Source organism: Syzygium oleosum, unplaced genomic scaffold (assembly GCF_021117445.2).
Source record: "Syzygium oleosum isolate NSW1041296 unplaced genomic scaffold, Sole_v2.1 Sole_v2.11, whole genome shotgun sequence".
Taxonomy (NCBI): Eukaryota; Viridiplantae; Streptophyta; class Magnoliopsida; order Myrtales; family Myrtaceae; genus Syzygium; species Syzygium oleosum.
The window spans coordinates 3,061,680-3,133,768 of record NW_026607495.1 but is presented as its reverse complement, the minus strand read 5'-3'; the positions used below and the strand labels follow the sequence as shown (position 1 = coordinate 3,133,768).

General features: G+C 41.3%; 3 protein-coding genes across 4 annotated transcripts; all 3 read right to left on the bottom strand.

Moving 5' to 3' along the window:
- Positions 1-19,643: 19,643 nt before the first annotated feature.
- Positions 19,644-23,964, bottom strand: LOC115691588 (cysteine-rich receptor-like protein kinase 10). The gene is made up of 6 exons (XM_056316015.1): positions 23,408-23,964; positions 21,854-21,884; positions 20,832-20,953; positions 20,513-20,723; positions 20,091-20,328; positions 19,644-20,013 (listed from the first exon to the last, which is right to left on the bottom strand). The coding sequence occupies exons 1-6, from the start codon at positions 23,870-23,872 to the stop codon at positions 19,644-19,646; spliced, it is 1,437 nt and encodes a 478-aa protein (XP_056171990.1). The 5' UTR covers positions 23,873-23,964.
- Positions 23,965-29,321: 5,357 nt separating this feature from the next.
- On the bottom strand, positions 29,322-33,432 carry LOC115691587 (cysteine-rich receptor-like protein kinase 10). Its single transcript, XM_030618275.2, has 7 exons — positions 32,612-33,432; positions 31,140-31,280; positions 30,914-31,023; positions 30,579-30,789; positions 30,196-30,433; positions 29,970-30,120; positions 29,322-29,875 (listed from the first exon to the last, which is right to left on the bottom strand). The coding sequence occupies exons 1-7, from the start codon at positions 33,399-33,401 to the stop codon at positions 29,537-29,539; spliced, it is 1,980 nt and encodes a 659-aa protein (XP_030474135.1). The 5' UTR covers positions 33,402-33,432; the 3' UTR covers positions 29,322-29,536.
- A 10,937-nt stretch (positions 33,433-44,369) lies between these two features.
- LOC115691582 (cysteine-rich receptor-like protein kinase 10) lies at positions 44,370-48,388 on the bottom strand. Of its 2 annotated transcripts, none has more exons than XM_056315985.1 (7): positions 47,491-48,388; positions 46,155-46,295; positions 45,917-46,038; positions 45,557-45,815; positions 45,138-45,375; positions 44,911-45,061; positions 44,370-44,814 (listed from the first exon to the last, which is right to left on the bottom strand). In XM_056315985.1, exons 1-7 carry the CDS (start codon positions 48,386-48,388, stop codon positions 44,488-44,490), a joined length of 2,136 nt encoding a protein of 711 aa, XP_056171960.1. In that variant the 3' UTR covers positions 44,370-44,487. The 2 variants fall into 2 exon arrangements, with proteins under 2 accessions (XP_056171960.1, XP_030474128.1); XM_030618268.2 differs by having other exon boundaries at positions 45,557-45,767.
- Positions 48,389-72,089: the final 23,701 nt, after the last annotated feature.

The window sequence follows — 72,089 nt, the reverse complement described above, 5'->3', positions numbered from 1 at the left end:
ATGTGATATATCTGAATGTTTTAAATTATTGTTGTATTATTATGTAAGTTTTTAAATTAGAATTAATTGCATAAATTGTCGTGTTTTGAATGCTCCGCCTTAGTTAGGGCTAGAACCTTAGGCTGCATATTTATCTTAACTACTAATCGTTAATGATTGTGTACTCGCTTGATCACCTCACATGTTAGGAGAAATGTCCTAAAATCAATCCAAATTGTCTGACAAATATTTTCAGAATGAATAAGGTAAAAAGGTACCGAAAGGGCATTAGTTATCCAACTAGTGTAACCAAGTCCCCGAACTCATTTAATCTCTGGTTCGTAGGAGTAGGTGGTTCTCCCGTCACTTTACTTAGGTTTCTAATCAACCTACCCCAAATTGATTAGTGGCGACTCCAAGATAAAAATTACATGCAGGTTAAAAACCTAAACCCTAAGTCGCGATATGGTATGAGCTTGGGAGAGCTCGAGTTAAGTCCGAAACTTAGACTTAGCACGTATCAGGCGAAGCCCTTCTTTTATGTTTAAAAAAAATCGGAAGTCGATCGCGACAGACTAGCGACTTTGCTGGGGACATTTTTCAAAAGTGGACTTAGGCCAAAAATTTTTGTCATGTTCAAAAATATTTTTTTTTGGCAGTGAGAATTCCAGGTATGACCCTGATATTAAGGTGTTATTTGTTCTTGCATGTTCGATTTGATTGTCGATGAATTGTTGTGCATGCTTTATTGATTTAGCACTACACCGTTGCACACACAACCACGCTGCCGGACCTGGGCCGCGATAGGGCATTTTAAGATGGTGTTTAGAAAGATACGACCTCGAGCGTGAGCCCACGATGTAGAGGTTGCCTTTCTTTTCCCCAAAATTTATTTCTAAAATATCGTAAAGAAATATCTTTAGCCGCTATTCGCGTGACTATAAGATATTCCTTTCGATTTGGCCGAGGTTAAAAGGACTTGACACCAATGCGAGACTGCGACGGTCAGACACCATTTTAACTTCATTTTGCTGAACTAGTCTAAATAGAAATCGAACCTCACTCCTCATGTGCATGTTGTTGTGATTGCCATGGTTCATGGAAAGGTATATATTCTATCCCTTCTTATTTTATTATGCAGCCTACTTATTCATTTGATTTGTTACTGTTAGGTCACCCGTTGATTTCATTCTATATACGATGGGAAGAGCTGATGTCCAATTCGTCCCTACTCCTAAAAAAGAGCTTCTGGCTTGGTGGGACCGACTCGATCGGAATAGCCAACAATATGTCAAAACAAGAATCGTTCGCCGACTTCCACTGCTCAAGATCAATGTCCATTTTGGCATAATGCAGGCATTAGCACATTTTTGATTCCTTCAAACATCCACTTTCATATTTGGTAAGTTTGAAATGACCCCGACTCTGGAATAATATAGTGTTGCCATTGGAAAGCCTTTGGGATTTGAGCTCATCAAACCACTTTTAAGTGTGTCCTCTCTACTCGAATTATCCTAGTTTTTGCGAGTCGAGAGCAATGCTGTGAAAAGAGTCATTAAAGTTCACTGTAATGCATGCCCTTGGTTTTTCTTAAATGAATGCTTTGAAAATCAACCCATAAGCCAAAAATCTAAAATTTTTATACTTGCTTTTATCGGGTATATCATTTTTCCTCATCGCAAAAATTCAATAAACCCCTCGATTGCGTATGTGGCCAAACAAATTTGCACTAGCTTGGGTTATGTTAATTTGGTTCTGGCAGAAACATTTTTGTATCTTAACCGTTTTAAACAAAATGACAAGAAAATCATGCGGACCGCCCCAGAAATTTTGCAAATTTGATTTTTATCCCACTTGAGAGGGTTTGGGCACCTCATGTAGCCTTTTGAAATCGATGACCTTACGCACCCGATACAAAGATTTGAGGTCTTAAAAAGTAATTCCCCTGATAAGGATTACTCTTCTTGGATAAAATTTTTGAAAAACCCCGATTCCAAAGCATTCTTATGGCATGCTAAATGGTTCCATGATGGTCAGGCTCGTTTTGCTCATAGGTTTCACAACCCTATCCCACTGCTCAGTTTATCTAGCGCCACTTCATACTACCCCTACCGGGTAGCCCGCCAGTACAGGGCCCTTCACGAGATCACGCCGCCTCTCAAGACAGACCTGTTTCGAGTTTGATTCACCCGCTCGAACTACAACTACGTCGGCGAGATTCGTGCCATCCAGGGGGTGTGGACTGAATGTCAGCCTGAGAACATCCTTGTGCCCAGACTACTGAAAGGGCAAGAAATGGCCCACCGTGCCTCCCTGATCTACATTCTACATCATCAAATCCTAGCAGCTCTACAGCCAAAAGTCCCAGAGGTGGTTGACAAGCCCAATCGCCAAGCACAGATCAATCATCTTGAAAAGACTGCGGGAACGAAGGATACGCTTATTGCGGAGCTTGTCCGTAAAAATAAGCGACTCCGAGAGACTGTGGCTTCCCCATCGTATATAGAATAAGTGTCCGGGAAGGGCCCCTTTTTTGTTAAAAAGCCCATGCCTTTTATAATTTCCTAGTATTTATGTTTAGGTTTTTTATGCTTTCTAGTCTTAAATGTTTAGGGTTTGTACTGATGTTAATATAAGTCAGACCACTTTTTGATGTATAAATAAAAATTTTGCACTCTAATGACACCGTCGTGGCTTTAGTCTGGTGGTATCTGGGGGAGTGAAGGCGGTCTAAGGTATCTGGGGTTCGAACCTCAGGGTCGTCGTTGTAATGTATATAAATAAAAACCTTTTTTGCTTCTTATTTTTTTTGCAAATATTGAAAATACATGATAAATAGATGTAATACTAAATTAAGTCATGAATTAATTCTTTATAAAGTCTTATGCTCATTTATTTCAACATCTTCACAGGTAGTTACGAACTAAATGGCCGAGGAAAATGTGCCGATCCGTCTCAATAACATGGGAAACGAAATAAAAATGGTTTTCAATGCACTTGAAAATCTCACCAAGTAGGTAGAATCCATCAATGGCAAGCTCACGCCTGCCCCTGCATCAATTGAGGTGATGTTGCAGCCATCGTCTACTGGAAAAGAGAAAGCCTCCGCCAGCGACAGTAAAATGCCCCTACTAGAAGAGGATCTGCTTCCACATGTTGTCAAGAAGACCGAACTTGTAAGCGCGCCTATGACAGAGCATGACAAACGCCTTGCAAAGGTCGATGAGATGTTGAAACAATTGCAGGGCCCGCAACATGCTGTCCCACTTGACCTGTCCGTGTATAAAAACGTCAAAATGCCGGAAAAATTCAAAATGCCAGAATTCGAAAAATATAATGGCACCTCATGCCCCAAGCACCACTTGCACATGTATCATATGCGGATGACCCAATATATCGAAAATGAGTTTCTCATGCTCTAGACTTTTCAAGCAAGCTTGAGAGGGTCAGCTTTGACATGGTATATATTGAAAGATGTAGATGCCTTTAAATCCTGGGATGATGTCACGGAGGCATTCCTCAAACAGTATCAGTTCAACCTCGACGTCACATTTTCTCGTGATGACCTCGAACGTACTGAGAAGAAGAAAAGTGAATCGTTCAAAGAATATGCCATGAGATAGAGGAACTTAGCTGCTCAGGTCACCCTAGAACTTACTGACCATGAACAAATTAAGCTGTTCATTAAGTCTCTCCCGAATGAATATCGACATTGCCTGGTTGGTGCCACTGCTGAGTCCCTTAATCGGCTTGTTCTAGTAGGCGAACCAATTGAGATGGGATTGCGTGACGGGTGGTTCACAGACCCCACCTCCACAAGCAAAAGACTCAGCATGAGGAAGGAGAAAGAACCCTTGACAGATGGGAACATTGCATATACCCAGACCGTTCATCCTCCCCCGATGGTTCAAGTAAGCGGTGAGCAGCAGCCGACCTTAAGCCGTCAGTCCTTAAAACGATATAAGAAAAGGCAGTTCACTCCACTACCTGGATCCCTTTCTCAGGTCCTGGCCATACTTCGCAAGAAAAATTTGCTCTCCACCGAGCCAAAGAAGCCTAACTCAGAGAGTTTCTCGAGCTACGATCCGTCTAAAAAAAGTGACTATCACATGGGCGAAGTAGGACATTCGACAGATGACTGCTATACCCTAAAGCACTGAGTACAAAACTTGCTGGACACTAAGGCTTTCTCATTTCAGACGTCCAAGCCAAATATTCAGAATAACCCGCTACCAAAGCAAGAGAACAAAATTAATGCCATATTCAGTATCGACACTGGTCGAATCAAGAACATAAGGGTATACACCACTGATGTTTATAACGGTCTAGTGAAAGCAGGATACTATCCCATGGATGAGGTACTGCCCATGGCCTTGATGAAGGAAAGAGTTGCCAAGATGGCGCAAGCAGGTCTGATTGTGTATGCTGACTACGCCGGCATAGTGGCCACCATTTCCCAAGTTATCATTGATTGGGATGAAGAACTCTCAGTATTGAATACTAGAACAAGTGAATCCATCCCTACACTTGTGAACGAGCCTTTGACTGACAATCCAGACAAGGAGGAGGAACTGACGATTGAAGTAACCCTAACCGAGGAGCATGTAGTGATCGAAATACCTCAGCCTTATCAGTACGAGAATGACAAAGCAGTCCTATGGTCCTACGAACGTATGCCCAAGCTGACGTGCAACCTTCGAAGCCTATCACCGATGAAGAAGCCAAGGAATTCCTGGCCATCATCAAAGCCAGTGAATACAACGTGGTTGATCAACTACGCAAGTTGCCCGCCTAGATTTCTTTCCTAGAGCTACTTCAAACATCCGCGAAGCATCAGAAAGCTCTGATGAAAGTGCTCAGCGAAGTAAATGTCCCTGAGACAATTGAGCATGACAAGTTAGAGGCATTCGTGGGGTCCATCCTATTTAAGGACCAGATAACATTCTCGGAGGATGAATTTCCCGCCGAAGGTAGGAGGCATACCAAGGGACTCTACATCTCTGTCAAATGTAGAAACTCCCATGTAGCTCGAGTTCTGATAGACAATAGGTCTGCTTTGAATATTTTCCCGTTAGCAACCTTGCGTCGTCTCAATGTAGACACGTCAAAGCTTCGCATTTCCAAAACATCCGTCCGAGCATTTGACGGGATGAAGAAAGACACTATTGGTGAGATCGACCTTGATGTCTAGATTGGCCCAACCGTGTTCAGTATTCTGTTTCAGGTAATGGATATCCCTACTACATTTAGCTTTCTGCTGGGCTGTCCCTGAATTCACTCTACCGGAGCTATACCTTCAAGCCTTCACCAAAGCGTGAAGTTTGTAGCCCAAGGAAAGCTAATCACGGTCCGTGGAGAAGAAGACCATCGAATCTACCAGGAAACTGCCATCCTGTATGTCGAACCAAGTAGCAAGGTGGAATCCAGTTATAAGTCTATTGAGCTCGTGTCAACGTGCACGGATATCGAGGAACACCTCTTCCTGCCCCCGATATGTCAAAAGCCGCAATCATGGTAGGGAAGGTTATGGTTGGGAATGGCTTCACCCCAGGTTGAGGACTCGGCAGAGGAGGCCGGGGCATACGAGAGCCTATCCAGGCCGCCAGGAATCACCGTACCGCTGGTCTAGGGTATCGTAGAGGAAACCCACATGCCAATAAGAGGCACGAGAGGGGTCAAGTTGGTTTGCCACTTCCCCATATCCGGGAGACTTTCCCGCCACCTGCTAAATTATTGCAGGATGAAGAAATTTTCCTTAACTTCTCAGGACAATCCGGTGATAAGTTCAAGCATCCTGCTGAATGCTCAGATCACCTGAGCTCCTCGACGCTTCCTGTGAATGTTACTGTTGATTGACTTGAAGACCTAGACGAGCTAGTAATTGTGAAAGAAGGTGGGCAGGAGGACGCCCTAGATGGCGTGATCACCCTATTTGATGATGTATTTGTGGGTGCCATTCATGAAGAATCGACCCCAGAAACGAGTCCAAACCCAGTTGATTGTCTTGCACGTTTGCAGAATCAGTTAGACAAATTGCGAGATTTGCTCATATCTTTAAGGGATATCATTACCCAACTCCCTGCCAGATCGTTACTGCTTCCTGATCAAAAAGAGGTAACCCAAGTGAATTGTCCCGAAGAGAACCCACCATCGGGAGTCCTTCCCGAAATGATATGGCAGGATATTCGACTTTTACGGTGGCAAAGTGACTTGCGACACTACTCACTAATCCCTGAATCCATGGATGTAATATTTCCTATCCTTTTGCAAAAGAGGCTGATCACAAGGAGGCCAAGACATGCTACTGCCGAGTACTTCGTCAATTGCGATCTCACCTTGTCCTGTGACTATCACTCGGGGGAAGTTGGTCACTCGCTAGAAGATTACAGTGCCCTGAAAAACAGAGTACATGACCTGTTGGATGTTGGGGCATTTACTTTCCGTGCCCCTTGGCTATGTTATGGCAGGAATGATCTCCTAGTGGTGCTCGGCATTCGTACCGCTATCCCTGAACTTTCTGATAATGTACGCAAGGGGAAGGCAATTATGGATACCCTGGGTGAGCCTAGTGGTAAGTTTGACTATTACGTTGACTACCAGATGCCATCAAGTTTATATGAAGACAAGCAGAATTACATTCCTAGTGGATGGGAAGGCATGGAAAGGCTGACACCAGCGAAGAGAGGAGCCGATAAGCTGGATTCTTGGAATGATACTTTCGAAGATTTCTTCGTCGACATGATAGACGAAGGACCGGTGGAGGGAATGGGCGCAAGCCCGCTTGAATAGAATTACTTTCCTCCTTTTTGCATGCATCCCTGGAAAAGGGGCTATCCTTGTATTTTGTTTTTTGTCGTCATTGCTGCCGGAAGAAATGTCTTTTTGAACTCTCCCTCTCCTGAGGTTGTAAATCCATGTGTTGTAAATAAATAATGTTTTGAGGGCATGAGGTAGTATCTCAAACTAGCCCGTTGATGATATCCAGCCACGAAAAGGAAAGTATTCTGAGGCCCGGGTTATCTCATGCTTCCTCGTTTCTAAAATTTTCGAAAATCAAAGACATTTCACTATTTCTTCAAAAAATGTTTTAAGAGAAAACAAACAATAAAAGGATATATATGTTAATAACCCCATTTGTTTTTCTAATCCATCTACCTTGTGTTCCAGGCATAATCTCGCGACTTACGAGGGAGTTAGTACGATCCAGCCAGATGCTGTAGATACTGACAGCAACGATTCTGACGATTCAAGTGATGACCCCACTGAAATCCGAAGAAATTGGGAGCAATATGAACAAATCAAACCCCTTACAACTGAGGACACTGTTACCATCAATTTGGGTGGTACTCAAGATCTAAAAGAAGTAAAGATCGAGGCCAATCTTCCTGAAGAGAAGGCCACACGTCTGATCGCTCTCCTCAAAGATTATCAAAACGTCTTCGTATGGTCTTATTCTGATATGTTAGGACTAGACCCTCGGATTGTCGAGCACAATTTGCCTATCAATCCTGACATGCCTCCTAAGAAGCAAAGGTTATGAAGGACCAAACCCGAGCTGTCGAAAAAAATTGAAGAAGAAGTGATGAAGCTCTTGAAAGTAGGGTTCATTGAGGTTTTGCAATACCCTGATTGGGTAGCAAACATCGTGCTAGTGAAGAAGAAAGATGGTCGAATTCGAGTTTGTGTTGATTACTGCGACTTGAACAAGGCTAGTCTAAAAGACAACTTTCCGCTCCCCCACATAGATGTCCTTATAGATAGCACTGCTAGATTCGAATTATTTTCTTTCATGGATGGATTCTCCGGGTACAACTAGATAAGGATGAACGACGAAGACAAAGAGAAGACATCGTTTATTACTCCATGAGGGACCTTTCACTACAAGGTTATCCCTTTTGGTTTGAAAAATGCCGGAGCAACATACCAACGTGCTATGGTCACTCTTTTCCATGACATGATGCACAAAGAAATTAAAGTCTATGTCGATGACATGATCGCAAAAACCAAATATGGAGAGGACCATATTTAAGCCTTGAAGAAGCTATTCAACCGATTATATGAGTTCAAATTATGCCTGAACCCTGCAAAATGTGTGTTCGGGGCGACCTCTGGTAAATTACTCGGATTCATCGTGAGTAGCAAAGGGATCGAGGTCGACCCCTCGAAAGTCAAAACAATATGTGAACTGCAACCCCCATCCACAGTAAAGGAGGTCAGAAGCCTTTTAGGAATGTTGAATTACATCGTACGGTTCATCTCCCAACTCTCTGAGACTGCACGGCCTTTCTTCAAACTTCTCAGGAAAGACGCTCAGATCAACTGGGATGAAGATTGTCGGGAAGCATTTGAAAAGCTGAAGCAGTATTTGATGAGTCCCCCGATACTAGTTCCACCAGTCCCAGGACATCCTCTGACTCTCTATCTCACGATCCATAGTGAATCATTGGGAGCACTGTTAGCCTAGAGCAACCCCTATGATGGAAAAGAACGGGCCATCTATTATTTGAGTAAGAAATTCACCATTTCGAAACAGAATTATTCCGAATCAGAAAAGACATATGTCGCATTGGTGTGGGTGTTGCATAGGCTCCGGCAATATACTTTGCACCACCAGACGTTTCTCGTAACTAAAAACGACCCCATCCGGTATTTGCTTAACCGGTCGGCGTTGGTGGGAAAATTAGCCAAATGGCATATTCTAATTTAAGAATTTGACATCCAAACATCATCGCAGAAATCAGTGAAAGGTCGAGTGATCGCTGATATGCTAGCTGAATGCCTTGGGGAAACACATGAAGATGATCTCCCAGATGATCGTATTTTATCAATAGAAGAACACACATGGACTATGTTCTTCGATGGAGGAGTAAACCTGTCTGGCTCTGGCACCGGGGTAGTCTTGATATTCCCAGATGGGCATCATTATCCTGTTGCCGCGAAATTGGTGTTTCCTTGCACCAACAATATCGCCGAGTATGAAGCGTGTATTCTCGATCTACAAGCAACAATTGATATGAAAATAACCAAACTAAAAGTGTTTGGTGATTCTGCCTTAATCATCCTCCAGACTGTAGGTGAATGGAAGACTAGGGATACTAAGCTAGTACCCTATCATGACTATTTGGAAGAATTGATGACAGGATTCAACGAGATCTCATTTGACTACCTATCTAGATCTCATAACCAATTCACCGATGCACTGGCGACGATGTCATCTATGTTACAGGTCACCAACTGATTGGAAATAGAACCTCTGAAGATCAAAGTCTTGACTAGACCAGCTCATTGTATGACCGTGGCCGAGGAACCCGATGGCAAACCACGGTATTACGATATCATGAACTACATCAAGGAGCAGCAGTTCCCTGAAGGGATTAGCTCTGCAGACAGGAGGTATATAATGAAGATGGCGACGGAGTTCTTCGTCAGTGGTGAGAACTTGTACAAGAGGTCCTATGATTCTGTTCTGCTAAAATGCGTGAACGTGACTGAAGCAACACGAATTATGCAAGAATTGCATGAAGGGGTATGTGGTCCACACATGAATGGACACATGTTAGCTAGGAAAATAACAAGATTAGGTTATTATTGGCTTTCCTTAGAAAGCGATTGCATTCGACACGTTCGAAATTGTCACCGTTGTCAGATCCATGGAAACAAGATAAATGCCCCTCCAACTGAATTACACGAATTGTCAGAATCATGGCCATTTTCAATGTGGGGCATCGATGTGATTGGCCTAATCAATCCGAAGGCATCAAATGGGCACGGATTTATTTTGGTCGCAATTGATTATTTTTCCAAGTGGATCGAGGCCATGTCATATTCCAATGTCACTGCTCAGAATGTGATGAAATTCATCAGACGAGATATAATCGCCCGTTATGGCGTCTCTGAAGCCATCGTTACATATAATCGGACAAATCTGAATAACAAATTTGTTGATGATTTATTCAGTGAATTCAAAATCCGTCATCTGAATTCGTCTCCTTACCGTCCCCAAATGAACGGAACTGTCGAGACTGCCAACAAAAACATCAAGAAAATCTTAGCCAAAACTGCTGAGAACTACCGAAATTGGCATGAAAGATTGCCTTTTGCATTAATGGCATATCGAACATCAATTCGAACATCTACCGGGGCAACCCCTTTTTCCTTGGTATACGGTATGGAAGCAGTCCTGCCCGTTGAGGTAGAAATCCCTTCGCTGCGAGTATTGTCTCAAGTAAAAATGTCTGATGTAGAGTGGAAGCAGCAAAGACTGGAGCAGTTGAATATGATCGACAAAAAGCAGCTGAAGGCTCTTTGTCATGGTCAATGCTATCAACAGAGGGTTGCCAGATCATTCAACCGAAAGGTGTGCCTAAGACACTTCGAAGCAGGTGATCTTGTCCTGAGAAAGGTGCTACCACTACCCCCCGAATTTGGAGGTAAGTTTGCTCCAAACTACAAGGGTCCCTATGTCGTGAAAAAGACACTCCCTGGAGAGGCTTTGATTCTGACCGAGATGGATGGACGTCAATTCTCCAACCCGGTCAACTCTGATGCTGTGAAGAAATACTACCCTTGAAATAACTTCTATATTTTCGTTGTTAATAAGGAAATTGGCAGAAAAGTTATTTATAAGGACACCCTTGGTAGCAAAATGGCGTCAAGGCCAATCCTAACAATCATGGAAGTCTCGACGGTAGTAATGCCCATATCAGTCAAAGACATTTAAAGTAGAAATTAGCTTTGCTGCGAAGATTCCCATGCAAGCAATTACGCATGCCTTGTGCAGTCAGAAATCATATGATTCCCAAGAAACTCCCCGACGTACCGGACCCGTATTGACATAACATGTGTCAAGAACAGGACCTTCTAATTGGGAGCACCCTTAGCTACAGAGGATTTCATTCGAGCTTCAAAACCAACCAGAAATGAGCCTTGAAAGAAAAGAATCTGCTAGTTTTGAAGGCAAAATGGAAGAATGATAATTTATATCGTTCTCAATTTACCCTTTATCATTTCATTTCTAACATAAGCTCATGTTATTGTCATAAGGGAATTATCAACATCCGAGAAAAGCTCAAGGAGTCATTAGCTTAATCTCAAATGAAGGAACTCACGGAGGGTAATGTTGTATCGTTCCCAATTCTTGTCCCTCAAAAAGCCATTCATTAACACGATCTTTCTCATTACCTTGTAGGTTTGCCTCGCCATTGCAGCACAGGTAAGTATCTCTTTCCTTAAAAAAACTCTTCTCATAAGAGTAGAGAGAAACAAAGAAAGAGGAAACATTTAAAGCAAATGGATGCTTATTTCTTCCTCAAGTGCATCACATCGAAAGGAATTTTTGCATGATAATTTTACGTATTTAATTCACGAATTCCACGTGAAAATTTTGACAATTCGACAAATGGTGTCGAACTGCTCCGATATACTGAACGAGATGTGTCAGGATGATGAAAGACAATCCTTAGTCTATACACATTCTCACATACTAATCCCTGGCAAGACGAGCGAAAAGGTTCCATGTCTGCAAGGTAAAAGGATTTCTCGCATAAGGTACGGTAGCCAAAATGACGAAAGGCTGTTCATTTCTCTACCCCATACACTACCGCTAATCATTTGCTTAACCATTTTAAGCCCATACACTTGGAGGCTCCTTTTAAATTACCCCTGTCAAGAATCACCCCACACTGGGGCAGGTTGAGATAAATAGGCATCACAAGGAGGATTCAAATTCAGAGGGAGCAAGAGGAGCGTCCCTCCCTTTCGATCACCGTCCCCGCGGCTTCGGCCTCGTCATCTTCACGGATTCGGTGGTCCTTGACAGGGTTCTCCAGGACAAGCACATCATCGATGGCCGAACGGTTGAAGCTAAGAGGACTTTGTCAAGAGAAGAGCAGCAAACTAATTAAAGCCTATCCAAAATGGCAACAATGATGTTTTTACCTATGAACTAAGCAAGATAAGAAGGATGAGGAGTTTGTAATATCTAAAATTTTCTATGACCATCAGTCGTAATAGCTTGCACAAGGTGAATAGAAATTTTCTTGCTCTCACTTGCATTAATCTTTGAGTGTTATTATTATAGATGAACTCTCACGATAATCTAAGTGCCCTAAGATGACGAAGAGCAGTTCTTCTTCTATCCCATACACTTATAACCCTTGCTAGCCCAATTGAGCCGGCAATTTCATTTCGTACGAACCCAGTTGGTGATCATCCCCCACACCGGAGCGAGGCAAAAGCCACCACAGTTTGAGCATCATGGTCCAAAAGTGCCAAATGAAGATGAAGACTCCAAGAGCCTAATAATATAGTTCTGTTCAAACTTGTCTAGGTTAGTCCTAAAAACATCGAAAGAACAACAAAAAATGCTGAAAATTAGGGGCATAAAAAGTAGTGTGCCTAGTAAAAGCAAGGCCAATGTCCATGAAAAAAAAAAGGGGAGAAGAAGAAAAACAATGAAAAAAAGAGGCGAAGGAATTTGTATCCCCAAGCGAATTTGCAATTGTTGGACAAAAGTCCAAGAAGCCAAAGCACGGGATTACCCAGGGAGTTTTCCAAGAGGATCCTGACGATAGAAAAGAAGATTGGTGACACTGCCAAGATGATCACCAATTCTCACCCTTACACACATTTTTGAGCCCAACGATCATTTCGTCCCTCAACCTGTGAACCAAGCCTACGCTACATTCCTTATGAAGTCTCTCTTGACTAGAGCACTTGAATTAACGTGGATTTTCAAATGTTTATAAACAACGCTCGAGGAAGTGCAAGCAAGATTACTTCTATCTTGTTTTATAGGGTTCTTGACTTGTAAACCTGGAGATGATTGCAGAATATTTTTCTTTCATGGCCTTGACTCGGACAACATCCTTTGTTAAACCATTGACCAAGCCTACATTACAATCCTGATAAAGACCTCTCAGATTGGCAGCGCCGTACCTTTTGCGAGAAAACTCAGACCCTTGTTGATGTGATGACAGTCAGATTGAGTGCTTTCAATATTCCTGCATTAATGGTCGGGACAAAATAATCCTTTTCATTGAGAGCAAGTGGAAAGTCCTTTTTGACTGAAGGTTTCTCGTTCATCATCTTGAGAAGTCTACCTTGCGAGCGAAAATTGTCTTAATTGATAATTGCCCTTGGTGGATGTTTGGTGATGCAAATATGGCAAAATCATCTTGCATGACCTTTCAAATACACATTCTGGAATAGCCTAGCTTGTCTATCCTTGATGAATGCATGCATGTTTGCGCTAATCATCTTTGACAGGTAAAATGTTCTCAAAGACTCAGGAAACACATGACCTTTGGAGCGTCTCCAAAGATGTCCCCAAAAAAAAAAAACTCTCATGTTCCCCGAGTGGAATTGACATCGCATGCTTTTGCAGCTTGGATTTTTAATCCCTAGTGATATGACACGAAAATTTGGACACTGGAGAAGCCCTCTTCATCATCCCAAGAGAGGTGTCCCGAAAAAGGTTGGATATTCAGCAAATGATATATCCAAATCTCTAGGTAAGAAACCTTAAGTATTTCATCAGAATTCTTTTCAAACCACCCAGAAGATAAACCAGGTGTTTCTTTGAAAAGGAAAAGCATTTCTCATTGTGTGACTTGTAGTCAAGATATTTCATACGATATGCATTCTAGAATAGCTTTAATTGTCTATTTCTCCGATGAATGCATATGTTTTTGCACAAAAACTTGTCTGACAGGAGACATGCCCTTAAGAGGCAGGAACGTGCCAGGTAAGTATCTTCTACCCCTGCCTGGTTTCAAAAAATCCATGTACCTACGATTGTTATGGTACCCCTCGAACATTGGACTAACCTCTCTGTTCACCATGTACCTACGATTATTATGGTACCCCTCCTGAGCCTGGGATTGACCCCCTTGTTCACATCAAGCCTTCGCCAGGTACTTCTGATAAGATGCAGGTACTTTGACAAAGCAAAACCCCGTCGGGGCAACCAAAGATAGGTTCGGGTCCTAGACAAACGAAATCCAGTCAATGCGACCGAAGATAAGTTCGGGTCCTAGGCAAGTAATTTCCCCAGTCAAGGCGACCGAAGAAAAATTCGGGTCCTGAACAAACGAAATCCAGTCAAGGCGACCAAAGAGAGGTTCAGGTCCTAGACAAACAATTTCCCTCGTCAAGGCGATCGAAGATAGGTTCGAGTCCTAGACGAATGAAATCCAGTTGAGGCGACCGAAGATAGGTTCGATTCCTAGACGAATGAAATCCAGTCGAGGCGACCGAAGATAGGTTCGAGTCCTCGACACATGATACCAACTATCTGGAATTACTCTACCTTCGGCAAGGTAAGTAGCCCCACGTATGTTTTTATTCGCTTTAGCACGTATCATCTTATCGCATCATAAAAAATAGGACCCGTGGTCCCACCAAAAATAACATTCATCGAACATGCAAGGGCCAAATTTAGGTGTCATTTTATCTTTGAACGCAACCTCTACGAGCTCAACCTCTACGAGATCACCCTCAAAGAGAAGCAGTTGTTGACACCTATTTTTAAATTGCCCAAAATTAATTATGCAAAAAAATTAAGAATTAAGTCTTTTAGTTCCTAAAACAAAAAAAAAATTCATTTAATTACATTGCATATATATATTAGGCACATTTGCATTAATAGGGTCTAATAGAACATTTAAAAAAAATCAATCAAAAAATCCGAGTTGGGCCGGGTCGGGGCCAGGTCGACCCGGCCCTTTTCTTTTTCCTTTTCCCCTGCGCAGCCCAGCCCACTTCCTTTTTTTTCTTTCTTTTCTCCCTCGCGTAGGCTGGGCCGGGCCCAGCCCGGCTTCCTTCCTTCATTCTTCTTCTTCTCCCGCCGGCCCTCTCCTCCCACTTGTCCTGTTCTCCCCTGCATCCAACCATCGGGACCAACCGACGACGGAGCAGCCCTCGCCGTCCCTATCAGGCCAGAGGAAGGCTAAAGGAGCACGCCAACGGGATTGGCATTAATTGTCAATCCTGTCCACCCCGAATTCCCGGCCTCCTCTCTCCCTTCTTCCTCTCTTCTTCATGGCGTCAGAATGACTCCCCCTGCACCGGCCTAAACGGCCACGAAAGTCGCAGGACAGAGTAGGCCGGTGCAGGCCATCGTCAGCAGGCATACGTGAGCAGGGGGCACGCCAGTCGTCGGCTATATAAGCTGGAGAGAGAGAGAGAGCGTGGGTCAGCCTCTTTGAAAAAAAAAACAGAGAGAGAGAGCAAAGGAGAAACAGAGAGAGAAAAGAGAGAAAAGAGAGAGAAAGAGTGAGTCCAGAGTGTTTACAGGTCACCAAGGGCCGCTAGAAGCTTCGCCGTCGCCCGCGGAGCAGCCAAAAAGCCACCCAGATGTGCCGTCGACCGGTAAGCCTCCCCGGGTCCCGACCGCCTCTGTTTTGCCCGGTTTTTGGTGTATGGTTTGGTCGGGACTCGCGCCGGCCATTTTGCGCGAATCTCATACCATACCGTCGTCCCCCACCGTTCACACGTTGTCGCCGAAGGTAAGGACAGGCCACCAGAGGACGGCGGGGCCTCGGAATAGATCGAAACGCCTCTGTTTTAGTCACGCACTCCAGGTGTTCGATGGAATGCCTCAATGAGGCCGAGTTTATTTAGGTCGCCAGCCGGCGAGTGAGTGGCCGGATGACGAGCTAGGTGGGTGAGGAAGCTCGGTTATGGTCATCAGGGGGAAGATTTCGGTTGGTGCCGGTCTGGGTCGGCCGGCGAAAGGCCAAATTTTGGCTTAGCCAGTGTCCCCGCGTGCCTATGCACGCGGGAGTCGACTCGACTCGGGTCAACGCCCTGGGTCGGATCCGTTGACTCGGGTCGGATCCGATCGACTCAGATTCGCCGACCCGACCCGGGTTTAATATTATATTATTATTTTATAAAAAATATATATTTCTTTTAAAAAAAATTTCGAATTTTTTTTTATTTTCTTTTAAAATTAGGATATAATTTAGACATAGTATTATATGATATTTTTTAAAATTATGTGATATATTTGAATGTTTTAAATTATTGTTGTATTATTATTATGCATGTTTTTTAATTACAATTAATTGCATAAATTGTCGTGTTTTGAATGCTCCGCCTTAGTTAGGGCTAGAACCTTAGGCTGCATATTTTTCTTGACTGCTAATCGTTAATGATTGTGCAATTGCTTGATCACCTCACATGTTAGGAGAAATGTCCTAAAATCAATTCAAATTGCATGACAAATATTTTCAAAATGAACAAGGTAAAAAGGTACCGAAAGGGCATTAGTTATCCAACTAGTGTAACCATGTCCCTGAACTTATTTAATCTTTGATTCATAGGAGTAGGGTGGTTCTGCCGTCACTTTACTTAGGTTTCTAATCAACCTATCCCAAATTGATTAGTGGCGACTCCCAGATAAAAATCACATGCAGGTTAAAAACCTAAACCCTAAGCTGCGATATGGTATGGGCTTGGGAAAACCCGAGTTAAGTCCGGAACTTAGACTTAGCACGTACCAGGCGAGGCCCTTCTTTTATGTTAAAAAAACATTTGGAAGTCGGTCGCGACAGTGCAGTTCTTAGCCAAGAAAGAAAACCTATTGCATTCTTTAGCGAAAAGTTGAATAATTCCCGCAAGGATTACTCTACTTATGATAAGGAGTTTTATGCTATTGTTTGAGCTTTGGATCATTGGCAACATTATCTATTGTTTAAAGAATTTGTTCTTTATTCAGATCATGAAACCCTGAAGTATGTAAATACTCAACATAAGCTTAACAATCGGCATGCAAAGTGGGTAGAGTTTCTTCAAGCTTTCACTTTTCTTATTAAACGTAAAGTTGGAACTCTCAATCGAGTGGCGGATGCATTAAGCTGTAGGCACTCCTTGCTATCCACAATGCAATTGAAGGTCTTGGGCCTTGACATGATCAAGGAGATTTATGAAGAAGACCCTGACTTTGGGAAGATTTGGAAAGATTGCTCGAAAGGTCCAATTCAGCAATTTTTATTGCAAGATGAATTTCTTTTTAGAAATAATTGCTTGTGCATACCGAGAAGTTCTCTAAGGGAAGCCATTATCAATGAACTTCTCGGTATGCACAAGCAATGGTGGAGGCTTAGCTGGTCATTTTGGAAGAGACAAGACACTCTCTCTTGTCAAAGAAAAATTTTATTGGCCTCGAATGGAGAAAGATGTTATGAGACATGTGGAACGGTGTCGAACTTGTCACATTGCCAAGCCATTCTCAAAACACTGGCTTGTATACTCCATTACCGGTACCGATAGCCCCTTGGGAAGATGTGAGCCTAGATTTTATGGTTGGTTTACCTCGGACACAAAGGGGTAAAGACTCAATCATGGTGGTCATTGATCGATTCTAAAAAATGGCGCATTTTGTACCATGTAACAAGACCTTGGATGCTACTCATGTGGCAAATCTTTACTTTCAAGAGATCGTGAAACTACATTGTATTCCGAAGACAATGACATATGATCGGGACTCAAAATTTATTATTCATTTTTGGCGAACATTTTGGAAGAAGCTAGGCACCACATTTCAATTTAGCTCTTCTCATCATCCCCAAATCGATAGGCAAACTCAAGTTGTTAATCGGAGTTTGGTAAATCTTTTAAGGAGCTTAATTGGGAGTAACCTACGTCAATGGGATCTTACTTTGGGTCAAGCTAAATTTGCTTGCAACCGGTTTTCAAGCCAAACAATCGGGAAGAATCCTTTCGAGATTGTGTATGGAAAAAATCCTATTTGTCCTATGGACTTAGCTCCACTTCCCATCTCTCATGATTTTAGTGGAGATGCTGAGGAACATGCCAACTATCTAAAGAAACATCATGAGCAAATTTGAGAAACGATAATAAAGCACAATGCGAAGTATCAAGCGAGAGCAAACAAGCATTGAAAGCCTGCAGTTTTTAAGGAAGCGGATTTGGTCTGGCTACATCTTAGAAAGGAAAGATTTCCTCGGGTTCATCATGGGAAACTAAAGCCTAGGGTTGATGGACCTTTCAAGGTGCTGCAAAGGATTGGTGACAACGCCTACAAGATTGAACTTCCTAGTGAGTATGTTGTTTCTGCAACATTCAATGTTGTGGATCTTTCTCCCTACCATGGTGATGAAGACTAAGACAACTCAAGGGCAAGTTTATGCGCAGCAGAAGTATATGATGCCGGAGCATTCTTTGACGATGTCGAGTTGTCAGTGAGTTGTCGATTCCAATTTGACTCTTGCCGATATTATCGGTTCCAAGTTGACTCTTGCCGATATTGTCGTTTCCAAGACGACTCATCGATCACAACGAACCGAAGGCTGTTAGGTTCCTTCAAAAACATAAAGGCCATTAATTTATCCACCTTGGAAATGGTAAATTCATAGAGACCTTCAATCGGTTACATTTAATTCTCGTATATTTTCTAGGTCTAGTTAATGTCATTCGAGTTTCTAGAGTCCTTATTTATTTATGGTTGTTTTCTAGTAAATGTTATTTTTTCTTTCCTAGGAGACTTTTGTTTTTCCAAAGAGTCTTAGTAATTACTCAAGCTTGGAGGGTTGTTCCATGCTCTATATAAGCGTGCTATAATGAATAACATAACAAGACTTGTTTGATTCAAAACTTAATTGAGCTTTTGACTTGAGAACAAAAAGGATTTCTTGTTTACTCTTATCCCTTAGGTGGATTCCTACGGGTGGCAAGTATTGCTCTTATCTCTTTGGTTAATTACCTATGAGTGGCGAGCAACTTATTCATTTTAGTGCTCACTCGTGTTGCCTCCTACTTCTCTACACTTTCTCCGGCGTCATTTTCATAAGCTGAGTTCATGGACTAATACATTACTTTGTACGTCAACCCTTCATGGGCTATGAAAACATTAGCGCATGTTCATTCATTTGAGACTTGTTCGGTCATCGGCCCAATATCTTGCGCTCTCCCTCCCTCCCTCGTCATCACACCTTGCTACTCAACACTAGAATGTTTGAGCACTTCCTGTCCATAGAGGAGCTTGTCAACTAGCTCCACTCCTTGGAGGCCATGGTTAATATCTCGGATGGACAGAGACATCTGTGGACACGAGGCCGTGAGTAGATCGAGATCGACAGAGAGGGACAGGGGGGGGGGGGGGGGGTGTGGGGGTGTTAGATTATTCTTATGTAGATATTTGAGGAAATATGCATGTGAAGTTGCTCGCCTTTCCATCTTAATCAACCCCCACCATTATAATCGAGCAATGAGGCAGGTGATGCAAAGAATATATCTGGAGGTAAGGTTTATGACCTCGATTTCTAGTAAGTATGACTAAATAAAACAGTGCGAATTATGTATGAATGGATACATGTTATCAGATATAATGGAAAGTACCATAAGAAAATCATGTCAATTAAGTGAAACTCTAGTTTCAATTAGTTATTTCTTTAGACAAGGAAGAACTTGTATTCCTCTATCCAATAAAATCCCATGTATGTATATTAATATCAACAACCTTCCATGTCTAGTGGATCAAAACATGATTAGCCTAAAAAACAAGACACTTTGTACTTTTAGTTGTCCTGGACGTAGGTGTTTGCTCATTGTTCATCATTGATCTCAGTGGAATGCCAAGGATCATTTGATCCAGTTCTCTGCGAGACTATATGAAGAAAGACTTCCACTCACATCACCGTTCACCGAGGGTGAACTTCGGTGATCGATATCTCATTGGTCGACAATGCCAAAGACCTATTGGTGGATTGGTTCAATTCGAGCTCTTTCATTGACCTCTTAGTCCTGCTCCGGAGGAAGAAGGCTGGTTGTTGGGGCAGTGTAAGTGTAACAGAGTTGCTGCTCAACATCAGGACTATGTTTGCCATTGACGGTCTATCAAATGGATCTTCCTGAACACATAGTAAACCAAGATCTTCGCCGCCGTTTGCTTGGTAGGAGAAACTATTCTTCTTGCTACTAATGAGCTCTAGAAGTAGGATGCCAAAACTATAGACATCAGACTTCACAGAGAATTGCCCATGCATTGCATACTCTGGTGACATGTAATCACTGCAAACCGTAATACATCAGCGATCTAAGCATACAAAAGCATAAAAAAGTAGAGAACAAAGCATAACACTACTTACAAAGTCCCAACAATTTTACTGGTGTTTGCTTGTGTTTGATCAACTCTGAAAATCCTTGCCATGCCAAAATCTGAAATCTTCGTGTTCATTTCACTGTCCAATAAGATATTGCTTGATTTTAGATCCCGATGAATGATCCTAAGTCGAGAATCCTCGTGTAAATAGAGCATTCCTCGAGCAATCCCAAATACAATTTTGTAACGTATTGGCCAATCTAATTGCCTACTCTTTTTAGGATCTACATGTATGGACAATCGATATGCAGGTAATTTCAGTTAATAAATCCTCTTGAGTAGATTTTATGCAAGGAACTAACGTTAGGTTCCAAAAGCTAGCGAAACATTCACCATAATTTGAGGCTAATCACGTATTTGCCTCAACATGGAAAGCAATAGCTTTGGAATATATATAACACGATATACCAAATAAAAAGTAGTCGAGACTTTTGTTTGGCACAAACTCATAAACAAACAGTTTTTCTTCACCCTCCAAGCAAAACCCGAGCAGCCGAACGAGGTTTCGATGCTGAAGTTTCGCTACCAGTATCATTTCGTTCTTAAATTCTTCAGCACCTTGTCTTGAGCTTCGAGATAGTCTCTTCACGGCTATTAGTTGTCCATTAGGAAGCGTACCCTGAAAGGTTAAGTACACACGAATGACTTCTGATCACTACTTTTCAAAGTTATCAAATCGATGATCATTTTTTAAACCATTCCCTATCTAATTTCTGACTTTTCATACCTGAAAAGCTTTACCAAATCTGCCCTCACCCAACTTGTTTTGATGCGAGAAATTGTCTGTGGCGGCTTGTATGGTGGCCAAATCGTACTGCAAAGACTCGGCATTTGTAATTTCATGTATGCCTACACAACGAAACAACACGAGATGGTCATTTCACCCAAAGCGTATAACAATACATCCTGCAAATATGGTTTCATCATTCTATCCAACTATACGGCACGGTACATACTTCGTACCGCTTTGATCTCGTAGGACAACTTCACAAGTCTTTGTCGCTTTCCTACGCCTGAAACAAGAAGTGAGGAAGAGAAGCACCATGCCTACGCCAATAGGACCGGCGACAGCGACGATTATCACAGTAGATTTATTGCTTTTGCCATACGTGCAACCATATCATAATAGCATCATTTTATGTGTTTATGACAGCATGAGATTTTAGAAAATGGAATTGCTACCAAAGGCCAGAGCAAATTGGAAAAATCAAGAAAAATAAAATGAGTCCGCTTAAAGAGCAAATGTCCAGAAGAAAGCTGTAATCCATAATCTGTCCATCCAACAAAATCCATTATTTTCCTAATTCCCACGTGAGTGCACCGATTGTTTATAGGGGATTAACCATTAATTGCTTAAAAGCCACCTTTAACCAATTGTTATGTAAATAATCTAATCTCATAAGTTGAAGTAGAACCTACCATATTCAACTGGTATGAGTGATTGAGATAATTGCTCCACCTAAGAACAACTTTTCACCTAAAATGTACCTTATCAAGACTTATGAAGCACTAAAGGCTAAGGTTGCGAATGACAACCATTCTGTTTGAAAAATCAATTTCTTGCCAGAAATTGATTTTTCTATTTCTGTTCCTAGAAGAGTTTTTGAGCAAAAAAATACGTTTGATAATGATACAAAATTTCTGTTCCAGAAACAGAAATTTGTTTGATAATAGCACAAAATTTCCTCCTCTTGGGTGGCCGATGAGTGGACGGCGGGCGGCAGACAGTAGCGGCGAATGGCGAGCAACGGACGGTGGGGGGAGGCGGCGGCAAGAGGAGGGTGGCCGGAGGCGGGATCGGTGGCTAGTAGACGGCGGGCGGCGGCCAACGACGGCGGGAGACGGTGGCCGGTGGATAGCGGGCAGCGGCCAACGGCGACTGGCGGTGGGATGTGGGCGGCGGGAAGAGGGCGGGCGGCGGTGGGAGACGGTGGCTGGTGGGGGGAGGAGGGCGGTTGGTGGCAGGAGATGGTGGCCGGTGGACGGCGGATAGCGGCCAACAGAAGGCGGTGGTGGGAGGTGGGCGGCGGCCGGAGGCTGGCAGCGGCGGCGGGTGGTGACGGGCGGCGGCGGCAAGGGAGTGGCAATGGGCGGCGGGTGGGCAACCGATTAATAGCGAGAGCGAGCGATGAGAAGAATTTTAACTTCATTTCTGTTTCAGAAATAGAAAAGCAAAAAAAATTTACTTCTGATTTCTATTCCAATCCTATTTTTGTTTAAAAAATTTGTTCCAGAAATAGAAAATGAAATTGCCTTACCAAACGGATTTCTATTCCAAACCTATTTTTGGAACAAAAATAGAGAAATAGAATGATTATCTTTCGCAGCCTAAAAGCCCGGGACCATCAAACGCACTAAGTCCAGAAATTTTTTATGCGCTCCTCAAATATCACCTTACTGACTTCAATAAACAATTACCTCTTTTTTTCTTTGAAGAAAAATTGTATAGCTTATGATGGTTGATGATCTATGACTAATTTGGTGGACAGGTACCTAAATCTTGATTCAAAATAAAGCGAAAAGAGTTAGGAAAAAAACATAGGTTAACTCGAAAAGTAATCCTGCTAGAAAGAAAGAGTTGGGAAGGAGGAAGACAAGCAATACAAACACATACGTACTTTTAGGTCCACCAGAGCGGGAGCAGGATGTGGAGGTGGAAGCGCCGGCACAGGGAAATTACCCAAAAAGTTCTAAACCTTTTGCAATTGTGCAAATTCAGTCATAAACTTTTTTTTTGTCAATTCAGTCCTAAACCTTTCGTAATTGTGTCAATTCAGTCCATCCGGCCACTTTTGGCCGGCCGGCGCCGGCCCTCCAGCCGACGATGACATGGTAATTTTTTAATAAATATTTTTATTTTTGAGGCTGGCCCTCGTCGGCACTGGCGAGGGCGAGTGGCCTCGCCAGGGCTGCTCGACCTCGCCGTCGCCACAGATCTGGGCGACAGCGAGGTTGAGCGGCGACCATGGCGAGGTCGCTCGACCTCGCCCGGCGACGGCGAGCGAGGTTCGCCCTCGCCGGCCTCAGACTCTGGCCGGTCGCCGGTCCGGCGACCGGCTAGAAGATAGGAAAAAAAAGAGAGAAAAAAGTAAAAAAAATCCAAAAAAATATTAAAAAATTGTCACGTCAGTGTCGGCCGGAGAGCCGGCGCCGGCCGGCGTCCACGTCAGCGCCGGCCGTCCAAAAGTGGACGGATGGACTGAATTGCACAATTACAAAATATTTAGTACTGAATTGACAAAAAAAAAGTTTAGGACTGAATTGGCACAACTGCAAAAGGTTTAGGACTTTTTGGGTAATTTCTTCCGCCGGCACTGGCAAGGCCGAGGTGTTATAAAAGGGGTAGACCTCGTACCTCACGTTGCAGCTCGGAGTGAGCACCCTCCCGCCTTGCTTCCCCTGAACCACATTACCGATCCCGAACTGGAGGCACGTGCTGCAGTCTGACACGGTCAAGTCCGGCGTGCACTGCACGAGTGCATACAGCTTCTGCAAGCTCGTAAAGTTCACCTCCGCTGCAGCGACCTTCATCATTGACCCGCCAGCTGAAGCCCTCGTAGTGAGGTTGGTCAGGGTTTCTCCCAAGAGCTGCATGAACCGGGTTTTATCTGTGACGTTCCCACTGTTGCACAAAATCTGATTCGGTGATTGCTCCATGGCAGAGAAGATGGACTCGCTCGAGTACCGCAACATGCACTGGTCATACCAGATTATGGATACTCGCTGGTTCGGGCATCTTTGGAGGATTTCCTGTTTTCCAGTGGCCATGCAGTCGCTGCACGTGGCGGTGTCAAGGTCGCCACGGCAGAGGAAGAGCCCGTAGGCCTGGTTGGGAGGGTTTTGGCCGGCGGTGGCATTGGCAAAGCCATCAGTACTGTTGGTGGCGGTGGAGGAGAGGGAAGAGTGGAGTGCGTCAAGGTTGGATTGGTAGGTGGAATTTGGAGTGAAGAGGGTGGTGTTTGGGCAATCATGATACAGACATTCGGGTGCAGCTTCATTACTCAAAATTGTGATGAAGAAGAAGAAGAAGGAGAGAGAGAGAGAGAGAGGGAGAGGGTGGAGCAAGAATTCATGATTAGCTAGCTTGATGAATAGATTGAGCTTGCAGCACGGGCACGGATAGGAAGAAGAAGAGCATGGTCTGCTCTCCAAATCAGAGAGTGAAATAAAGGGCGCATCATTGCAAATAAAAATTCGAGGATCAAGTTTTGAACATTTAAAATTAGAAATTTAATTCCACGTGACAATATATAAAAGTTTCAAAACATATAAAAATTACGATATAGTTTCGCTTCTTCGACAAGGTCAAAAGAGATTTTTGACAAGTGAAGATGAACCGGTGTGAGATCCTCGCTAAAGTCAAAAAACATTATAAATCCAGTCCACAATGTTAAAGCGACAGGAGTTGGTGTTCGTTAGGTCATCAATATTCAGGTGGACAGAGGAATAAAATGAACGGCGAGGATGGAAGACAGATCTGGCCTCGTACGAGGTCATCGACTGAAGTCAATTACGTGAGTTGCATTTTTTTTTTTTGGCTCCAATGTGGAGACTGCAATTAGAAAGGGTCAACATATGTATGCCAGTGACATTGTTGTCGAGAAAGTTTCTTGTACATAACTAGAATTATGTCGGCCCCCTTTATCTTGGCTATTAATGTTGTGAGTTCCCCATGAGATGTACATGACCTAATGATGGAGATAGAATGGGGACTCACATGCTCCAAATGCGTCAAAGACTTGCTCGTTGTAGAGAGAGAAAGAAAGGAGAAAGATTAAACATTGGTTCAAAAGTCAAGAGAATCTGCTTATCTTTTTTTGTGATTTCGAGTTCAAGTCTTGTTAGAAGCTTTCCAAGGGTAAGATCTGCAATGCACCAAGATGATAAAGGAGAGTGTGCCCTTAAGTCACTTGGGAAGGTGGACCAATTAAGATGTGCGGAAGTTTTCGCATACAATATCTTAATGCTAAAATAGGGGGAAAAAAGAGGGGAAGAGGTGGAAAGTGCTACTGGTGATGCTGACAGTTTTGAATTTTGCACCGAATAACTGCACATGATAATGAAATTATCCATAACATTAGTTTATAATGTAAGGTGGCATACTTTTATAGGGAATATACTTTGTTTATCAATCAAATGAAATACCCTTAGAAACTAAAGTATAAAATCATTATATCGAAAATTCTTAATCAATTTTGTAAATCAATGCGATCGTACATCGAACATCAATATATAGTTGAGGTTTTGATTAGAAGAAATGGAAAATATGTCATCACATCTGCCATCGTACCTTTAAAATGGTGCAAATATCTCATTGAAAAAAAGTGGAAATGTTCCAAACAACACTTTAAAAAGAGAAATCAAAATTGCTAATTATAAAATATGTTCGAGTAACTTGGACTATTTTGTCCCCAACCTCAGGCGGAGACTTGGGAAGGAAAAGTAAGGATGTAGACGTAACTGGATATGAGAGAGAGAGAGAGAGAGAGAGGGGGGGTCTTCATTCTAGGCGCAAAAACAATGGAAATTCATTAATGTTATTAGACTGCTATCCACTGTGAGATATGAAAAAATTGATTGCTATGCTTAGACAAAATTACCAATCAGTTCTAAACTCATCGCACAGCTATCAATTCAATTCTAAGCTTCATAATTTATCCAATTTAGTCCTAAACTTTTTTGATAATTTCTAATATAGTCCTACATGCAAGACGAGAATAATAAGTAAAATGAATTGTATTGGTCGTAGCTGTAATATTTGGATTTTTTTTAACAAGTCAAAAAGTGGCAGGCACGAAAAAAAGAAGAAAATGTTGTCCTGGTCAACAGAGCACAAAATTGGATGCCTCAGCTCAAATAAAGGGACTGAGAGCTCGCGTGAGAAAGGGAGAAAGAGAAGGAAAAGAAACAAAAAGAAAGAAGAAGAAGAAGAAGAAAGAGACAAAGGGAAAAAGGGGCTTCGTGTTCACATCAAGGGGTCAGCACCAAGCTGGATTCACTTCGATTGGCAACGCCTGGTAAGTGTTTGAACCCTTCGTATATCCAATCGGAGAATTTTTCAAAATTAACGCTTAGCTTCAAAGTTTTGTGAAATTCAAGCCCCGAAGTCTAATTTTTGAGATGTTGATGAGATTTCATGGAAATTGTGGCTTATGGCGTTTTGGAGCTACGGGGTTTGATGGGAGTTGATTTAAGGCAAGGGTTTAGTCGGAATGAGAATTTTAGGGTTTCGCAATTAAGCTCAGTGTTGTGGACAGCTTTGAATTCCACTTTGGTTGAGAGTTTTATTAGCATATGGGAGTCGTTTTGCTAGCAATTAAGCTTATTATAGCCATTTTGTAGTTGAGGTAATGTTTTAATTGATTTTGATGTTAATTCTTGTTTAATTAATAGGATTGTGAGATCATCGGTTTGAGCGAGCATCGTTATTTAATTTTTCGGCATTACTAAGTAAGTGATGCTATCTGTTCTTCAAGTTTGTAAATTCATATTTTGGAAGCAATATGGATTATATATAGCATGAATTAAGAAATTACATTTTTGTTGCATAAAAAGTCGGATTGAGCATTTACTAATCCTTGGTTATTTACGAATGTTTTAGAAAACGTATTATGCAAGGTAGTGTAGAAATTTATGTATATGTATTAGAATGTAATGAGAATTGCTTTGAGAAAGGTATTTCTAATGGATGAGATGTGTTGCAAAAATGTTATTTGTTTCAGATTATAAAATGTGTTATGGTTTACGAGATTGATTTTGGATTGGATTTCTAGTACTGGAGGATGATTGTTTGATACTCAATATGACTGCGAACCCGGATAGGAAGTTCTGGGTATGCTTATTGGTTTTAGGATATTTTTCTGGGGCCGAGCCACTGATTGATAATAAGTGGAGAACTTGCCAAATGGGGAATTTTGGTCGCTTTGTCACCAGGTGTAGTGTTGTGATCATGGTTTGATATTGAGCAATAGATGGGTTAATAGAATGGACCATTGACATGTGATTTAATAATAGATGGATTAATGGAATAGACCATTAATGTGTGGTATGAGATTGATCAATTGAATAGACCATTGATACTTAATGGACTAGACAATTGATGTTTGTTATGATATTATTGATTTAACGAATGTTGTCTTATATGTATATGGTTATGTTAAAGCAATATAACTCATTATTATCTTGTACATGTATTATATACTAGAATTGAGATAAGTGAGTTTCAATATTGTTTTGTAAAGTGCATAGTGAATGATCGATCTGCTTAGAAGAGATACGCACTATTCACTAGGCTGTGGTTGCTCATTTCATTCATCTTTCGTGTTTTTTAGGTTCCTTGGCTAGTGGCCGATAGTACGAGAGCGCTATTGTGAGGACTTTTTGGAGCTGGATTTTGGGTATGGTTTAAGAGAGTTGCGTATATGGTTGTTGCTAGTTTGCTAGGTTGGCTGAATTTTAAGTTGTACATTTTCTTTTTGGTGGATTATAAAAACTTTGATGTTGTAACTAACATGTTGGTTTATTTGATATATATGGATGGAATGTATATATTTTGATAACAGGTTGTTTGTTGTTTTTTGAGATTGCGTCCTTCGGGTGGAAGGGCGGCTGTGTCATCCCCCATTCTTGTTGGTTTTGGGGTGTGACATCTGTTGGTATTATAGCTTAGGTTGTGATCTTTTTGGGTGTAGATTTTATGGGATGTTGTGAGATTAAGTGATTGTTTTAGTGCATTAATCTTTTAGGTACTAAGGTTATGTTTCGCTTTAGATCTAGGTTATAATGCGTTATGACTCAGAGATACTTGCCTTGCTTTGTAAAAATAGTAAAGGCAAGCAAGTCATTACCTCCGACACCAGAAGTACGTCTCAAGCTTCTTGAGATGTCCATAGACGAGCTCATCGACTAGCTCCACTCCTTGGAGGCCATATCTAAGATCTCGGATAGAGAGAGACATATGAGATGATGGCGGTGGAAAGAGCTAATTAGTTGTGGAGTTGGCTGAAGTGGGGCTGGTATCGGTGAACTTGTGGCCGTGTATAGATCAGGAAGAGAGAGAGAGAGGTTATTCTTGTGTAGACATATGAGGAAATATCCGTGTGAAGTTGCTTGCCTTTCCATCAAGGAGAAGAACCGCATGAATGTTATATCTTTCGTACGACGCTCACTTAAGGGCCGTAACCTTTTTTTTTTTCATTCATTTAAGTGCCTCAAATTGAAAAATGGATCACTTAAGTGCCATCGACGATTTGTCTCACCGGAAAATCCAATGTGGACGCTGGTTGTCTTATGTGGCATTGCCGGCGTCAACGTAGACAATTTTTTATAATTTTTTTTTTCTCATTTAAGTGCCACAAATTTGAAAAATTGATTACTTAAGTGACACAAATTTAAAAAATCAATGACTTAAGTGCCATTGATAATTTGTCTCGTTGAAAAATTTGCCCCCGACCTTGCCAAGATCTGGCGAAGTCCTTCGTGCCCTCAAACTTGGCTAGCAATGGCTTTCGTGGCCCCATCAGCCACAGGTGAGGTGGCCTCGCCCAGCAAGGACCTTCGCACCCTCGCCTGCTGCCAGTGGAGCCGCCATGGCCCTAGGAGAGGCCATTACGGCCTCGCCATGAAGGCCCTTGCCCGCAGTTGGCAATGGCCTCACCCAGGGCCTTTGCGACCCCACCAGTTGAGGGCGAGGCTTTTGCGGCCGACGCACAGAAATAAAAAAATAAAGAAAATAAAAAATAAAAAATAAAAAAAAAATCAATTTAAAGAAAAACAAAAAATCTTGGTAGGACGTTTTGTTTGAAATGTCACTCAAATAATCGATTTTATACCGATGTGGCACTTAAGTTAGCAGAAAAAAATTATGACACTGAAGTTATTATCGTACGAAAGTTAAGGTACTCTTGATGTTGTTATATCCTTTTCATTGTAGTCAACCACCCACCACTATTATCGAGTTAAGAGGCAGGTGATGCAAAGAAAATATCTAGAGGTGAGGATTATGACCCCAATTTCTAGTAAGTAGGCATTATGACCCCAATTTCTAGTAAGTATGGGTAATGTACGAATGGATATATGTTATCAGATATCATGTAAAGTACTGTAAGAAAATCAGGACAATTAAGTGCAACTGTAGTCCTTTTAAAATAGTTATTTCTTTTGTTTTTGGTCGTGAAATAGTTATTTCTTTAGACAAGGAAGAACTTGTACTCCTCTCTCCGATAAAACCACATGTACTTATATTAAATATCAACAACCCTCCATGTCTAGTGGATCAAAACATGATCATGATTAGCCTCAAAGACAAGACACTTTGTACTTTTAGATGTAATGGACATAGGTGTATGATCATTGTTCATTATTGATCTCAGTGGAATGCCAAGGATCATTTGATCAAGGTCTCTGTGAGACTATATGAAGAAAGACTTCCACTCACATCACTGTCGACAAGGGGTAAACTTCGGTGATTGATATCGCTTCGGTCGACAAGGCCATAGACCTACTGGTGGATTGGTCCGATTCGAGCTCATTTATTGGTCTCTTGGTCCTGCTCCGGAGGAAGAAGGCTGGTTGTTGGGGCAGTGCAAGAGTAAAAGAGTGGTTGCTCAACATCACGACTATGTTTGCCATTGACGGTCTATCAAATGGACCTTCTTGAACACAAAGTAAACCAATATGGAGGCATCTAAGAACTTCATTCCTTGGATATGAGTCTCCAATGGCCGGATCTAACACTTCCAATGGCGTACCATCTCTCCAATTCTTCCAAACCTAAAACCAGTTGATAGAAAAAACTCTTTGTACATCAAATTTGCTTAGTTTAATAATTTTCATATTTGTTAAAGGGTCAATTTGTGCAACTTACATAGCTAGCAAGGTCTTCAGCCCCGTTTAATTGGTAGAAGAAGCTATTCTTCTTACCGCTAATGAGCTCTAGAAGTAGGACACCGAAACTATAGACATCAGACTTCACAGAGAACTGCCCATGCATTGCATACTCAGGTGACATGTAACCACTGCAAATTGTAATACATAAGCAATACAAGTATACCTAAGCATAAAAGCAGAGAACAAAGCATAAAAACGCTTACCAAGTCCCAACAATTTTATTGGTGTTTGCATGTGTTTGATCAACTCCAAAAATCCTTGCCATGCTGAAATCTGAAATCTTTGGGTTCATTTCACTATCCAACAAGATATTGCTTGATTTTAGATCCCGATGAATGATCCTAAGTTGAGAGCCCTCATGTAAATAGAGCATTCCTCGAGTAATCCCACATATTATTTTGTAGCGTCTTGACCAATCCAATTGTCTGCTCTTTTGAGGATCTGCACGTATGCACAATCAAATATAGGTATTTTCTGTTAAAGAAATCCTCTTGAATAGATTTCATGCAAGGAACTAATTTTAGGTTTGAAAAGCTAGTGCAACATTTGACATAATTTGAGGCGAATATATTGAAACACGACATACCAAATAAAAAGTAGTTGAGATTTTTGTTTGGCACAAACTCATAGACAAGTAGTTTTTCTTCACCCTCCAAGCAGAACCCAAGCAGCCGAACGAGGTTTCGATGTTGAAGTTCTGCTACCAGTATGACTTCCCTCTTGAATTCTTCGGCATGTTGTCTTGAGCTTTGAGATAGTCTCTTCACAGCTATTCGTTGTCCATTAGGAAGCCTACCCTGAAAGGTTAGTATTTTTTATGTTTACGTACACATGAACAGCTTCTCATCACAACTTCTCAAAATTTACCGATCGAAGATAATTATCTAAACCATTCTCTATCTAGTTTCTAACGAACCATACCTGGAAAACTTCACCGAATCCACCCCCACCCAACTTGTTTTGATGAGAGAAATTGTTTGTGGCAGCTTGTATGGTGGCTAAATCATACTGCAAGGACTTGGCATTTACGCCTACACAACGAAACACACACGAGATGGTCATTTCACTAAAAGCATAGAACTGTACGTCCCACGTACACGGTTTCATCATTCTATCTAAGTATATGGCACAGGTACATATTTCATACCGCTTTGATCTCCTTGGGCGCCTTCATATGTCTTGGTCGCTTTCCTTCGCCTGAAACACCAAGCGAGGAAGAGAAGCACCACGCCAACGCCAACAGCAATGGTGACAGCGACGATTATCACAGTAGATTTATTGCTTTTGCCTGCATATGTGCAACCATATCTTAATAGCATCAGTTTTAAGTGTTTATGACTGTTTTAGATTTTAGAAACTGGAATTGCTACCATAGGCCATAGCAAATGTGAAAAATAGAGAAAGGCTCCATTTGGGAAAGGCTTTCTCAAGAGGCTTTGGGCGTCCAAGCCCCTTGAGCCAAATTTTGGGTGTTGGGAAAAAAATTTCAAATGGTCGTAGAGGGAAAGTGAGCCTTGGGAAGGCTAAAAGCCCAACCCACGTCTTGGGTGCCTTGGGCTTTTAGCTTTCTGGACATGCTTGTACCTACGTTGGTAAATTTTTTTTCTTTCCAAAACTATCCTAACCAATTTTTTGGTTTTTCAATTTTCCGATTTTGCCCTCGTTATAGCTATTCATCTTTTTTACGTGAGGGCAGTTGGCGACATACCAATGAGGTCGCATGACCCAAGCAACAGTCGCTTGGGGTCGCGCGATCAAGGGCCGCCTGAGGTCGTGCAACCTAAGACAACGGCCGCCGGTGCCAAATCTAGGTCGCCCGGCGACCTTAGCCATTCGCTGGCTCTGGCGAAGAGTTTGAGATTTTTTTAATAAAAAAATAAGAAAAGTCCTCTGCAAAAATAATTTTTCCAAACACTATTTTACCCAAAGTTGCTTTACAATGAAATTTTAAATTACAATTTAACAAACACAATTTGCATTTCGGAAAACTCATTTAACTTAAAATCCTTGCATTTTCTCAAAGGCCTTCCTCAAAAGTTCAACCGAACGCAACCAAAAGCAAAAAGAGTGCGCTTAAAGAGAAAATGTCCAGAAGAAATTAAGCTGTAATCCATAATCTGTCCTTCTCACAAAATACATTCTTTTCCTGATTCCCATTTGAGTGCAACGATTGTTTATAGGGGATTAACCATTAATTGATTAAAAGCGATTTAATCAATCGTTATGTAAATAATCTAATGTCATAAGTGGATGTAGAACCCACCATGTTCAATTGGGACGAGAAATTGAGATAACTTATCCACTTAAGAAAAAGTTTTCACCTAAAATGTACCTCATCATGACTTTCTAGCATTAAAGACTAAAAGCCCAGACCAACAAACACGCACTACGACCAGAAATATCTTATGCGAATATGAACTTATGACTTCAATCAACCAATCAAGTCTTTTTCTTTGAAGATAAATTATTTAACTTCTGTGATGGCTAACTTAGTGGAGATATAACATTGATACATCCTTAATCAAGATCTTAATTCAAAATAAAGTGAAAAGAATTGGGACAAAAAAACATACGTTAACTCGAAAAGTAATCCTGCTAGAAATAAAGAGACACACGTACCTTTAGGTCCCGTCACCGGAGCGGGAGGTGGAGGTGCCGGCGCCGGCAGGGCCGAGGTGTTATAAAAGGGGTAGATCTCGTACCTCACATTGCAGCTCGGAGTGAGGACCCTCCCGCCTTGCTTCCCGGGAGCCACGTTACCGATTCCGAACTGGAGGCACGTGCTACAGTCTGACGCCGACAAGTCTGGCGTGCACTGCACGAGGGCATACAGCTTCTGAAAGCTCGTGAAGTTCACTTCCACCACCGCGACCTTCTTCCCCGGCCCACCAACTGAAGCCCTAGCGGTGGCGTTGGTCAGGGATTCTCCTAGGAGATGCATGAACCGGGTTGAGTCGGTGACTTTCCCAGTGTTGTACAAAATGGCAGACGGCTCTAGCTCCATGACCGAGAAGATGGACTTGCTCGAGTACCGCAACATGCACTCAGTGTACCAGATTACGGAGACTTGCTGGTTGGGGCATCTTCGGAGGATATCCTGTTTCCCAGTGGCCACGCATTCGCTGCACGTGGTGGCGTCGAGGTCACCGCGGCAGAGGAAGAGCCCATAGGCCCAGTCGGGAGGGTTTTGGCCAGTGGTGGCATTAGCGAAGCCATTGGTACTGTTGGTGGCGGCGGACGAGAGAGAAGAGAGGAGGGTGTGGAGATTGGATTGGTAGGTGGAGTTGGGAGTGAAGAGGGTGGTGTTTGGGCAATCATGATACAGATATTCGGGTGCAGCTTCAGTACTCGAAATTTTGATGAAGCAGAAGAAGCAGAGACAGAGGGAGATGGTGAAGCAAGAATTCATGCTTAGCTAGCTTGATGATTAGATTGAGCTTGCAGCACGGGCACATATTTAAAAGTTTTAAAACATATAAAAATTGATATCTTAAATCATAAAAAAAAATTACTATATAGTCTTTTACTTTTTGTTTCTTCGGGAAGGTCAAAAGAGATTTTTGACAGGTCAAGACCAACCGGTTTGAGATTTTCCATAATGTTAAAGATGGACGGTGTGGATGGAAGACAGCATTGGCCTTCGTACGAGGTCATTGAGTAATGTGGAGACTGGAAGAAAAAAAGTAATAGATGTAAGCCAGTGTTGTCGTTGTAGAGGAAAATTCCTAAGTATATACTTGGAGGAGCATGTACGCCAACTTCATCTCAGCCATAACTATTGGAAAAAAATCCATGTGAATCAGAAGAAGAGGAAAATAAATCAGACTTTGAAGCGTGATAACACTTTCTTTAAAGAATTATTTGCCCCACAACGTTGCTAATGGTTACTGGCAAAATCCTTCAAGATACAACAAAGTCTTAAATACGAATATCATATAACAATTCTGGTATATCTCCAGAATCTCTCAAAGGGAAATAATTGGAAAAGATTGTTGCTTGATTTTTAAGAAAAAGTACCAAAAAGTAAGTGAAAAAAGACTAAAAAATATGAATATATATTTTAGTCTTATAATAATAAAATAAAAATAATTTTTTATTTTTTTTATTTCGAATTTTAATAAATTCTGAAAAATAACGATTGAATAAATACAACCTTTCAAAGATGATTAATTAATAAAAAAAAGTTAACTGACACTCTATTGCGCACAGTCACGTAAACGATGAGTATTCGTACGCTGGTGTTGTAGGATCAAGCCCATTTAGCCCATCATCTTAATTTGAATAAGTTAGAAGACATCCACACTTATATAGTGGCCAACACAATCCTAACTTTCCTATGTGGGATAAGGAAAAGCACTATTTTGTTTGTTTTATAAGCAACCAACAATTAGATAAAAAAAAACAATTAGATGTTATGAGTTCCATGTGGAACCTCCATGATTTAATGATCAAGATGGAGTGGGCTCACATACTCTAAATGCGTTCATTACTTGCTCGTTGTAGAGAGAGAGAGAGAGAGAGAAAGGGGAACCAATAAAGTATTGGCTTGGATGTCAAGATTGTGGTTTTAAGTTCAAGTCTTGTTGGAAGCTCTCTAAGGATAAAATCCAAAATGCATCAAGCCAATATAGGAATGTGTGCGAAAGCTAGCACAAATATTACCTCAATGCTAAAATGAGCGAAGAAAATAAGGGGATGAGGAGAAAAGTGATATTGGTGATGCTTATAGCTTTAAAGTTTCCATCAAATAACTGCATAGGGTAATGAAATGATTCACAACATTGGTTTATAAAGTAAGGTGCCATACTTTTATATGGCATTAAATATACTTTGTTTGTTAATCAAACGAAACACCCTTAGAAACTAAACTATGTAAATCACTATTTTGAAAATTCTAAATCAATTTTGTAAATGAAAATGAATTTGTACACAGAGGTTTTGACTAACCGAAACGGAAAATTTGCCCCCACATCTGTTAGAGGGTTAATACTACGAAAAATCCTAAACTAGTACACATGTGACAATTTTACCCTCCGTTAATTTTCATTAAATTTTATCGTCAAATTGCTGAGTTGGATGACATGTAAAAGTTTACAGATACACTGAGGTTTTGACTAACTGAAACGGAAAATTTGCCCTCACATCTGCTAGAGGGTTAATACTACGAAAAATCCTAAATTGGTAAACATGTGACAAATTTACCATCCGTTAGTTTCCGTTAAATTTTACCATCAAATTGCTAAGTTGGATGAAACGTGACAGCTTATAGATGTACCAGCTTGAGGTTTTACCCCTCCGTTTGTCACGGGTTTGCCAGTCTGTGATTTTTCTTGGTATTAATATAATTTAATGGAGGGCAAATTTGTCACAAGTATACTCATTTGGGGTTTTTGGTGATCAAAAAAATAGTTTGAAGTAAATTTATCACATACGTACTAGTTTGAGGTTTTTAGTAATCAAAAAATTAGTTTAGAGTAAATTTGTCACAAGTGTACTAGTTTGTGATTTTTCGTAATATCAAGTCTTCAATTAATGCAAACATTTTATTGAAAGAAAGGTGGAAATATTCTAAACAAGCTCAAAAAAGAGAAACGAGAACTGTTATCATGAAAAAATATATTCGGCCCCGAACTCAAATAATAAAAGTAGTCAAACAAATAATAAAAGTTATTAGAGCAAAGATTGCGCATTTAATTTCAGGTCATCTCAATAAGAAAATGCTCTATAAGATTCAATTTAACTTTCTTATCTTCAAGTAGAATAAGAATTTTTAAATGCTCTTGAAGCATGAAGTTCCATTTACTCGTGATGGATGCAAACTTCATGCACCAAATGTACTTATAGATTTTTCTCACAGGCAATTGCCATGATGGTAGTTGTGTCCTCCGGCAACCAACATTCAATGGTAACCACGATCTCTCATATGCACGATCTAGGGTTCTTTTACTTTAGATATGTGAAGGTTGGCCTCAATTGACCACCACGAGAGTGGTTACCGACCTGCATTGCATGCTTGGGCGATCACTGCCTAAGATCATCACAACGGTCAAGTCTCTTTTGTGTGAGCTCAGGTGGTGGTCACGTGTTTCCTTCCTCACCTTGTTCTCCTTATCGGGCATCGAGCATCGGGCGATCACCACACGGTGATCATCGAACTCATGCGGTCATGACATAATGGTCCGATCTCTAGCGGACTGCTGTTCAATGGCTTTGATTGATATGGTGAGCACCTTTGTCTATTCATAAATTTTCTTTTTCTCTTAATTGAATCTCGACTTTGTAATTTGCCTCGTCCCATTCGAGATTTTACCAAATAAGAGATAGGCCATCTCTTATTAATGGTCAGGTCATCGAAGCAAGTCAATTACGCTGTCCTGCGTTCCTCCAAAGCTGAATAGTGTCGAGCGACTTGGGACTATTTTTCCGTCAATCTCAAGCGGAGACCTGGGAAAGAAAAGTCATTGATGTAGACCAGGAGAGAGAGAGAGAGAGAGAGAGAGAGAGAGGTCTTCATTCGTCTCCATTCAAAGGTTTTAGACAGAGAGAGAGGTCTTTATTCGTCTCCAGTCAAAGGTTTTAGAGAGAAAAGAGAGGGGTCTTTGACTCTTGGGTAGACAAATGAGGAAATATGAATGGAAGGATCCTTGTGAAGTTGCTTGCCTTTCCATCATAATCAACCACCAACCATGACATTCTAGTGGATTAGGCAGGCGAAGAAAGGAATATATCTGGAGTTGAGGTTTACCACTTCGATCTCTCATAAATGTGACAAGAAAAACAAGTGGTGCCAATTACGTACAAACCAATATATCTCATCGTATATCATGGAAAGTACTGTGAGAAAACCATGAGAATTAAGTGAAACTCCAGTCGTTTCAATTAACTATTTCTTTAGACAAGGAAGAACTTGTATTCCTCTATCCCATAAAACCACACACACATATGTATCTTTATTATACACAATCTTCCGTGTACATGATTTACCTCACAGCAAAGAAACTTAGTATTGAAAATATGTATCAAGTTTAAGCCCGTTGAGCGAATTACAATCCGTATTGAATATGTCTACAGGTCTTGCCCATATTGCAATGAAAATAAAGTGTGGAGTCCCTAATTTGAAAAGTCCAATAAATAAAGTGTGGAGTCCTTAATTTGAAAAGTCCATATTGGACTTGGACTTGTGGATGACTTGTTAAGCTGAACGTGCTGTAAACGGAATTTCGTTTTCCACCTTGAAGTCGGCCAAACTACTCCACGTCTTTGAGCGTGAGAAGAGGACTTAAACTAGGAAATTTGGGTTTGACCTTAAGCAAGGGTATTTGCATGTTTCATATATAAATAATTCCTTTTTTCGTCACATAATGAAGGTTGCGGAGTCGGCCTTTGTGCCTTGTGTGCAGATGTCAGTGGCGGCTTCTTCGTAAACAACACCTTGAAGCAATGCAAGAGTCTTGAAGTCGATTAAATTTTATGGGTAAGATTTTATGTAATTCTTTGCGAGATTATTTCACAGGGAATTTTAAGGGTTAAACATTGCTTGAGTCATTAGATGTAATTGGCATATGAAAAATACCGTGAGTGTATGAGTTCTTGAGTATGGTTGGAACTTCCATTGTTTTGCTTGATCGATAGCGGATTGTGTTATTCTTCCCGTAAAATAGGTCACATTGACTAACAACGTAATCAAATGTTCGATTTATTTCCTTGTTATGTTTATTTTATTGTTCAATTGCTTGTTATTCGTAACATCATATCCATGTTATGTTCACTTGAAGTGAATAAATGACGATAAAGAAGGAAAAGTGAAAATCGACATATTTGATGTGAATGATTTTGCTTTCCAGAATATGCATATCGAAGATTGTCTGTACAAGAGGAATATGCACTTACCCTTATTTGAGAAGAAGCCATAGTTGATAAAGCAAGTTGATTGCGATTTGCAGGATAGATAGGCATTGGGTGTTATTTTGCTAACATTGGTTCATAATTTTGCATTTAACATTGCGAAAGAGAAGACCACTATCGGACTAATGAATGACCTACTGAATCTATACGTTAAGCCTACTGGTAGTGTTGTTTATTGATATTGTGGTGGGACAGGATATCTGTCGTAACCTTCCCGGAGGTGAAACATCAAAGAAAAATTAATGGATTACTAGGCGGGCACAAACACGAACTCATTAAAGAGACAATATTGTCGCCTAGCACGGACACTCCCAAGCCTATACCAATTGCAACTTGAAATAATATATCTTACCTTAATGGAGATGTCTCTAATTTGGTTAGGAATGCGTGAGTACATTTTAATTTTGCAAACCAGAGATTCAAGGATACTAGAATTTGATTGCGCTAGATTAATCTAACACCATTTTGGTAAATTACTTTTTATTTTAAAAATGTTTTGTGAGCAATCTTGGTCAATTTTAATCCTAAATCACACATTACACTCATATGGGTTTTTAAACAAATATGTAGCACTCAATAATTAAAACGATAAATAAATTACTAGTGGCGATGAAAGAACCTTTATGCATTGAGCAAATTAAAAGCAAAGCTCCATTATCGTCAAATGCAACAAGGATTCTACAAAATATTAAGTAAAAGCCAGCAATGATGTGATGTATGCATGGCCTAAACATGATTTCAAATGCAATTATGCAATGCCAAATAATTCTTTTGGGTTTTTCTTGTTTAAAAAATTGAACATGATTTATTTAAATGTTATGACTATTTGAATTCTAACATGCATTCATGAACCAGAATGAAATCTAAGTAACCCTATGCTATGTTATAATTAACTGCAACCTATAATAACATGCGATAATAGTAATCATGGATTGACTCTATCATCTAACTATGTGAGAGATTTTTGTGTTTCATTTATTGGAATCAAAACGAAACTCTAGGACACTAAATATAAACTAAGTGACTTTTATTAAAAGATAATGATCTAATGATGCAATGTTAGCTTTTTTTTATATTTTCTTTCTATGAAAATTAAACTATATGCAACATGACTAATGCATGTGATGCAATTGTTGGGAAAATCCATTGTGATGTTTTGAAGATGACAAAATAATCAAAGGCTACTAATGTGTTTAATGATTGAGTAACCAAGTGAAAGATGCACAAGCCATTATGCAGATGGTGTCCTAACAAGACATCTAAAGGTTCTGAGTATTCTATCAACGGTGAACAAGGCATTGGACATATAAGTATCTACAAGCTGGAGGTAGCCAAATAAAAGGTGAACAAATTTAGAATGGGTAGTTCAGTAGAGCTTTGAGGTACCATATATAGGTGAACATCAAGGGTTGCTTGGAAGGCCCAGAAGATAGAATAGTGATGTCCGATATAACCGAGTTTGATATCAACTAAAGCCTGTGATAGCTTGATATTAGTAAAAGCCTGTGTTAGTTTGATATCGGTGGAAACCTGCAGTAAACTGATATTTGATATCACCAGGTTGCGTGATTTGATGATATAAGCAAAACACATATACTACTTGCAACAACTATCACGAACTTCAAGATTATTATTTGAGATATTTTATCTCATCCCTTGACAGCTTGTCAGAGTAATTTTTTTTTTTGGTAAGGTTTGTCAGAGTAATTTAATTGCACAAATATCCAATAAATTCTTTCCCTATTCTAGCAACATTCATTTCTTCATCATTTTCACCGTCATGATCTATTTATTGTCGACACCTCTAATGTTGCAAACTCCATTTTCAATATGAACCTTGTGGCCTCTTTCGAAAAGTTGCCAAACACTTGGCAAATTCCAAAAAAGTGCTGGCACAAAGTGAGTATCTGCAATAGTAACATTAGTATCATCTTGACATTGATTTTACCTTTGCCCATCACGAGAATTTTTTATTTATTCCCAAATTTGACTTTAGCAACTTGTTTTGTCCAACTGTAAGAATAACTCTTGTAACGTCCTCACCTCGGGGTTATTAATGTGACGTCCTATTCGTTATTATCTTCTCGTTATGAGCAAGCGGATGCATAAACTCGGGACAATCACAATCAGAACAAACAACAAGGTTATGACAAGCATCATAAGCAAATCTTGTATTTACATGATAGCATACATGTTTTACAAGCCAAACTTTTACATGCCCCTTTTTATTTTACGGGCTTTTTCCCTTTTCAACGCACTACACGTATCCATGTAGGCCGGGAGAAATTCCTATCTCCTCTAGCGTGACTACAGCTCCCAAAACTAATGTGGGACATCCATGCCTACAAATCTAAAAAAACAATGGAGTGAGTCGAGGATTCAGTAAGTAAAACTCACTAAACTCCAGATAGGAAGACGCCTCCCCATCGAACAAGCATATGTCATAACCACATCAATTGATAGCAGATCAATAATAAAGATGCTTCAAACACACTTGTTATTGTGCATAAGATGATCTCAACATGCCTTTCCATTCAAGCAACAACATCTCAACCAAAAGCATGCACACGAGAGATTCATTATCTCAATTGTTGGTACGGTTCTTTCGGAAATTCTCAAGCAACGTCCTCTAATCAAATGCGACGGTTATTTCCTTCCTCGTATGACTATGCCAACAAGCATCATGCCACCATGAGTACTTCACGCGAGGTATGTGTCATACCATGTAGCCTCTAAAATCTTACGTCATGCTAGGCATGGAACCAAGTTCGTGGATCGAACCGATCGGTCATGGCGCCAACCTACACCAAGAAAGGCTTGGATCGGTACACTTCGATACCCATCTTCCAAGCAAGGCTCTTTCCGATACGCCTCGACGCCGATCCGAACCAAGCGAGACTCGTTTACGGCCCGAACGTGCTTTCACGCATCATACTAAATACATGAGCAAACCTTACAAAATGTATAACCATGCGTGGCAAGCTATCTCAAGCGTTCACAATCAACGGAATCCACATAAGCACAACAAGAACATGACTTGCCCAACAATGTAACACAACACCCTAGCCAAGGTTTAGTAAGTCTACGTACTACCCTCCAAGATCGTGGCCGAGTGTAGCCTAAGGGTGAGCCGAGCAGCAAGAGGCGCAGCAAGGACACGGCGAGGCACGGGCATGGACGCGGCAAGGGCATGGCCGAGATAGAGAGGGCGGCCAAGAGAGAGTGTGGACGTGAGGGAGAGAGAGAGAGAGAGAGAGAGAGAGAGAGAGAGAGAGAGAGAGAGAGAGAGAGAGAGAGAGAGTAGTGATGGTGGAATGGTGAGCTAATGGGTTGAAATGCAAGAGGGGGCTCATCTATTTATAGGCCTTAATCTCATCATTACTTTTCCATTTGGACTAATAAAATTCCTTGAAGTGACAAGCCTATTTTGGTGAGTTGGCTAGCCTAGCAAGAAGAGGTGGCAAGCCTAAATAGATAGTGTGGCAAACCTACGCATTAGGTGCACACTTGCTTTCTTCTCATTGGGCCATCTAAGATGTGAATCATCCTAACATTAATGAAGTGTAATGATGCATTGGACAACTAAGCTAGGTGACTTACCATCATTCATTTAATGTTCAGATTTGGTGTAATCATGGACTTTTGATTTGATCTTATCCAATACTTGCTCACCAAGACAAGCTCATCTCTCTAAAATCTTCTATTTTGTCTATTTTTCAAGGAATAAGGCTATCATGAGAATTGGGCCAAAGGAAGTGCTAACTTGGTCGGGTATGAGTTCCTCGTGTCCATCCACGATCGACCATGCCTACTAAATCGAGATTCGTAGCCGAGTCACCATTGGAAGTGGCAGGTCTTGGCTAAACTTATGTTGGATGACTAGGTCGGTGGTCCATGTCGTCGGCATAATGGCCGGCACTGACCGAGCGCGTGGCCTGGCAAACCAGGTGCACAGCTCATGCAGACTAGGCACATGACCCATGCGGACTAGGCACATGGCCCATGCGCAACCTGGCGTGCGGCCCATCCGCAGCATCCATCGGACGAGCACATGACCGACGCTTGGGCTGGCCTTTGGCCTTATGGGAGGGACCAAGTTAGGCACATGACCGGCTCATGACCCAGCACATGGCCTGCACACGACTTAAGGACATGACCCATTCGGCAAGGACGTTGAACCAATCCGCGATCGATCCATGACCGATTCGTGACCCGTGCAAGTGTCCCATGGCCAAGCATACTTGGTTCGTGGACAACCCTCGGTTGTCATGTAGTTGTGTGGGACCGATTGTTTCGTGACAATACATGGTCGCACGGATCGATCCATGATTGTCCGTGATCGGTACATGATCGTGCGAAATCACCCGCGATCGGAATAAGACCGTGTAGAATTGATCCATGATCGTCCACTGATCCGTGGTGGTACAAGACTGTCCTGCGACCAACTCTTATGGTCAAGAAGTCGATCTATGGCCGAATTAACTCGGGTTACTTGTATGGTCATTGAATTGATTCACTGCCGATCCCTTGATCATTCCTAGCCGATCTTTCGATCAAGCCATGATTGATCCCTTAGTTACCCTTCCGATCAGGTTGATCGGTCCATGACCTATCCTTGACTTGGTCCATGGCCGATTTCTCCCACAATCTGCACGCCATTTCTTTAGCCATTTCGAATATCCAAAATCGTGGATGTCACAACTTCTTCTGGCCGAACATATTATTTCTGTAATCATTATCCAAGTACCATATGTTAGTGCCTACAGTACTCGAGTCATCCTTCTTACATGCTAGGACCATGTATTCTTTAGCATCGGTGGCATGTGTGTATTCCACCAGCTCATATGTTGCCTTTGTCTAGCATTCTAATTTGTAATGTCCGAATTTATTGCATTTAAAACAACTTGACTTTTGATTTGTCGTGTGTTTTATATTTTTCAAGTGAAATTTCACTTTCCACCTGTACCTTGGCCTACTCTGCGATCTCGACCGCCTTGATAGCTTCCTCAACTTATGGAGCGACCCGACATTGCGATGCTTGCTCAGGATTTGAACCAAAGTACTTTCAATTCCTTCTTTGCTCATGTGAGTGCAATGAACTAATCAACCGCTCCAACATTAGGGTTGACACATATCGCCCTTCCTCAATCACTGGGACAATATAGTCAAATCATTTTGTCAAAGACCTCAAGATTTTTTCTAAGACTTGTACATCTTAGAGTTCTTCACTATTAATCCTCAATTGGTTAACAATGGTTTGCATATGATCAAAATATGCCGAGACTGATTTAGAGTTATTCATGCGTAAAGACTCATAATCACCTCAAATGCTTGAAGCTACACCCATTGGACACGATCATTGCCTTTGTAAGATTTTTGCAAAATATCCCATGCTGCATTCATAGTCTCCGTACTCATTGTTTCAAATATCGTTTCCTCCACGGCTTGAAATATTGCATACAAAGCTTTCTGAACATTCTTTCGGACCACTCAGCAAAGAATCTTTCTCCTCCTTTCTTAAGGCCTTAAATGCTTCGGCATTATCACTTCGATGTAGCCGTTTCCCACCAGATCCACAAAGCTAGTGATTTGAAGAGAACCTTCATCTGGACGGTATAGTTGTTGAAATTATTTCCGTTCAACTTTGGAAGTTACAATTGAATGGAACTGGTGGATGTCATTTCTAGCTATGATGACAAATGTTTGAACCAAAAAGAATAATGACAACTTTCAAAATTTGGAACACTGACAAATAAAGATTGGAGGGGGAACTTAATGAAATTCAAATGCTTTCTGCTTAGCTGTAACTACAAGCATGAAGTTCACTACCTTTTATAGTGGTTGGACTTGTACATAACTTGACAAACATTGAATGAAAAAAAAAACAACAAATGCACATCATAAATGCACACAAACAAAGAAAAATAAAAGACATACAATGAATGCATTTGAAGACAGACGTGGAGAACTCTTCAATGAGCTTTGTTAGCCTTCTTTGTCTTCGTGCTGCAGAAGCTTTTCTTCATTAAATGCTTGTAGCTTTTTTGTCTTCAGTCTTCTTCAAGCGTCTACCATGAATCGTGCTTCACCAATTCGTTTTCATTCTTCTTCTCACACTTGTTGAAACCTATATTTTGACTACCTATTTAGTGATAAATTACATAGAAAATTAGGGGTTAAATTTTAGATCCCTAACCAAAAATAGTATAGTTAAATTGCATAGCATATAGACATTAGAAACATTTGCATTAATAATGATAAAATTTATTAAAATATATTATAATTTAAAAAAAGAACTATTGAAATTTTCTTTTTAAAAAAGTGAGTGGGGCTGGGTTCTTTCCTCTCTGCCTGGGCCAACCCTTTCTTTTTCTTTCCTTTTTCTCTATGACCCGACCATTTTTGCCCTTTCCTTCGTTCTTCCCAACCCAGCACCACACGTTTTCCTCTCTCGTCTTTGTACCTTTAGATGTACAAGACAAAGGTGTTTGGGCATTTTTCACTAATGATCTCAGGGGAATACCAAGACTCTTATGATCAAGGTCTCTGTGAGACATATCATGAAGAAGGATTTCAACTCACATCACCGTTCACCGAGGGTAAATTTCGGTGACCGACATCTCATTGTTCGACAATGGTATAGACCTGCTGGTGGATTGGTCTGATTCAAGCTCTTTCATCCGTCTCTCCGTCCTACTCCGGAGGAAGAAGGCCGGTTGTTGGGGCAGTGCAAGAGTAACAGAGTAGCTATTCAACATAAGGACTATGTTCGCCATTGTGGGTCTATCCCTTGGATCTTCTTGAACACATAGCAAACCAATGTGGAGGCATCTTAGAACTTCATTCTTTGAATATGAATCTCCAACGGCTGTATCTAACACTTCCAGTGGCGTACTATCTCTCCAATTTTTCCATGCCTAAAAAACGGTTCATTTGAAGAAAAAATTTCAGAATGTGGTGCATGCTTTGTTTAACAATATTCTTATTAGTTATAGTCAATTTGTGCAACTTACATAGCTAGCGAGCACTTCGCCCCCCTCTGCTTGGTAGAAGAAACTATTCTTTTTACCACTAATGAGCTCAAGAAGTAGGACACCGAAACTATAGACATCAGACTTCACGGAGAACTGACCATGCATTCCATACTCGGGTGACATGTAACCACTGCAAACCGTAATACATCATATATACAAGTACACATAAGCATAAAAAGTGAAGAACAAGGCATCACAATACTTACAAAGTCCCCGCAATTTTTTTGGTGTTTGCCTTTGTTTGATCGACTCCGAAAATCCTTGCCATGCCGAAATCTGAAATCTTAGGGTTCATTTCATTGTCCAACAAGATATTGCTCGCTTTTAGATCACGATGAATGATCCGAAATCGAGATTCCTCATGTAAATATAGCATTCCTCGAGCGATTCCATATATTATTTTGTAACGTCTTGACCAATCCAATTGTCGGCTCTTTCCAGGATCTGCATGTATGCACAATTCAGATGTGGGTATCTTCGCTTAATAAATCCTCTTGAATAGATTTTATGCAAACCAACTTTAGGTTCCAAAAGCTAGGGAAACATTCTATACAATTATGGGCTAATCATGTACTCCCTCAACAGTGAAAGCAACAGCTTTGGAATATATTGAAACATCACGTACCAAATAAAATGTAGTCGAGACTTTTGTTCGGCACAAACTCATAGACAAGCAGTTTTTCTTTAGCCTCCAAGCAGAACCCGAGCAGCCGCACAAGGTTGCGATGTTGAAGCTTTGCTACTAGTATGACTTCGTTCTTAAATTCTTCAACACCCTGTCTCGAGCCTTGAGATAGTCTCTTCACGGCTATTTGTTCTCCATTAGGAAACCTACCCTGGAAGGTCAGCATTTTGATGCACACATGAATAGCTCCTAATGACAACTTTTCAAAATTAACAAATCAAAGATCTTCAAATCTTTTCACACTAAAGATCTTTCAAGTATATTTAAGGCATTCTTAATCTAGTTTCTGACTAACCATACCTGGAAAACTTCACCGAATCCACCCTCGCCCAACTTGTTTTGATGTGAGAAATTGTCTGTGGCGGCTTGTATGGTGGCAAAATCATATTGCAAGGACTCGGCGTTTGTAATGTCAATTATGCCTACACAATTAAACAACACGAGATGGCCATTTCACTAAAAAGCATAGAACAGTACACCCTGTGTGTACGGTTTCATCATCCTATCCAAGTATATGGCACAGGTACATATTTCATACCGCTTTGATATCCTTGGACGTCTTCGTATGTCTTGGTCGCTTTCCTCCGCCTGATAAAACAAGCGAGGAAGAGAAGCACCACGCCTACGCCAACAGGAACAGCAACGGTGACGATTATCACAGTAGTTTTATTGCCTTTGCCTACATATGTGCAACCATATGTCAATAACATCAGTAGGTGCTTGTGACTGTATCAGATTAGAATCTGGAATTGCTACTATTAGCCAAGAGACAAACAAAATGAGAACGCTTAAAGAGTAAATGTCCAAAAGAAATTAAGCTGTAATCCATAACTGTCCATTCTTTTCTTTATTCTCAAGTGGGAATTATCACTAATTCAATCCTAAATATATTGTGCATATGTCAAATTAGTCATTAACTTCCCAATTTTGACAACGTAGTCTCAAACCTTTTCACAAAATTCTAATATAGTTTTTCCAACCAATTACTGCCGGAAATCACTGACATGACGATTCACGTAATACATCGTTTTAGAGTACAGTTGTCCAAGTTAGCGTGCCATGTAGGATGCCCAACAAGGATTGGTCGTCATGTTAGCAATTGGCAAGAAGGACTACATTAGCAAAATTGGAATATCTAGATCTGAATTGGCATTCATATAATAAATTTGGTACTAATTCGGCAATTATCCTTCCCATGTGAGTGCAGGGGATCAACCATTAATTGATTAAAAGCAACATTTAACCAATTGTTATGTAAAGTCTAATCTCATGAGCGGATGTAGACCACCATGTTTTTTTTTTTTTGGGATAGAACCCACCATGTTCAACTGGTATGAGATTGAGATAGATAATTGCCCGTGATCCACCTAGGAAATATTTCTCACCTAAAATGTACTACATCTTTACCACAACCACTCAATAGCTTCTTTAACAAATATTTACAACAAAAACACCTAACTCATCACTCAAAGTGAAAAAAAGGACGGGACCCCACTAAGACCAGAAAATGTGCGAGCCACAAAAAATTTACAACAGACAAATAAGTCAAAAGTAGAATTTATTCCAAAAGGAAGAATGAATTCTAAGTAAAATGCAGAAAACAGGGAAACCAATATGAGAAATTTACATCACCAATCAAATTAAGAGGACAGCGAAGGAGAATGAGACTCAGAAAAGCCCCTATGATACATCCCAAAACTTGATTTATCGCAGATATGTATGAATACTTGACAGCACTTCACATTTTATTTTTGTTAAAAAACTTGAATGTGAGACTTTAAACTATTAAGTAGAATAACCAGTTTACCAAAAAATTAAATAGATCACATACTTCTTGTATAGGAGGAAGACAAATAATAAAATTAAACACTTACCTTCACGTTTGGTCCCGGGAACCGGAGGAGGCGGAAGCTGGGACAGTGGAGGCGCCGGGGACACCACGGCCGAGGCATTATAAAACGGGTACAGCTCGAACCTGACGCCGCAGTTCATAGTGAACCTACTCCCACCTTGCTTCTTCTGGGGAAGGCCCGAGATCAGCGTCCGAAGGCACGTGTCGCAGCCCAATACCCCCAAGTCCGGCGTGCACTGCGCGAGGGTGTACAGCGTCTGCAAGCTCGTGAAATTCACCTCCTTAACCGCGAATTTCTTCCCTGACCCGCTGTTGGAAGCCCTTGTGGCGATGTCATCCACGGTCTGTCCCAGGACTTGCGAGAACCGGGTCGGATCAGTGATGTTCGTAGTGTTTTCCATTGTGCGAGTAGGCACCTGTTCCAAGGCCGAGAAGAAGGACCGGTTGGCGTACCTTAACATGCACTCGTCGTACCAGATCGTGGAGACTCGCTGGTTCCCGCATCTTCGGAGGATATCATGTTTTCCAGTGGCCACGCAGTTGCTGCACGTGGAGGTGCTGACGTCGCCGCGGCAGAGAAAGAGCCCATAGGCCCAGTCGGGTTGGTTCTGGCCGACGGTGGCAGTGGCAAAGCCGTTGGTGCTGTTGGTGGCGTTGGATGAGAGGGAAGAGAGGAGGGTGTTGAGGTTGGACTCGTAGGTGGAGTTGCCAGTGAAGTTATAGATGCGTGGGCAAAAATGATATAGATAAGTGGGGGCAGCTTGAGTACTGAAATTCTGGACGAAGACGAAGAAGAAGAAAGAGGAGAAGGAGAGGGAGAGGGAGATGGTGAAGCAAGGATTCATGATTTGCTGGGTTGATGAATTGATTGGGCTTGCGCCACTAGAACGGGCAGAAGATTGTAGGAAGAAGAAGAGCATGCGGAGAATCAATTTTGATGAACATCAATTCTTAGGATACGTAATTGCAGCGTGAACAGTACCAGGTCCAGAAAACTTTCATTCTCATGCGTTAGGATCAGGCGCAATGAAATAGAGGAAATGAGAGAAAAAAATCAATACACGAGATTTATCCTGGTACAGCACTTAAACTAGAGCAACATCCAACAAAAGATTCTATTATAATTAATACCTCTCACCTTTTTATTACAACTCTCAATTACATGAGAAAGAGATTATATATACTCAGTAGTAATTCATGGACTAAAGCCCAAACTACCAATAAAATATAGGCCTAAACTATAAAAGCCCTCTGGCATCATGGGGGCGTTGCTCCCTGCTACCCCTTCCGAGGTGATGCCCCGGATCCCTGCTAGCTCACCGTGGAACGGGACTCCCATGCCTACCTATTGATAGGGAGTATGAACCACACCCAACATCGTTCTCTTAAATTAAAACAAGGGGCATAATTGCAAATCAAAATTTGAGGATATGAGTTTTGAACATTATAAATTTGAAATATTATTCCTCACGACATATTTAGGAATTCTAGAACATTTAAATTGATATCTAAAATCATGAAGTGCTGTTATATAATATAGTTTTTTGCTAGGTAAAGGGGGATTTTTGACTAGTCAAACCGGCGTGAGATTTTCCTTAACATTAAATTATGACCCCCCCCCCAACCACTCCCAAAAAAAAACCAAACATTAAATTCCATTCAGTGATGTTAGGTACTTGGGCAGCGGAACGAATGGACGGTGAGGAGCTGAGGGTGGAAGACAGCATTTGCCCTCGTACGAGGCCGTTGACCAAGGTCAATTCCGTGACTTGCGTTCTAATTAGAAAATTGATCCGCACAATTTGATGCGACCGCGAAAGGAAGAATCCAACCCCTCCCAAACGTTTCATTTGAGTTACGCTTATTTATTTGGGAGAGAATATGCAATTGACCGTGCAACACTCTATCCCAGTTTATTCGAGATGTTGCCCTAATTAATCTATCGTATGCTAACTCTCTCTACAAGGCTACTAGACTTAATTGTGCTTTCAATTAAGCACGTTTAATTTTTAGTTTTCTCACAAAAGAAAAATATTGTAGTTTCCAACACTAAATTGTATCATTTCCTCAAAAGGTACATCTTTCAGATTAGATTTGAATCCTCATACATTATCCAGAGATACTATCACTTCCTCGGTGGGCAAGTTCATTTATTCCTACCTCCATTGCCATTCTAAAAGTCTAGCGAAGAAGTTATTATACATACAATTCAATTCGCAAGGGGTGAGCCCACAAGAGAGCTATCGGATCTGACGGTTCATGTATATATACACTAAATTTTATGAATGGTTTTGTTTACATGAGTGTTGACATTGATGCTCACTTGACTTGCGCCATGGATTGAATTGGACGCAATTCTAGTAACGTTGCCGTGGGTTCCCGAAAGCTGAATGATGTTGAGTGAGTTTGGACTGTTTCGTCCTCTACTCAAGCGGAGACTTGGAAAGATAAGTCAAGGAGGAGCATGTGGACGTAACTGAAGGTTAGAGAGAGAGAGAGAGAGAGAGAGAGAGAGAGAGAGAGAGAGAGAGAGAGAGAGAGAGAGAGAGAGAGAGAGAGAGAGAGAGAGAGAGAGAGGGATGGAAGACATTCATGCTACTTTCGAACATAATGGTCAATTTACATAAGTTTTCATCAATGTAAATACGGATGCTCAAAGAAAATGAATTCTCTACATTGAGTTCCATGTCATTAGAAATTACTACATTAAATTATGGGATAAGTGCACTGAAAATCTTAAAATTTATCACGAAAATGCAACTAAGTCCTAAAACTTATCACAAAAATGCAATAAAAAAGTGCAATCGAGTCATAAAACTTTCAAAAAGGGTAATTAAGTTGTAAAATTTGTCACAAAAATGCAATTAAATTCTAAAAATTTCAAAAAGTGTAATCAGCGGAAAGATTTGATGATGTAGGCTAACGATATCACCTAAAGGGGGTGAATATGTAATTTAACAATTCTTGACAAACTTAAAGCGGAAGTAAAGAGGTCAAGATAAGTATTGCCAAATCTGACTGAAATAAGAATATGAACAATAATAGTGATATGATGAAATTCATTATAGCTCAAAAGTCAGAGTCTGAATAGAGATCAGATACAATATATCAATGTGCAAAGTAATCAAGAAGAGTTAGGGGATAATAGAATTTGCACACAAAATTTATAGTGGTTTGGCTTATAGCAAGCCTATGTTCACTCTCTCACGGTGACAACATAATGGTTAGATTTCACTAGTAAATCAATAAGAGGCTATAAAATATTAGTGTTCACTTCTCAAGGGTATGTGATTGATCTTAGTATCTCACACTATCGCTCTTTACAATTCCTCTCAAAGATAACAATTTTAGCTCACAAAAGATAGGTACGAAGTTCTCTTGCTTTGGAGTTTCAAATTTTGATGTCGTCTATATTCTCCTCTGTACATTGATCTTCTTTTATATTTCTCCATTATCCAAACTACCGGTAGGACAATCTTCAGAGGATCGTCTCCCAATCTACCCGTTAGATAGTACTGTATCAAAAAGATTACGTAGTCATTGAGGAACTTAAATCTAAATCTCTGTTGATTCTGGTCGCCCATACAACCAAAATCACCATCTTCCATAAGTAGAGATCTTTAAATACGGAAGGTTTCTTGTCTTGTGATTGATGCCAATTAATCAAGATGTCCTGCATATTAAACCATTCCGAAACAACCTTTAAGGATAAGAGTCAATCAAATTTTCTTAAGAAGGAAATCCAAATCAGATTACTAACTGTTGTGGGTCTTGAATTTGTGTCTGAATAGGATCATAAGTAGCATCCAGAATATGAAGTATTTATTCAATGTAAAGTCTTAGCAGCTTTCTCATGTTGAAGAAACTCAGTTTGTAGTCTGAATACATTTGGAGATATCCATGCATAATTATTTCGATATCCATTTGTTGCTTGATGATGTTCAAACAATATCTTCAATAACATCCGCAAAGTAATAGTCCATTTAATATCCAGACAAACTTAGATTTGAGTCTGAACCAAGTCTCATAGAAAATCATTTGCTGTATCCCCAAAAACTTCAAGACACTTATCTAACTTAAAACCAACACATTGATAGTTTTGTCAACTTCAAAAATCATTAGGAGGTTTTCTCAACAATTTCTCCCTTTTTATGGTGATAAATTTAAAATGTGATCAAAATAGATAAATATGATAACATTAAAGCTCTGATAAGGAAGATAATTACTTCAGATTTTTGGATATGATGTCCATGCATTTGCAGTATAGGTATAACCTGCAGTATAATACTGTATTTCTTCAATATATTCCCTGTATAATATTCTCACCCTTTTTTTTTTGGTAAGTATAATATTCTCACCCTTTTTGTTAGCAAAAAAAAAGTAATAAACCATATTATATGACAAACATAACCAAATAAATTATCCAAAGAAAGTCAAAGTTTGAATAATTAAAAAAAAATTCAAAAACTTAATAACACATTAGAACTTAAAAGAAAATCATTTGGAGGGTGAAGGTCGGTTTGGATCAGGGGTTTGAACAGTGGTGTCAACAGATGACACGATGTTAAATGGTATGCACACAAGCTGAAAATATTCCAGTTTCTTCAGGTTGTCCTCCATTTTGGTCATGCATCGATCAAAAGCCTTGTCAATTGCTGTCAAATGTTGTTCTGCTTGATGATTGACATGCTGCATCTGATTTTTCGCCGTTGCTTACTCTATGTCTTTCTCCATTGCATTCTGTTTTCCCTTAATATTATTGAGTAGCTGAAATATGATGGCAAGGGTTTGATCATTTGGAGTGTCACCGACAGGGGCTTGAGTCTTTTGAGCCTGTAGAGTCTGAATGTCAGCAGGTCTGAAACTCTATTTTGTTTGAACCTCCCTCACAATATAAGCACCCTGAGGAAAATTTTCCATCGTCTTTTTAAAATCATCACATTTAGCAACTGAAGATTTGCTTTCCTGGGTAGCAGCCTGAGAGTTTGTTGGAGCAATTCCCATTCCACTGGTGTTGCCTCTTCCCTTTTATCCAAAAGCCCTGTTCATAGTTCATCAAGCATTTCATTCTCATACCTTCTCCGTTCTTCTTCTTGGTCAAGTTATTCTTAATAATCAACTTCCAAATTCTCATCTGTCGCGACCTCTCTAAACCAAACTCGCCACCTAGGGGGTTTGGCTAATGGATTCCTAAGTTAAACCTAGCTCGGGCTCTCCCAAGCCCATATCAATTCGCGACTTGGGTTTAAGTTGTTAACATACAAATTAAATTCGACTAGGAGTCGCCACTAATCCATTTTTTGGTGGGTCGATTAGACACCCAAGTAAAGCATGGGAGAAATGCTTTACTTCTACGAACTAGATATTTAATGGGTACGGAGACTTGATTACACTAATTGACCAACTCGTACCCTTTCGGTACCTAACCTTGTTCAATCACCACCTAACGTGTTCACACTAATTGGGAGTCTCAAAATTCCATCCCTAATCAGGCTAAGGGAAGTAACAATCAATATGGAAACCTAACATGCCTAATTAACCACACACAAGGTTAAATAAACACGCAATTTAAAACGTGTGAATCAAACAACGTGCAATCAAATGTGGCACTAATCACAGAAAAAAAGGGCAAGAAAAATCAATTCCAAAGCTCAAATACCATTTTTTATTTTCGATGTTTTTTAGAATTTTTAATTAAATTTTTTTAATATTATAATAATATAAAACAGACCCGGGTCGGATCTCCACATCCGACCCAGGTCAAAGCCGACCCTGGCGCGTTGGCCCGAGTCCACCGCGAGGTGAGCTCCACGAAAGCCCAATTCGGAACACCCTAAAACAATTAAATAAAAACACTTTGCCTAGCTCACTAGGAATAAAAACTTAAATAACACTTCAACCCAATTTACCCAATCGGCCCACCCACGAAATGGCCCAAAATCTAAAAGGCCTATTCTAATCCTAAGCTAAAAGCCCAAAGCCAAATAAAACCTAATAACCCTAAACCCAACTCAAATACCAAACAAAACCCTAGAGCCAAAACCCTACCCAGTTATCGGCCGTCGACTAACTTGCACCAGCCTCCATGCCCAACGCTTCGGTTGCCCGAGCCTCCTTCCACCGCTCGATGCCGCGCCTACCGCCTCAACTTCGCTGGGCCTACTGCGGCCAACTCTAATGCCGACTCCTCTAATGCCGTTACGCCTCTTACCCAAGCCTGAGCCGCCTGTCGCGGCCATCCGCCATTGCCCCCAATGTTACGATGCCTCGGCTGCCCACTGTTTCCTGACTTGCTCATGCCACAACCCCTCGTCGCAGCCCCCCATTCGCTCACGGCAAGCACCGTTGAACCGGACAACTCGGCGCCTCGTCTAGCCGGCCACCTCTCCAACCGCGTCCTGCCCACCAAGAGACCGCGTCTAGTTTGGTTACGTCCTTCCGCCCGGCTGGGAAAACAAATGGTGGTTGGACCCTCCACATCCGGCCACGTCTGTCACGCCCCGAACCTTATCGAGCTCGCGACATCCGCCACTGGCTGATTTTGCGACATCCCAGGAATTATCGCCGACCTCAAATACGATCATCAGAGATTTAACGCACGGCGGAATCCATAATTAACCCAGACAATTAAACTGAGGAGAATATTCAGGGAGAATATACATATTTCTTTTGATTACCCACTTAGAAAATATTTACAGATTACAACCACCATAAGCACTTGCGCACTTCCTTAAAAACCATCGATATACAGAAAGAGTTCGATGACCTGGTATTTTAACTCCAAAAATGGTACTCATCCAAAACACTATTCTCTACCCCTGTACTAGCCCTTACGCCCCCTTACTTGGCGTCCATTCTGAGTCCGACTCCTCATTTTCTGACTCCGAACTCTCCTGAGCAGTCTGCTCCTCTGAGGGCTCTGACTCTGCCCCGATCTCAATCGAGTGATTGATGTCGCCCGATTCAGCTTGTTGACACCTAAATTTTAGCGACCATTTAGTCGTAATTTGTATAGAAAATTAGGGATTAAATTTTTAACCCCTAAACAAAAATATTTAGGTTGCATAACATGTAGTTTAAATTCATTTTAGATTAATTGCATTTTGCATCGGACCGGCGGTGACGAACGAGCTTAAATTTCATCGAATGGGACTCGGCTCGCTTGGAATGCAAGGACCGGGAATTACAAGTCAAACGGGCTCGGTTGTTTTAATTTGAGCTTAATTCAGCCCATTATCCTTATTTAATTCAGCCCATTTAAATTAAATTAAAATCTAAGCCTAATTCTAAGCCCATTAGGACTAGGAAGCCTGGTTAATTAACCTAGGGTTGCGATATAAATATATCGTTATGCATCATAATCAAAGGGGGGCTCTCATAATTTTTCAGATCGGATTTTTAGAGAGACACGAGAGAATTTTAAGAGAAAAAGAGAGAAGAGAGAAAAGAGAGGAGGAGTGCCCGCAGCCGAGCTCCTCTTAGCTTCGGCTCGCCTAGCCTTGACGCCGACGCTGCTTTGCTGTGCTGACCCCCACGACACACGCTGTTCGTCCCAATTGAGGCTTACTGCCGTGTGACCAAGCCCAGACGAGCCCCCCACTCAACCGAGACGCTGACGGGCTGCTGCCCCGACAGACCGTGGTTTCCTCTTGCATCAATCATGTGAGCAGCTCCTGCATCACCAACGATCCGCGATCTGCTGCTTCTCTGTCTGCGAACAAGCACATCGAGAGGTTGGATTTGTCTTCTTCTCGAGTGTTGTCCAGATTTGATAATAACATTGTGGGCTTTGTGATTGTATTTCATGCAAGCATAAGGACAGTGGGCAAGGAGATCGTGAAGAGTTTGGACGTGTGGCAACTATAGACATTGGGGTGAAGAACAGACAATAGAATATCGCGCTACCGTTTGTGAACCATCACGCCTCCATCGGCCGTAAGTCATCCACCGGGGGGCATCTCTAGCCGCGACGTTGACGAGTTGCTTGTGATCCACAGTCAAACACCCCACATCGTGAGTAGTCCCATCATCAAGCACAGCCACCGTTGCCGCTTCATTCGTGAGCTCGGAGCCTAGACGAGCCACACACAGCCGGCCCACCACCGTGAGCCGCCCTACCGTGCCGAGCACCACCGCGAGCGCCATCGTCGCCACCACCGCGCGCTCCACCGCGCCCATCGCCGGACGCCACCGTGAGCCGCCGCGCCGACGCCGCGTCGCCCGTCGTCCGAGTCCGATCCCGATCCACAATTCGAATTTGGAAGTTATCTGCAAATTAGGTAATTCAACATTATCCGATATTTTCAGAATATTTAATTTCCTAATATGGGTGTTTGAATATTTCGTGAATATCATGTGGATATTTAGATATCTTAGGATAATGTTCGATATATCCACAATATTTTTAAATATTCAAAATTAGGAAAACTTCCTAATTTAGCAACGTATCTGGACGACTATCCGACCTTATCCCTAAGGTTCGATACGCGGCGATACGGAAAATTATTATCCTATCCATAACCATTTGGGTACGATAATGATTTTTATCCGCTTTCCAAATTTGAATAATCGGCTTTCTGTCGATATCTATAACCCTATAGATATGACCGATAGTTTGATTTTTGTGCCTAATCCGAGTTTGAAACAAATATGGCGGATCGCGTGGATGTTTTGAATGTGGTTGCTATCCTTGTTTATTTAATTGCTTTCCTTTTTCAAATAAACAGAAAATTCAAAAAAATATTAATTAGATTTGAATTAGAGTTTTTGCATGTCTAGGAATCCTAAATATATCTAGAAGATAGAGTAGTTATTTAATTTAAATTAGGACTTGAGATGATCTATTTCCTAGTTTAAATTAAGTAATATTCTAATCTTAATAGATTATTCAGGTTATTTTATTATTTCGAATTTTAACAAAAATCCTAAAAAGAAATCATGCTAGGGTAGATTAAGTCATCATAGTTTGCATGTTAATTTATGCATTTTTATTATTCCGAATTTAAATTGAGAAAATACCAAAAATAATCATTCGTCTTGTCATTAGAAATAGGTCACGTCATCGCACGACATATAGTTTGCATGCTAGGTTGCATTAATCGCATGTCATTTTCGCATGTCATTGCATATAGGCTAGATTTCATTTAAATAAGTGAAAATCCAAAAAAGAAATTGAGTGAATTGCTTGTTAATTAGAAATCATATTAGGGTGTCAATGTGATTTTCTAGCTAACAATGCAGATGCTTACGTTGCTTCCAGGTAAGTAATTCTTCCAAACTTGCAATTTATTTGATGCTTTCTGGGTGTTAAATTGGTGGTTTACGCACCCGCATGATCACCTCACATGCTAGTGACTAAGTTAAAATGAATCCAAACTGCCTGCCAAAACATTTTTTTTTTTTGAAAAGAAAAGGTACCGAAAGGGCGGTAGACTAGATCTAGCGTAACCAAGTCCCCGAGCTTAGAATCTCTTATTCGTAGGAATAAAACATATCTCCCTATGTTTTATTTAGGTTTCTAATCGACCTACCACAAATAGATTAGTGGCGACTCCAAGCATGAAAATTTTTGCATGTTAAAAATTTAAACCCTAAGTTGCGAATTGGTAGGGCTTGGGAGGGCTCGAGTTAGGCTTAGTCTTAACAATCCATTAGCCTGAGAGAAATTTTAGGTCGCGACACAGCTGGAACTGCATTCTGATACTCCTCAGCCAGAAAATCAAAGAAGTTGTACTCGGGCACAAAATTGGGATCCATATACTGTTCGAACGGGAGTATATATTCCGGGTCTCCTACAGGCTCTTCCGACTCCTCAGACTCATCATTAGGCTCTACCTCGGGTTTTACTTCGGGCTCCGCTTCCTCTGGTTCTTCCTCGGGGATCGGTTCCAAGTTTATGTCCATCGGGTCGTCCTCAGCCTGAGATACTTCGGGTTCGGGTTCATGTTCAGCCCCTGATGATACTTGTGCTGCCGGCGCCGGATGCATACCCGACTGGGCTAGACTAGTTTCCGCACTAGTCAACTCACCGTCTATCGGGGGTATGATGGACGGGTCCCAGTCCCCTACTAAATCAAACGGGACATCAAAACCCCTAACGGGCCCGAACTCATCCCTGTCAGCATCCCGGAAGAACCAGGCCGTATATACATGGGTTTCCCACAAAGGTAGTCCTACCTCTACAAATACGGTCGTAGTATACCTAATCCAGGTTACGTTATCTGGCATAGGGAATTCTGCAACATCGTTCTCGGTGTGCACCGGTACCCCAAAACGTATTGGTGGCGGTGGCGGAGGATTCATGAGTCCTGTCGGGGTTCTGAAATTGTTGGTTGAAACAACCGTGAGAACATTTCTCAGTAAGTTCACCCATAAACCCCACCTAAGCTATCACGTACCTCCAGACAACTATACAAGCACCAATCACACACAAACGCCAAACCATCACATAACAGGCACATCAATTAGTTTACCTGGGCTTATCCTGCTTGCACCCTGCACGTTAGTCGTAATCACATTATAAGCAATCACATGCATGATTAATTCTCATTCTCGCGCGTTTCCGTTTGCCACATCACATTCCTTTTCGTACCACTCGCCAGTGACCCGCGTTACAGTACACGCCTCAGGTCCACTGCGACTATCTCATCACAACACTCCAGGCCCGCGTTACAGTACACGCCTCAGGCCATGTTTCTTGCCCGCGTAAACGTACACGCCTCAGGCTCAACATCTACCACCTATTGCGCAACCCGCGTTGAAGTACACGCCTCAGGCTGGCAGTCTTCCGGTAATACCGGGCATCGTCCCGCGTTAAAGTATACGCCTCAGGACGGCATAATTCCCACGATCTCACATACCATACCACACACTATTTCTCGTTCTTTCACACACGCAACAATCATTTGCCACTTAACTGGCCAATCACACGTGACCCGTGCACGCAACAATTATTCACAAACCATGCTCACCCAGCAGTCGACACGGCCAATTTTAATAATTAAAATAATCTGGCCCAAGCGTGCACCCAACAAACATAATTAAGTCAACCAATTACACAATCACACACTCAATTTCAACACCACACCCAGTCATAATTCCAACGCACGAAAAACACGGAAATTGCTATTTTTCTCCCACCAAACAACGTCAAATCGAATCCAATCCTTCACGAGACTTTCTCGCCATTAAATACCGGTTCTAAAAATTCAATTTGTGTCTCGATCGGCTCATCACAGCCCCATGAACAGTCATCCACAGCCCACCGTTGTCCTCAAATTTCCAATAAAATTTTTCCGAAATTCAATCTTAGGCCCGCCAATTGATTTCACTCCCGAATCATAACATTTCGCACATAATCTAAACCCGATTTCACCCAAAAATCATCCGTCGATACCCGAAGTCCTAAGTTAGGTTTAGAGCGTGACTTACCCGCATTCTAGACTATCGCGGCTAGAACGGAAAGCGGCGGCACTTAATCGGGAACGGCGGCGATAGTGTACGGCTCCCGGCGGGCGACGATCGGCTTGGGCGGCGACGGCGCGACTTGGGCGGTGGCCGGGGGCTCACGGCCAAGAGAGAAAGACCGAGAGGGAGAGAGCGAACGGCGGGATGGGGAGCATGAGGCTCGGCGGTGGTGCGGCGGCGATCCGGTGGGCGTGACCGGCGGCGGTGATGGCGCGGTGGCGACGGCAGGAGGGAGAGGCGGCCGAAGCGGGCTCACGGTGGGGGGTTTCACGGGGGAGAGAGGGAGAGAAATGGAAGAGAGAGAAGGGTCTTGGACCTAAATAGTGCCCTTTTTTACCAAATTGGCAATTTACCAAAATGCCCTTGTCTAATCTTTTTAATCCAACGGTCCAGATTCGATCCAATCTTGAAATCAACGGCCCAGATCGAATCTTACCAAAAATATCCAAGGGTATACTTGTAATTTCTCAAAAAGTTCAAGGGCAAAATTGTCCAATCAAAAAGTTAGGGCAAAATTACCAAAATGCCCTTTGCCCATAAAACATGCCCTTTGTTAATCCTTAGGTGTAAAATGGTCAGTTTCTTCGTTTCTCATCGAAATCGAATTTTTCTGAAGGATTCGGGTGCATCCAAAATTACAAGTTACATCTGCAACGTCGTCCTAACGTCCCGTTGTGACTTCCAAATTTTCCGATATCCGATTTGGGCTAAATTAAATAATCAAATTTTATTAAACGCAACTCGAGCGTTTCTCAAACTATCGGGCGGCTTGTCGGGGAAATTCGCATATTCGACTCGTGACTGATAATATATCGAGTCACGTGCAAGTCCGTTCGGCTCGTGACGATTTCGGTTGTCATTAAAATCGCGAGGATCAATCGCTAGATCCGAGGGGTACGATCGTTCGGTATAGGTTCAGGATCATTCGTCAATTCGTTTCGTGGCCCGGCGGAATCACTCGCTACCCACTACTATGACAGTGACGAACTGACCCCTGACTATCCTTGGATCGGCCAACAGTGGCTCAAAATATCACCTTGGCGATTTCATGGTCGAAAATAAATCACGATCGAATTTTCTATTAGTCTTACGAATTTAGTTCCCTAATTTAGCCTTCCCCCAATGGTTAGTATTCCTAGAAATGATCAGTTCCGGACGAGAATTAACTGCGAGTACATTTATAAAACTCAGTATTTTATAAATCCCAAACGGACAAATTTTTGGGATGTCACAACGTCCGCCACTCGCCAAGGCCTCAAACATCGACCGTGACCTCCCGCGAACACCATCTCCTTAGCAACCGATGAACATAAAAAAACGGCCCAAGCTTGGAGGAAAATTTTTAGATCTAGCTCAGGTATATTGTCAAACAGTGGGAGTGCGCTACGAAAACTAAGGATTTCTAACTCGATCGAGGCTCAACTCGACCGTGGATTTCGACACTCAACATATAGGGAAAGCCTGAGGATGTCATGGGCCAGAACTCGCACAGGCAGGACGACCACGAGCTCCGGCCAGTGTGCTCGAAACAGGGGAAGGAGGAGGAACCTGTCGTAACTTTGGCTCAAGGAAGGGGAAACGTCAGACGATCGTCTCATCGACGAAGGCTCCGGCACGGTGTTTTCTGGCGGAACACTCTTGGTCTCAGCTCCCTCACCCTCTCTCTGTGCTCTTCACTTCCCAAATTCCCCCCTCTTGGTCTCACTCTCCCTCCCCCATCTCTGTCTCTCTCGACCTCTTTGATGGCCACGATAGGTGCATATGGCTCCCTACCATTGCCAACTATCGTGGCCGGCCGAATTCCAACCTACGGATCATGTCGGTCTCTACTCCCTCGCTTGTCTGTTCGTCCTCTGTCCTGTCCTTGCTCTCTGCAGCGATCGTGAAGGACTAGGAAGAAAGGGGAGAAAAGAAAAGGGCTAGGCCCGATAGACAAGAAGGAAGAGGCTGGGCCGAGCCCAAGTGCAAAGAGAGGAGGGAAAGAAGGAAAAGGGTCGGGCTCAAGCCGAAAGAAGAAAAAGAAAAAAGAACTAAAGAAAAGGGACCTTGGCCCTGCATATTTTAAATAAAGCTTTTTCTTTTACCTTTTTTTTTCTTTTAATGATTTAATAAATTCTATTACTATTAATGCAAATGCTCTTAGTGTCTATATGCTATACAATTTAATGAAAATATTTTTGTTTAGGAGTTAAAAATTAATCCCTAATTTTCTATGCAATTAAATCCTAAATGACTAGACAAAATTTAGGTGTCAATAACTGCCCCTCTTTGAATGAGAGCTCGAAGAGGTTCCTTTCAAAGATAGGAGACTCCTAAATTTTGTTGGCAAAAGGCGTGGGATGGTGCAATTGCGACAGATGTAAGTAAAAAAAACAAAACGATTCGAGTAAAAGTCTTACCAAATGATAATGGTGCTCAACCGAAGAAGGGGTCTTGCCGTGTAGAAATGGTCGTGACCTAAGAGACGGCCTTATCATGTAAGAATGGTCTTGACTAAAGGGATAGTTTTCTAAGGCTACAGGCTGCGATCACTTGCGGAGGTCCCGAAACTACTAACCCGCGTATACTCGCAAAAAGACTATGAAGAGACCACTACACTTGATGGGTCCACTTGAAAAAAGTCATCCGAGGCTACAAGCTGCGATCATTGCGAAGGGTAGCTCCAGAGCTGCTAACTTGCGTACATTTGGAAAGACTATTAAAATCATTGTATTCAAAGCTATAAGCCGCGATCTCAATGGCTATGAACCTGCAATTTGCTTTGGAATAGCTACTTGAAAGTGTGACTTACGGATAAACCCGAGAACCTTTTGAAAACATGGTTTAAGGACAAACCCACGAACCCTTTGAAAGTATGATTTAAGGATGGGCCACGAACCTTTTGAAAACATGGTTTAAGAACAAACCCACGAGCCCTTTGCAAGTGTGGTTTAAGTATGGACCATGAACTTTTTAAAAATATGGTTTAAGGACAAATCCACGAACCTTTTGAAAGTGTAGTTTAAGGATGGACCACGAACCCTTTGAAGTGTGGTTTAATGTTGGACCACAAACCTTTAGAAAGTGTGGTTACCACAAACCTTTGAAAAGTGTGATTTAAGATTGGACTGGTTTAAGGTGAGACCAAAAGTGTGGTTTAAGATTGGTCCACAAACCTTTTGAAGGTTTAAGGTTAGACCAAAAGTGCGATTTAAGGTTGGACCACAAATCTTTTGAAGTGTGGTTTAAGGTTGGACCACAAACCTTTGGAAAGTGCAATTTAAGATTGGACCAGACCACAAACCTTTGGAAAGTGTGGTTTAAGGTTAGACCATAAATCTTTTGAAGTGTGTTGGAAAGTATGGTTTAAGGTTGGACCACAAACCTTTGGAAAGTATGGTTTAAGGTTGGACCACAATTCTTTGGAAATGTGTGAAAGTGTGCTTGGGTTTACATACCCGCAAGTCGGATTGGATTGCCTAAAGCCTTTTTGCTAGCTAGCCTTGAAAAAACTCAAATAATGAGCACCTAGGGGTCCTCACCCGAGGATTTGATGGATCACCTGGTGGGTCCTTGCCAGTAGAGCTTGAAAAGACTTGATGAATGAGCACATGGGGTTCCTTGCCCAAGTATTTGATGGATCGTCTAGTGGGTCCTCGCCAGCAAGACTTGAAAAGACTTAATGAACGAGCTCCTAGGGTTCCACACTAGAGGATTTAATGGATTGCCTTGTGAGTCCTCGCTAGCAGGGCTTGAAAAGACTCTATTAATGGGTACCTGGGGTTTCTCACTAGAGGATTTGATGAATGTGCCTAAGTTTCTCATGAAGGACTTGAGGTGCTTAAGTTTCTCACAAAGGACTTTAAAAATGCCTAAGATTTCTTATCTATAACTTAAAATGCCTAAGTTTCTCACAAAGCACTTAACATATGGAGCATGGCTCAGGGACATTCCTGTGAAGGCCTCCCTTCTCTTTTACTAAAGAGGGTAAAAATACTTACCTGATGTTCGCAAGAAAAATAAAAGAAACTCCACGCTGCAAAAGCTCACCAGGTCAACGAACACCCTTTGGTCTTCAAGGACATATTATTTGTCAGGGACAATTAGAGCAGGTATCGAGGAGATAGACAACCTGTGTTATTCCAGAACATGCATTTTAAAGTTCATTGAAGTTTTAAACATCTCAATTGAAGCTTATGCATGATAATTTGGTCACGTTTTCATCACCAAATATTCACCGGTGAGGATCATCAATCAAGACAATTTTTATTTGTAAAGTGGATTTCTAAAAAAATGCTAAATGAGAGACCTTCAGTTAGAAGGGGCTTTCTCTCACTCTCATCTAGAATGGCTATTTTGTAAGGAGCACTTCGTCTAACTACCATCATGTCGACAAAGGTCCGAGTGTTCTCGCAAACGGTACAACCTTACCAATCTGAGAGATCTTCGTCAGGACCGTAATGTAGGCTTGGTCAATGACTTAATAAATGAGACTGTCCAAGTTGAAGCTATAAAATAAATACTCCGCGATCATTTTTGGGTTTACAAGTCAATAACCCTGTGAAATGAGATAGAAATAATCTTGCTCGCACTTCTTTGAGTGATGCTTATAAACATATGAGTTCCTACGTTGACTCAAGTACCCTAATTCGAAAAGACTTTACGAGAGATGTAACGTAGGCTAGGTTCATGGGATCAGAAACGAAAGGATCATAGGCTCAATTATGTGTATAAGGGTGAGAGTTGGTGATCATTTTGGCATTGTCACCGGTTTTCTTCCTCATCATCGAGGATCGTCTTCATGTATGCTCCATTAATCTTAAGAGTTTGATACCTGACTCCTTGAGACTTTAAAGGACGACTACTCCTTTACCAGGGATGATTTTGTGATTTCGACACATATCATCTCAACGCTTTTATTTCCTCTTTAATAAATGGGCATCAGCCTTACTTTTACTAGGCACACTACTTGTCATGTCTCCTAGTTCATCATTTTTTCTTTCTGTCTTTTGTTTTTCTTTTTTGCAACATTTATATCTATGGATATTGGTCTTGCTTTTACCAGGCACACTGTTTTTTCATGTCCCCAATTTTCATTTGTTTATTATTTTACTCGACTTATGGATTGACCTAGACAAGTTTAAACAATACAATGCTATTGGAATCTCGAGGTCTTCATCTTCGGTCGGCACTTCGGACCATAATGTTTGAATAGCGGTAACCTTCGCCTTGCCTGAGTGTGGGAGATAATCACCAACTAGGTTCGTACGAAGCGAAATTACAGGCTTAATTGGGCTATGTAATGGATATAAGTGTGTAAGATAGAGAACAAAATGCTTTTCGTCATCCTAGGGCACTTGAATTCCCGTACGAGTTCGTCTATAATAAAGACACCCAAAAATTGATGCAACTGGGAGTAAGAAAATTTCTACTTGTTTCCTCATCTCGTGATGCCGACTTACCTTCAGTTTGCTCCAGTGTGAGGTGGTTCTTGATAGGGATAATATGAAAAGAAAACTTCACAAGTGTTTGAGCTCAAAATGGTTAAGCAAAGGATAACCTGTAATGTTTGGGATAGAGGAATAAAATGCCCCTCATCATTTCAGCTGCTGTACCTTTTAAGAGATAACCCTTTACTTTGTGAACATGGAATTTTCCACTTGCCTCATTGAGGATTCGTGTATGGGACAGTCTATGGAACATGACTTGCCCTTCATCATTCTGACACGTCTCATTTAGCATATTCAAGTATTTCCGTACCATTCATTAAATTGTCTATTATGATGATCTTCAATGGAATCAGTGACTGAAACATATAAAATCATCCTGCAAATCCCTTTTTAAAAGACATGGGTTTTTTATACTTGTCATTCTCATGCACGAAGAAGTTCGTCACCTCATAACGGTCAATCATTAAACATGACTTCGAGCATTTATTCATTTGATTGTTCCTACAAGAAGTGTTAGATATATGAGGATTATCTCAAAAGCAGTTGTCCATGGATTACCCTTATTTGGAGGGAAATGACATATCAATTGATCGAGGAGATTGGAAGTCCGATTTTCAGCTTGATAAACACTGCATTTCTGCCTTTGCCCCACACCAGAGTCTAACATGCCCCTCAGTTTATCATCTTTTCTTCTTCTTCTTCTTGTTTTGTTTTTGAAATCAAACTTGCAAAAGTATAAAGAACCTTCTCACTTTAAAAGGTTTTTTCTTTTTGAATTTTTTGTTTTGTTTTTACTTCTACGAAAAGAGCTTTTAGGAAAGATATACTTACCTGTACCGTGGCGATGAGGCAACTCTGCAAAGCAACAAAAAGAAACCATATTAATGATTGACTTTTTGAGGAACGAGAATTGGGAACGATACAACGTTACCCTTGACGTCTCCTTTTATTTGAGTTTAAGTTGACAACTCCTTTGAGCTTCCTTGGATGTTGATAATCCATACTGAAAGTAAAATAGGCTCATGTTAGAAATGAGATGATCAAGGATAAATTGGGAACGATACAAAGTTAACCTTCTTCCATCTTGTCGCTTGAGCTTTTCCTTTGCAACTCCTTCCTCAAGGTTGCTTGATATTCCCTCTTAAGTGTTTGGAGGCACCGTCCACAACACGATCTGCCCCGCATTTGTTTATCAGGCATATGTCTCTTTTGCATCCATCCACTTGTCGGAGGAGAAGGAATTTGTCCACAGGCTTGATTATGCTAAAGCAATCTGCCCTAGCTAGATGACACTCGCCCCAGTCAAATGCTTTCTCTTCCAGAGACTTCAATATGTTCAATACTCCTTCATGCCTTCTCGCAGTCACTTGTTTGATTTTCATTGTCCCTTGCTTGGGTCTTTCTCCTTTTCCAAGTTCGATCATCGTGACTACCTGTGCCCCCGATTGTTTTTTGCCTATCCCTAGTTTGATGGAGAGGGGTTCTTCGACTGCACTATTTTTTTTTTTTGATAACCGAGGTGTCTGCGCGGCCGGCGAGCTAGGGCTCAAACCAGCGGTGATGCCCGACTAGTCCTCGAGGGGGGCTAGCGCAGCATCCCACCGCCACGACCCCCCACTTAAATCACCGATGGGCGAGTTTGAACCCAGGACCTCTCGTGAAAGGAACTGAGCGCAAACCAACGCGGCCACCGATGGGTGGGTTCGACTGCACTATTTTGTCCCATCATGACGCGACCTTTCATTTGTCACAATGGAATGGACGGTTTAGCCTCGTCATGTTTTCTTAGCTAGAAGCGTTGTCGCTATGGTCAAACACATTTCTTTATTTTGTGTTGAACCGATGGACTCCATTTTATTATACTTCATGCACAATGGTTACCCCTTGGGTGACTTGCCTCATTGATCATCTGCGAAAAGGAAATAAAACATGTTATTCTCATTCTCGATTGGACTGAATTTAGGAATGGTATACACCCTTTCATGACGAAGCTGATAATTTTGTCCCAAATGCTTCATTGGCGGGGATGGGGGGGAGTTTATCACGCTCCACACCGAATCAAATGTTTTCCTGTGCGTCATTAGTGGGGATGTTGGCTTCTTGATCACATGCACTTCGTGTTTTAGTCAGATAATTTTAATGTACGTTGCTTTGCCATGCTTGTGTCAGGACTTTCATTCAAATCCATCCTAGATAAAATGGAAAGGATGTATCATTTCTATACTAAAGTGAATGAACTTTGGGAACGAAATACACCCATTTTCATTGAATTGGACGTCTCTGACATTCCATGCCCTCAGTATATCCCTCGATAAAGCATCTCCTATGTATCAGGGAAGAAATGTATCGTTTGTTTGGAAAGATTTTGACTAAAATTAGGAACAAAATACATCCTTTTTGTGTTCCTTCGTGTTTTGCTTGAAAGGTCTCGGCACTTGGTGCTCCAATGGGTCCGTCGTGTGATCCTTCATTCCATCTTCATTATACTCGTATACAATGGTGCCCCTCTTACTCGGTTTGAGAGTCAGCTATTCTATTTGAATCTTCCTTTTTGTCAAGGTGGCTGATAATCTGATATCGTCATTTTGTTCTGATTTGCGCATGCCTCGTAAATCATCTTTTGTACAAATGAGTACACAAGTGGAGACTTCCTATTTTGAGGGACTTGGTGGCATGTTTCCAACTCGTTTGCAGGCGACCTTCACTCTTAGCCCATTTACCTATTTTGACAAAAATGAATCAACAAGTCAGTTGTTGTATAAGAAGTTCTTATTGGAACGATTACAGATTTACCATCTCACAGTGTCCTTTTGCAAATCAACCTGTGAAAGAAATTGGCCAGGTGAAGAGATACAATTTTATGCAAGTCTTTCTTGAAACTCATTTTCAAAAAAAAAAATTGAAGGTAAGTACTTTTAAAGAAAGATGATTCTTATGGAATCAAACCTCATTACTAAAAAATGTGAGTTGCCCGATTTACAAAAGCATTCGATTGGGTCCGTAATCAAAACCCCAAACGCAAAACACGATTCCTAATAGGAATAATAACAAGGACAAAGTACAAGAAGTTATTGTATAGAAGAGTGTAATGAACACAATTCTCGTCCTAATTTTAAATTCATTTTTTTTATGCCTGATCAAGCAAGTGAATGTCAAGAAGTGGCCATCACGCATAACCTGTGAAAGGACAAGAATGTTGGTGCATGAATGAAAAAATGATCTTTCAGTGACGCCAACTCTCATAATGAAAGCGAGGTGACGATACTTGCCCCATGGACCCTACTCACAGGAAGTTGGTATTTCGTCAAGATTTCATTGTAAGAGGAGACATCATTTAAAGACCAATCCATGATTATCAATCGAGTGTCCGTTCAATTTCAAAAGTTTTATACGCGCAACGGGGCATCAATTTCAAAACCCTAGAGCCAAGACCATCGACCCGGTTGTGACCCGCGCACTAGACCCAGTTCGCGGCCGCCGACCCTAGTGCCCGTGACCCGTACGCCCGACCCGGTTACCGGCCGTCGACCCGACTTACACCAGCCTCTACGCCCGACGCTTCGACTACCCAAGCTTCCTGCCACCGCTCGGCGCCACGCCTGCCGCCTCGCTTTCGTCGCGCCAACAACGGCCGACGCTAATGTCGGCTCCTCTGATGCCACTACACCTCTTGCCCAAGCCTAAGCCACCTGCCGTGGCCATCCGCTGTCGCCCCTAATGCCGTGACGCCTCGACCGACTGTTGACCCGACTTGCTCAAGCCACAACCCCTCACTGCAGCCCACCCTTCACCCACGGCGAGTGCCGCTGAACCAAACAACCCTTCACCTCGTCTAGCCGACCAACTCTCCAGCCATGTCCAACCCACCAAGTGGCCACGTCTAGTTCGGTCACGTCCTTCCGCCCGGTCAGAAAACAAACGGTGGTTGGACCCTCCACCTTTGGCCACGTTCGCCACTCGCCAAGGCCTCAAACATCAGCCGTGACCTCCCGCGAACACCATCTCCTCAGCGACCGACGAACATAAAAAAACGGCCCAAGCTTGGAGGAAAATTTTCAAATCTAGCTCAGGTATATTGTCAAACAATGGGAGTGCGCTACGAAACTAAGGATTTCTGACTCGATTGAGGCTCAACTCGGCCGTGGTTTTCGACACTCAACATATAGGGAAAGCCTGAAGACATCACAAGCCGGAACTCGCGCAGGCCGGATGACCATGAGCTCCAACCAGCATGCTCAAAATAGGGGAACAGAAACAGGGGAAGGAGGAGGAACCTACTGTAACTTTGGCTCAAGGAAGGGGAAACGTCAGACGATCATCTCGTCAACGAAGGCATCGACGCGGTGTTTACTGGCGAACACTCTCAGTCTAGGCTTTCTCGCCCTCTCTCTCTGCTCTCCACTTCCCAAATCCCCCCCTCTCGATCTCACTCTCCCTCCCTCGTCTCTATCTCTCTCGATTTCTTTGATGGCCACGGCAGGTGCGCATAACTCCCTGCCACCGCCAACTACCGTGGCTGGCCAGATCCCAACCAGCAGATCACGCCGGTCTTTGCTCCCCTGCTTGTCTGTTCGTCCTCCGTCCTGTCCTTGCTCTCTGCAGCAATCGTGAAGGATAAGGAAGAAGGGGGAGAAAAGAAAAGAGCTCGGCTCGAGGGACAAGAAGGAAGAGGTAGGGCCGAGCCTTGGCACAAAGAGATGAGGGAAAGAAGGAAAAGGGTCGGCCTCAAGCCGAAAGAAGAAAAAGAAAAAAAAACTAAAGAAAAGGGACCCCCGCCCTGCATATTTTAAATAAAGTTTTTTCTTTTCCCTTTTTTTTGTTTTAATGATTTAATAAATTCCATTACTATTAATGCCAATGCTCCTAGTGTCTATGTGATATGCAATTTAATGAAAATATTTTTATTTAGGGGTTAAAAATTAATCCTTAATTCTTTATGCAATTAAATCCTAAATGACTAGGTAAAATTTAGATGTCAACATCATCTCCTTCCTTCTCCTTAGCCTCTTCATCCTTCTCAACCTCTATATCAAAAAAACTTTTATGAGTCACTTTCTTCTTCTTCTGCTTCTTCTTCTTCTTCAGGTTCTTTTTCTTCAGTTTTTTCTTCTTCTTCCAACCTTAAGATAAGTGCCCTGACAGTTGATTGCCTTTTGGAAGATTGAGCTTCAGAGATAGCTGATTTACCTTTTCTCTTCTTGGATGACTTATCCAGACCATCCATGAATTCAGTCTGAGTAAGTTGAACTTTTACAAGCTGTCCTTTGTTGTTTGTCCAACCTTCCTCAGTATATCCGAACCTCATTTTTGTAATCATTCTTTCACCAACAATTATGACAAGAAGAGATTTGGTATTGATCTTCGAAGGAATGTTGATTTTTAAATGGCAAAAGAACACTACAAGTGCCATAAGTTATGTACAGAGCTCACTTTTGTGCCAAATTTTTTTTGGATCATTTCAGTGCTAAAATTTTTGAAAAACGATCACTTAAGTACTAAAATTTTTGAAAAATGATCACTTAAGTGCCAACTCCGGTGCCGTACACAACTTTTCGCCGGAAATCCAACGTGGCATTTTTTTTATTAATTTTTGAAGTTGACGTGACTCGCCAGAGTTGGCACTTAAGTGATCATTTTTCAAAAATTTTAGCACTTAAGTGATCGTTTTTCAAAAATTTAGCACTGAAGTGATCCAAAAAAACTTTTGACACTTAAGTGATCGTTTTTCCTCCAATTTGGCACTTGAGTGAGCCGGCGAAAACTTTTGGTACTAAAGTGAGCGCCGTACACAACTTATGGCACTTATAGTGTCATTTTGCCATTTTTAAATGTTCAAAGATTTTAGGAACCAAGGAGCCATAAGGTAGTTGACCTTTGCTCTTAAGAATAGTCCTGTACATGTGGAGAATGCTAGGGTGTTGAAGAAAGAAGAGAACATCATTCATAATAGCCCAACTGAGCTTAGTTTCGTACCTAGAAACATCAGTCTTTGAAGAAGCCTAGGGTCTAAGATAGTTTATGATAATTTTGTGTGTAAATATGTTTTTCAAAGGCAAACTGGAATAAGAAATGTGAGATTTTGAAGCACGAGAAAAATGAGGATTCCCAGTCAGTACTTTATAAGCTTTTTCAGACGAATATTGATGGGAGTAACAATCAAAAGTTTTCAACACCAATAATTTCAGCACGTATGGAGACATTTAGATCGTAATCATTGTCAAATATATTGGATTTCAATAAGTTTGGAGATAAGAAAAACAAATTTGAGTAGAAATATGTAGTAAGATCAGGATAATTGGGAGAAGATGTTGAACAAAAGTTTTTCATTTTAAGTCCAGCAAAGTGATGCTGAACAGGAATGCCAGAATTATTAAGGAACAAGAAATCACCAGCTCTGTGATCACTGCTCTTTGTCCTGTTTGCTTCTGAAAAGCGTTCCCTGTGGTTTTCCATCAATACCAAACCCGATCTTGTGAAACTGCTGCACAATTTCTCATAATCATCTTCTCTCTTTCCAACCCATTAGAAGCGTCTCTAGAAACAGGGATTTTTGCCTTTAGAGCAGACCTAGAAACAGTTGATTGACCCATCTTCTCCTTCTCTTTACTAGAAGCACTAAACTTACTTTTCTCAACAACAGTTTCTAGAGCTAAAACTTGAAGAGGCTCAGTTGTAAAAGCCAAGAGAAAATCTTCCTCACATCTAAACCCATTTTCCTTAAAAAATTGATTCATAAGGGTTTCGGAAGCATTACCCCTTTTAAGAAGTCCATAGGTTTTCCACACAAACTTTTGAATCATTAAATCTGAGACTTCTTGAAGGCACAGATTCAGGTTTTCCAGATGATTGAGGATTATCAGATGCCTGAGTTGATTGCTTCTCAAATTCTCCTTTAGATGAGCCGCCAATCTCAAAGTGAATGATTTCTTCTGTATTACGCGGTCCCATGCTTGCAATTCGAGAAGAACAACGAGCTTTCAAAGAGTTTGAAGCAATTTTGGGTGCCATATGGTTTTAGAACGATTGAAGATGAAAAACTTTTGATCTTGAATCGAAAGAGAGAATGGTTTGTATTTTTTGTTGAAGAAATGTCAAGAGTCGCGAAAAAAATAAAGGAGAAAACCAGAAAATGGCAGTTTTGAATTTTTGAAAATCAACTCCTAAAATTAAGGAATAACTGTAAGAGACGGTTTCTAGAAAATAATTTTAAGTGCAATTATTCAATCAAATCAATCAATGTGAAAGTTATTGGGCATACATGTTCGTAAAATTCTAAATACAAATGAATGTGTCGAACAAGTAATATAGTGATGAGAAAATATCGTCTCACAGAGATTGATGATTAATAAACCAATTAAATATTAAAAATTAAATAATTCTAAAATTTATTTAACATATCAAAATAAAATTGAGATAAATGAAAATTGACAATCTTGGAAACAAAATTTCGGAACTAAATGCAGTTAATCAATCAAATAAATACGTTAGAGCATCCAATTTCACCGTAACCACTAAATGTGAATTTCATATTATTATGCATACAGGAACAATATCAAACATGTGTCACCGAAATTTTTTAGTCTATTTACTATCTTATACAAACATACTCAGTTTATTAATTCACTATATCTCTATGTGAATTTAAATTAACATAAGAGCATTAAAATCTGTGAATATCCCAGATTTATAATAAATCTTTTGGACCACCTTCTCACCGAAAGCCACA

What these genes read in the sequence shown, in the direction of transcription:
- LOC115691588 (XM_056316015.1), bottom strand. Translation starts at nt 23,872, where the DNA reads ATGGCCACTGGAAAACAGGAAATCCTCCAAAGATGCCCGAACCAGCGA. An exon ending in CCTTGCCAGTGCCGGCGGAA is followed by an intron (nt 21,885 to 23,407) that starts GAAATTACCCAA and finishes CCTCCGGCCACC; the next exon opens with CTCCTCTTGCCGCCGCCTCC. An exon ending in GATTTGGTAAAGCTTTTCAG is followed by an intron (nt 20,724 to 20,831) that starts GTATGAAAAGTC and finishes TTAACCTTTCAG; the next exon opens with GGTACGCTTCCTAATGGACA.
- LOC115691587 (XM_030618275.2), bottom strand. Translation starts at nt 33,401, where the DNA reads ATGAATTCTTGCTTCACCATCTCCCTCTGTCTCTGCTTCTTCTGCTTC. An exon ending in GATTCGGTGAAGTTTTCCAG is followed by an intron (nt 30,790 to 30,913) that starts GTATGGTTCGTT and finishes CTAACCTTTCAG; the next exon opens with GGTAGGCTTCCTAATGGACA. An exon ending in AATAAAATTGTTGGGACTTG is followed by an intron (nt 30,121 to 30,195) that starts GTAAGCGTTTTT and finishes TACAATTTGCAG; the next exon opens with TGGTTACATGTCACCTGAGT.
- LOC115691582 (XM_056315985.1), bottom strand. Translation starts at nt 48,388, where the DNA reads ATGCTCTTCTTCTTCCTACAATCTTCTGCCCGTTCTAGTGGCGCAAGC. An exon ending in CGTCCAAGGATATCAAAGCG is followed by an intron (nt 46,039 to 46,154) that starts GTATGAAATATG and finishes TTAATTGTGTAG; the next exon opens with GCATAATTGACATTACAAAC. An exon ending in AAAAAAATTGCGGGGACTTT is followed by an intron (nt 45,062 to 45,137) that starts GTAAGTATTGTG and finishes TACGGTTTGCAG; the next exon opens with TGGTTACATGTCACCCGAGT.